The 72,089-nt window shown below is 43.2% G+C and overlaps 1 long non-coding RNA gene across 1 annotated transcript; it reads left to right on the top strand.

Moving 5' to 3' along the window:
• The first annotated feature begins 15,256 nt into the window (after nt 1-15,256).
• On the top strand, nt 15,257-67,709 carry LOC126500669 (uncharacterized). Its single transcript, XR_007591397.1, has 4 exons — nt 15,257-15,362; nt 28,727-28,819; nt 66,110-66,237; nt 67,357-67,709. It is a non-coding gene; the product is annotated as an uncharacterized lncRNA (long non-coding RNA).
• The last annotated feature ends 4,380 nt before the right edge of the window (nt 67,710-72,089 follow it).

Below are 72,089 nucleotides of genomic sequence, written 5' to 3'. Positions count from 1 at the left end.
GAAACTCACAAAAATGCGTATAGTGTATAAGGTTGAGAGACATAAATATTTTGAAGTCTAAAAAATAGTTTTGGTTTGGTAATACAAGTTAGGATAGAAAGTGAATTAGGTACAAATCTTTGAAATCACCTAGATAGGATGGATAATGGAGTATTTTCTGCGACTTTGCCAAATGCAAATGGACTGGACATTGTAAATATAATTCTTTGCTGGTAATTGTTCTAATTGTTTATATTTTGCTCTGTTAGAGTTAAAATCTTCCTTTTTTATTTAGACAAAAGTGGGAAATGTTTTGATTGCACTATGATACACCCGAGACTGCCAGTTAGTTTACTTTGAACCAGAGGGAAGAGCTAGCTACTAGCTAACTAAAATTAGTCATAGAAGTTTTGCAGGACTGAGGACATAAAGAGATATACAGGAAGTAGTAGGGTGGGACTCAGAAAGATTCTTTCCCCTTTTGATTAATTGAGGAAAGAAAGAGAGGAGGTCACTTGTCACTTCTCCAATCATTCAGTGTCTTACCCCAATATCTTATTTAAGAGTTTTTATTGATGAATAACTAGATAAACATTTCAATCTGTGTTTTCTGATGGTCTTAGGTGACCCCTGTGAAAGGGTCATTGAACCCTCAAATGGGCTGCAACCCACAGGTTGAGAACCACTGCTTTAGGATGTCTCTTGGTGCTACTATGGCTTATGGGAAACAACAACAGCCTAATCCAGGCAGGATGACAATGTTCACAGACCCTCCAGGAAAACAGACAGGACTGCTGAGGTGCTTCTGAGGGTGGAGGAAATGCAGAAAGGGTAATAGAGGAAGATAGTTATAAAACCCAGTTAAGGCCAGGTGACCAGTTACAGAAAAGAGAATTACAATTGACATGAGTGTTGCTGCTGTATTTTGTTATGAATGCATTTGTACAGATATTTGTGTTTCTTTCCTCAATTTCTTTCTTTCTTTTTTTTCTTTTTTTTTTTTTATTTTTCGAGACAGGGTTTCTGTAGCTTTTTGGTTCCTGTCCTGGAACTAGCTCTTGTAGACCAGGCTGGCCTTGAACTCACAGAGATCTGCCTGCTTCCACCTCCCGAGTGCTGGGATTAAAGGCGTGCACCACCACCACCCGGCCCTCAATTTCTTTGTCATGTGATGCAACATCAATCAATAGAATATCAATGGATACCATATTTAAGTTTGAGATACTAAAATAATGTCTCCTAAAGGATATTGACACATATTCTAAATTTGCAATGTGGTTGTAGTTGTACAAGGGATAGCTGTATCATATTAGGTGTAGTAAAAACCTGGTTAAATTATATATATATATATATATATATATATATATTGTTTGTGATTGTACATGGAATCACTGTATTGGTGTTACTAAGACCTGGTTATTGCATCCATTTGGAAATTAATCATGTCATAAGGGGATATGATTATGTGTCAAGTTGACAAGGGGTAGACTTGGGATGGTTATCCTTGGTTGTCAACTTGACTACATCTGGAATTAAGTAAATCCCCCAAAAAGAGGACACACCTGTCACCTTTCAGGGATTTCTGCATAACTGGATATGGGAAGATCTACTTTTAATCCATATCTTTGAGCTGAAGGCATACGCCTTTAACCCAGCTCTTGAGGCAGGAAAATCCCCCTCTAATCTGGGTCACACCTTCTTCTGGAAGCCTCTAAGGATATGCCTACCTGTTCTAACCCTGCCAGCAAGTCCATTCCTTCACAGGCAATAGAGTCTACTTCTTTAGGCTTCCAGAGTATACTATAATTCTCCATGTGTTCCTTTAGATGTGTATAGCTTTTTGATGAGCACAAAGCTGTAATTTTGTGAAAGCTAGGAGGTGCCTTGTGTGTTCGGACGCCTATGTGTTTTACATTGTCTGCCACAGGCCCTGGAGCATGATAGGTTAGAGAAGTTTCTGCAGTCCATTCTTCATAACAACCATCCCACACATAACTCAAAGATGAATCTTATGATGATGCCTGTGTCTGTGTGAACATCTGCGTGCTCATATGAGAGTGCGTGTTTGCACATGTGCATACGCGCACGCATGCACACACACACACTAGAGGAAACTCTTGGCCACTATGCCTCTAGTGTTATTAATTTTTGTTTTTAAGGCAGAGTCTCTCTCTGATGTGTGACTTACAAGGACTACAAAGTTGGCTGGCTGATGGACTGCAGAAAGTCGCATGGCTCCGTCTCCCCAGTGCAGTGACTGCATACCCGGGTCCCAATGCTCCATGCTTGCAAGGCAAGCACCTTCCTGACTGAGACTTCCACTCCTGAAAGTCTAAGGATTTCAAAGTTTTATTATTAGTAATTTCCAAGCAAAGTACTTAGGCAGAGATTTGGTAAAAATGACTTTATAAATCTCCTGTAGGTCAAGGTCAATAAATATAGGACAATCAGAAAATATTAAATGTGCAAAGAGACTTGAAAATATTATTTTTCTTTAAAATATTTGTTTAGTCTTTAAAAAGAAAAAAATTGTGGAAGACACAAAAATTTTAAAACAAAAGTACTGAGAAACCATGGACATGGCTACCTTCCCTTGATCTGAACTCACTGGAAAGATGGCAGAGAAAGACCATGCAGAGCCAGCGATGACAGCAGGCACCAGCTGATTGAATCTCCAAGCAGCTTCCTCAGAAGTCATGAATAAGACCTTGAGCCTTTCATTCAACAGTCCTTTCTTACGGGGATACATGAGACAAAATGTATGAGAACGGTCATGTGTTTGAGGTTGTGTGGTTTATTTGCATTGGCTTCAGCAATGGAGGAGAGACAAAAGGCCTGGCTAGTGTCCAGAACTGCTCTGCATATGTCTGACCACTTTTATCCAGGCGCCCAGCCCTCCTCTGAGAACCACACCCTTTGCACAAATCTCTCCCCAGCTTCTCTCTAGTGTTTGCCCCAACTTGGCGCTGACCAGATAACCTGTTGTATTCCATTGATTTTCCACTTTATTTGCATAAAGTCAACCCATTTGAATGCCATGGTGAAGGTGGGTGGCCTCTCACTGCAGTGATTGGACTGAGGTTTCTGGTCTCTGCAAGTCCAGTCTTTGCTGGGACCTTAGCTTTAACTGAATGCCAATTGCAATCTCAGCTAATGACCCACTGTAGTGTCGTTCTTCAATCACAAATGTTTGAAGAATTAGAGAATGCTTTTCTTTCTCGTCTCGCTCGTTGATGGAGCAAATGTTTCAACAGTCCATCTAGCGTGTTCTAATTTTCATCAATTAAAGACACAAATGTTTATACATATTTGTAGAGTATTAATAAAGTCAATCCTTTAATTTTAGGATACCAATATTAATAAACTAGCAGCAATATTACACAATACCTTAAATATTGCTTGTTTTCTAAAATAAAATGGTATAGTAAGATTCTTTTTTCTTTTAGCAAAAGAATAGATGGGTAATTCCTGTGTTCTACGTAAAGATTTTAAAGCTTATCGATTTATTTCTTATTATGGAGGTGGGCAGGTATGCCTGATGTGGTAGAGCTCCATTGGGAGGTCAGAAGACAATTTTGTGGAGTTTGTTATCTTTTCTAACTTTGTGTGAATTCTGAGGAGCAAACTCAGGCTACCAGGCTTGTCTTTATCCACTGAACCTTCTTACAGGCCCTCCTTTGTTCTTTTGACTAAAGTGACTAATACACAGGACAAAGATCAGCTGCTAAGGCTAAAGAATGAGTATCTTGGACACAAGTACACAAATAAGTACACATACACATATTTGTACATACATGCATAAATGTTGATTTAATTCAGGTCATCAAAGATATGGTCATTTTATCTCTGTGATTTGTGCCTTAATTCTTTTTTTTATATTTCTGGTAGAAAATAATTCACATTTTAAATGTTTTTCAGAAACTGTAAGATGTTTGATGGAGTATAATGGGGATTTGTTTAAGTAGCTACAGATGCTACGTGAACAGGAATAGCCACTGTAGGATTTAAACATAACCAAGTGTTTTACGCCTCAAGTTCAGAAAATACCTGTCATTAAAATGGCTAGTACCTCAATATCCCAATTATTATAAGTTAGTAATTTACTTTCACTATTCCATTAAAAAAATCTAAAGAAGTGATAAGGACCAGGCTCCAGGCATCAGAGTATAGAGGCTGCCTATTCTGAGTTTTCACATTAATAAGGAATCTCCAAAGAGGGCAGGCATTTCCCATATAGAGTGGAAAAAATGTAATTCCATGTCCTGTGCATTGATTGTAGGGAATTGTTTTCCTCGCATATGGAATGTTCCTAGGATGTGCAGTTGAGCTGAGCTGAATGTCCTTGATTACACATTGCACTTCTGAGCGTCTGTTTTATTGAAGGACTAGGACAGAAAGTGTGGACCCGGGAGTCCAGGCTTTGAAAGGCTTTGCTCATAGGCTCCAAAGTTCTTGTCTCTTAAAAGTATGTGTGAAGTGTGTTCAAAGTGGAACAGTTTCTACAGAGAGTGTCTCCATGGTCACACACAGGAGGGAAGGGTATTTTCACATGTCTTACGAATGTCACTGGGAGGAAGGATATGCACGGGTTTCCTCCTTTAGGCTTGCAACACCGGGTAGAAATCACCTTTTAGTCTGACTAGAAGAGCTCAAAGAATAAGTTGCAAACCAAAGTGACTCTTGTTTGCTTACTCATCTTGCTCTGATAAAATCCCTGACAAGAGACTTGAGGAGGAGGAGTTGGTCATGACTCACAGTTCATCTTGCCAGGTGAACCATCTCACTTCATTGACAGTCAGGAATCAGAGGGAAGAGGTCTGCATTCAGCTTAAGTTCTCTCATACAGTTCAGGACCTTAGCCAGATGTGGCGCCGCCCACAGTGGGTGGGACTGCTCATGGGTTTAAGGACTGTAATAATGTCAAATCACTGGCCAGGAGGAAAATCATGCTTCTGCATGATAACCCTGAAGATGTGTACTGACAAACATTTATTAACATTATCAATGACATTTAATGCTACATTTATTGTGGCAAAGCATTTTCCTGACATTTCTGGCCTCGTGGTTCTTCAGTTACATTCTCTAAAGACCAAGACTTATACTTACGTTTCATTCTTAGAAAGCTATTACGACTATGGCTGAGTTTGTGTGTTATGTGTGTTGGTTATGGATACGCATGCTGTGAGTAAATAAACGAGTCACCATCAAGGACTGCTTACAACCGTGTTTGAATCCTAAAACATATTGATGTCAGCTTAGGTTTTGCAGGAATCCTACTCCAACACTCTCCAAGCTTCTGCCCACATCCTTGGCAGCCTGGGAGAGATGGTTCATCATTCTTGACTGCAAAATGGCAATGGTACAGAGTAACCTGCGACTTTGGACACTTCTCTAAGTAGCTTCATCACGGACTCAGGATCCTCGCGTTCCTAATGAAATCCTGTGGCTAGGTCTTTGCAGAAAAATGTTGACCCATTCTCTGTCTCCACAGCTCCCCTCATCTCCTTTCTAATTCATTTCAATTTTCTCATTTAGAGTCCTTTGCTTCTAGCTCCCATTCTTAGCGTACAGCTTCTCCAGGTATGAGATGCTGAGTGTGTATATTCTTCCCGCCTGTATTTTGTCTTTGGTCTATGTGATGGCTCTTCCTGGTTGTCAGCTTGACTACATCTGGAATTAGCTAAAATCCCAAAATGGAGGGCAGGCCAGTGAGGGATTTTTGCCCAATGTGAAATAGGTTGGTTCATTTCTAATTCAAATCTTGAGATAGGAAGACACACCTTTAATCTGGGCCAGGCCTTCTGCTGGGAGCCTATGTTAGGACATGGAAGAAGGAAGCTTTAGCTGTTTGCCTGCTTACCAGCTCCTTGCTAGCAGATCCATTCCTTTTCTCCATTAGAGCCTACTTCTTTGGTATTCCAGCATCTACTGAAGATCAGCTGAGGTGTCCAGCCTCATGGACTGAGCAACTTCTGGATTCTTAGACATTCTGTCCACAGACAGTCATTTTCAGATTGAAAAGCTGGTACAGTTTGTAAGACAAAGGCTTGACACTGTTCAACTCATGGTTCAGCATATTAATGCTAGTTCATATTATTCTACATATTATCCCCTTCCAAATGAGAAGGAATCTGGAGCTCAGGATTGAACTCCATCTAGAACTTCTGGGGAGGTGGGAATGTGAGATCAGAAAAATTGAGGCCAGGAAAGATTCCATTTTGGTGCTGGGACCTTGTGGGACTTCTAACTTCACTCCCACCCCTGAGAAAAGTCAGGGGTCGCTAACCCCCCTCTAAGGGAAGTATTAGTTAATGGGAAAAACCCAAGTTACACAAAACTGCGGACAAGATGCTGACCACCTAACTTTCCCTATTGGTTGAATAACAGTGGGACAATCAGATGAGTTTCCAAATGGCTCCCGTGGCTAGCAAAGGGTCAACAAATGTCCTGAGGACCTGACCAGGGGACAGTTTCTATGAGTGAACAGTCCCCCAGGCAATGAAAGCCTATCAGAGAATAATAGCTAAGTTTTGCCTAACCTTTAACCAATAGTTATATAGGATAAGCAAATTTGTACTTTGAAACTGTTATCTTGTGACTGCTTTGTGGTGTTTGTCTTTATAAACCCCTTACAACAATAAATAAAACCTTGCTTTTGCATTCGGAAGAGTGTGGCTTTGCGGTGATCTTCTTGGGGGTCTCAGGACTTAGGCACAACCAGATGATTCCTGGAGAGAGGAGAGTCTTCAGTGGAACTGATTGTAGGTTGTGCACAGAGTCAGGAAACTCCAGTGATTAGTTTGGTGAGCACTCACCCATGCTAACACGTGGTCCTTGGTGATCAACTGCCATGAGACCCATGCACTGTAGATAACTTCAGTAAACTTGGTGCTTCACCAAACTGAACTTAGGAGAATTTCTTTTGTCTGTGAGTATCCTCTCCACCTGGACAGAAACTTTCCAGGACAGGCGCCATGGCAGTTCTGTGTCACTGTAACTGGGCCATTACACTCTGAACACTGAAGTTTCTGTGCCGTCTGTGTTTTCATATGTTCTACATGGATTAGAGTTTGGTGACCAACTATTTCATCTCCTCCTGAAGCTTCTCAGCGTCCACTGCTGCCCCTTTTTTGGTAGGTGCTTGGCCCCATTCTTCCTGGAGCCTCGTCTCTCTCTTAAAAATTGCATTTCTTTATTGGGAAAGGGAGAAAGAGAGTAGTTGTGTTTGTGTGTGTGCTATTGTGTACGTGTGGAGGTCAGAGAGTAACTTTTGAGAATTGGTTTTCATCACTCTGTCAGGGAGAACCCATGTTTCCAGGCTTGGAATACGTGGCCTTGACTAACAAGCCTTCTGGCTGACCCCCTACCCCATCTCTTACTCTATTGTTTTGTGGTTTTCATGGCTACATGTTTCTTATTTTTAGAAATATGCTTTGAATAGCTTGCTGACTCAGTGTGTTCTTTCTTTTTTCCTTCATTCCCTCTCTCTTTTTCTTCCTTCCCTCTTTTCCTTCCTTCCTCCCTCCCTCCCTCCCTCCCTCCCTCCCTCCCTCCCTCCCTCCCTCCCTCCCTCCCTCCCTCCCTTCCTTCCTTCCTTCCTTCCTTCCTTCCTTCCTTCCTTTCTTCCTTTGAGGTCTCACATGTTCAAGCCAGTTCTTTTCCTTCTCTCTGTGGATCAAGATATAAAACTCCCAGCTCCTTATCCAGAACCATGTCTGCCTGCATGCTGCCATGCTTCCCATCATGATGATAATAGATTAAACCTCTGAAACTGTAAGCCAGCCTCAATTAGTTTTCCTTATGAGTGTTGCTGTGGTCATGGTGTTTCTTCACAACAATAGAAACTCTAAGATAATCCCAAACTATGATAAATATTCCCTTAGATTGGGAATGTAGAAACAAGCAACAAAGAGAGTGAGTCTCCTTGAGCCCAAACTCCTGAACAGACAAGGAGTAAGTAGTTTATAGTGCTAGTTTGGATTAAGGCTCTGCTTCTGTCTTTCCACAAAGGTTAATGATTTGGACTCTGGATGTCTGTGCTTTGTAAATGAAGCCTTCTGAGAAAATGGGGAGGCACAATGAAAGACTCTTTCAGCAATGTGCGAGGATCTCAAATCAAGTGGATGCAATCAATATACCAGGCTTTTTTCCTGTTGGGCCACCAACCAGCTCCCAAATCATTGAGAGACCCAGAATCTAGAAAATCCCTCATCTGTAGCCCCCACACAGATGCCGAACTGTTAGAATCCAAGCTCCAACACAGGGAAAAACACACAACCTGAAAACAGGACCAAAGCCAGGGGAAAAGACATGTTGTTCACAAACCTGGAGCCAGAGAAAAGCACCCAAACCCTGAAACTGGGACCAAAAGAACACACTAAGTCCCTAGATTCAGGACATACCAAAGATATTTGCCTTAGCCACAAAATTAGGGTTAAAAAGGTAGAAAGAACCAGAAAAAGAAACACAGTTTGGCTCCAGAAAAGGAGCCATTTCTGCCCTTGACTCTAAACCAGCCAACCCCTGAGCAGAAAAAATGGTTTAATCAGAGCTTCAGGCAGTTACTGACAGTTGGGAATTCTCCTCAGGCCTGGAAAGCCTCCTTACCTCACCAGAGGGCAGCCAATCCCAAGCCTGGAAGTCTGGAATTTCCCCTTATGGCACTAGGGGGCAGCCAATCACAAACCCTGAGGCTTGGGATTCCCTGAGCCTCTGTCCCTATACAAACCCCCATTCTTTGTTGTCAGAGTCTCTCCTGTGTTGTTCCTGGGGCGGCTGCTGCTGCTGTCATTCATTGCTGCCACTGCCACTTCAGATGGATAGAGGGACCCGAGTTAAGTCATGAATAAAGACTCTGTTTTTACATTAGAGTCGGTCTCATAGTAGTGATCTGGGTTCCAGAATTTGGGCATAACATCATGACATGGAGACTTCTTATGGATGCTTGGCTGTTGACATAGACTGCTCATTCATTTCCTGGCTGCTCAGACTCGAATAATCACACAGAAATTATGTTAGTTACAAAATGTTCAGCCAACAACTCAGGCATATTTCTAGCTAGCTCTTACAACTTGAATTAACCCATTTCTATTAATCTGTGTAACAGTAACACCATGAGACTGTGGCTTACCAGGTAAGGTTCTTGCTGGTGTCTTTCTCCTTCAGCAGCTACATGGCATCTCCCTGACTTTGCCTACTTTCTCTATCTCTTCCAGCCTGGCTATATTCTACTAAATCACTGGCTGAAACAGCTTTATTCATTAGCCAATAAAAACAATCCATATATAGAAGGAAATCCCACATCATCTCCCCTTTACTGTTTACTTAAAAAGGAAGGTTTTAACTTCAACATAATAAAATTGCATATACAAAACAGTTATCAAGCAAGAACTATAGTTACAATATTTAGTCCATTTACATTTGGCAAATTAAGGAAAATACTTTATCATTTATCCTGTCTTTGTGAGTCTAAAGTTTTATATCTAATTTGTCCTTTATCATAACTAAGTAAAACTATAACTCTGTCTTGAACTATTCAAAGACCCCAGAAGGATATACTATTACCTAAGTAAACAGGAAGTGTATTATAAGCAACTTCCAAAGTTCTATAATTGACAGAGACATCTTGCTACCTGAACAGTAACCCAAAATTCTTCCGTATCATTAGAACATCCATCTTCAGCCTACAGATCCATAGTATTTGGCAGATTTTTCCATGAAGCAGGAGATTTGAAGATCTGTTTTGCCTTGTACTGACAAAGTTCATCAGTTTCTTCTATGTTCTGGAGAATGTATGGCAGACTCTTTCATGAAGCAGGAACCATGAAAGATTGTCTCATCTTCTTTATGCAAATTCAGCAGGCATTTTTTTTTGTGGGTCCTGCATGTTCAGATCATACAGCATAACAAAGAGCAGTCCAGGCAAGAGCAATTTCTTGCCCAAATGGCTAACAAATTCCATAAGGAGCATCTTCAATCCTCATCATCCTCTTGAAGTAGGTTGGTTCTGCTTCACACAGGAGCGGATGTGTCTCATTGACCTGAAAAGTCTAAGTTCTTAAAACATTTTAAATGCCATATTCTGTTGGTCTTTGAAAGGGTTGAAGAATACCTTACACTTGAAATATATCTTTTTACATCTAGAAAACCTAACTAACATGACTACAAGTTTGACTATTATAAATGACTATCTGTTAATCTGTAATTTTTAATTATATATTACATTTTAAAATAAGCTGCACAAACACAATACCTTAATCAAGAGCAGAAATACATATGGCAAAATTGACCTTAAATTTACATCAATAGACCAAGATTCAAACCATTGCAAAGTATTCATCTCTATATTATATCTCCCTTATTTTTTTTAGAAATTGACTGTGACCATTTTATAATTAACCCCTTTAAATGAAAGCAAACATTTATAACCAGTAATTTTGGGAAGTAAGGCATACTTTTCTCCAATCTGCTTCCTGTTGTTTGTTGGGTGAAGTATTTTTAGGGCTTATGGAGACCTTTTGGGAGATCTTGTTGCATCAAACCACATTATTCTGGAAGGAATCCACAGGTTATCATCTTTTGTGGAAACAAAAGCAGAGCCTCTTTTCCAAAGCAACATATCCTTAGACCCAAATTTTGAAGTTAAGATACTTTTAAGTTGGTTTAACTTAGCAAGTCCCAGAATCAAATGTCTCTCTAAAGTAAAAAAAATTCAAAGAAAACACAATAATATATATATAATCCAGACTGTCTATGTATAGTCCATCTTTACATGGCTTATTTTTCTTTATTCCTTTAATCTATAGTTGTCTGTACTCTTTTATATTACTTTTAATGTCTCATTAAAGACTTTGTTTTATTTTTTAAAGCAATTTACTTCTTTTTATAACTGTCTATATTCTTTTCCCTTTCTCTTCCAAGCCTATATACATTTTTTAAAACATACTATGTCTTGTTCAGAGGTTTTTTAGGTCTGACTCTGTCCTATTATGTATCTGAAATCATTTTCTGACAAGGAGCATTTTAATTCTTTTTTTTTCTTTTTTTGGTTTTTCGAGACAGGGTTTCTCTGTGGCTTTGGAGCTTGTCCTGGAACTAGCTCTGTAGACCAGGCTGGCCTCAAACTCACAGAGATTCGCCTGCCTCTGCCTCCGGAGTGCTGGGATTAAAGGCGTGCGCCACCATCGCCCGGCCCAAGGAGCATTTTAAAAGGGTAAGCTATGTGGTTGTAGCAGCCCTGAATGCTGGCTCCACCTCTCTTGGCCTTTCAATATGGCAGATGTACATTTACTGCCAGCTCTGGGACTGCTGGGTGAGATCCATACTCACCCCTTCAACTCTGGGATGCAACATGCAACACATAAGCCCTCTTTGCCTGAGTTACAGCTAAATATGCCATGTAGTATGCTGTGTGGCCTGCAATTGTCTCTGTGTATGGTGATGGGAATCAGCCATGCTTTCCTGCCTGTGGACACCTGGAAGACACTATCCAGTTGCTTGCCCAGTCAGGGGTGCTGAGCAGCAGGCATGCTCCGAGTGACTTTCCTCTTAACCCCAAGCAGGCATACAAGCACCCAGACTCGAAGTGGGTAGTTGGTCACATAGGTTAGCTCCAAATGTGTGGGTGTCACTTTTTAGACATAGACTGCTCGTTTGTTTCCTGGCCACTTAGACTCAAACAATCACACAGAAACTATATTATATTCTCTCTATATAAACTATATTATATTATATATTTCTATATAATATATAGTAATTATATGTATTATAATTATATATTATAATATTTTGTGTTACTATATAATAAACTATATTAATTACAACACTGTTCAACCAATGACTCAGGCATATTTCTAGCTAGCTTTTACATCTTTAATTAACCCATTTCTATTCATCTGTGTACTGTCACAAGGCTAAGGCTTACCAGGCAATGTTCTGACTGGCGTCTTTTTCCTTTGGCAGCTGCATGGTATCTCCCTGACTCCACCTACTCTCTCTTTATATCTCTTCCAGCCTGACTATATTCTGCTAAGCCATTGGTTGAAATAGCTTTATTCATTAGCCAAAAAAAAAAAAAACCACCAACAAAAAACAAAAAAACCCTCACATATACAGAAGGACATCCCATATCCCTCGGCCTAGCTTAGGCTTGTTTCTGGTTAGCACTTTTAACCTAAATTAACCTGTTTCTCTTTATCTATCTCTTGCCTTGAGGCTTTTTACTTTTCCTTCCTTCTGTACGTATTAATGTCACTGTTTCTCATGTCTGACTGGCTGGAAGCTGCCTGGCTTCTTTCCCCGGGTGTGTCCCTTTTTTCCTCCCTCATTCTCTTTTTAAATTCCTCTCCTATTTGTTCTCGCTGCCTGCCAGTCTCACCCATCTTTCCTCTACCTAACTATTGGCTGTTCAGCTCTTTATTAAAGCAATCCGGAGCTTTAGGCAGGCAAGATGAAACAAACGTAGTGTATCTTTACATAATTAAACAAATGAAGCATAAATGAAAGCACCACATCTTTACATTGTTAACAAAGGCAGAGGAAATAAATACAACACACCTTTACACAGTTAAAGCAATATTGTGCAGTATAAACAAATGTAACACATCTTTACATAGTAAAATAATACTCCACAGCAATGCAACATGAAGAATATTGTGCCTGTGACTAAATTGTGAGGGTCTAACAACACAGGAGTCTACCTTTCCCGCGGAAGTCATAGAAGAGACAGCAGCGCTCCAGTAAACACGAGTGGTCCAAACCACGGACCCCATCCATGGTTCGTTCTGTGTGTCATTGCTCCACATTGACCCATCACTTATACTAAAGAAGACATTGGACATGAAAAAGAAGACAGAGAGATGGAGGGCAGAAGGAGAGGCTTGAGGCCTGAATTTTAGATATGAGGAGAACCGAGAAAGCATCTGAAACCTTGGCTGCTGTTATTAAACCGACAAAGCGGTCCCCGGTCTAGTCATCGATGCTATCAGAGATCTGGGGAGAATAAATTTTATTGCAGTGAGTATGAAGTGTAGACCAAGTCGTACCCGAGTCTATTAAAAACGACAGACGCTAGCTATGTGAACAATCACCACAGGTTCCTCCATGGTGATACCTATTTCACTGGGAGCAGAGGTCCTGGGGCACCGTCAGCCATCAGTCACCAGGCCCAGGAGATCTGACAGATATTCCTGTGGAGGAGGAACTTGGAGGACCAGCTTACCTTGTCTAGGTCCATCAGGAGAATCCACTCCCCAGTGTCCTTCTTTCTGTACACAGTTTGGACAGAGCCCTGGTGGCAGGTGAGGTGACACTTCCCAGTGGCCTGCTTTGCTCCCTTTAAGGAAAGCTCCAGGTGGAGTTCTGTGCCCCATCATCTTCTTTGGAAACCTAGCGTCTCTTCCGGGAGCCAGGGCCTCTGTTTGTCATAGTAAAAAGCTTCTAAATGCCACAGTCAACAGATCTCTGAAAAGTTTTTAGGACCATTTATCTATTAAGTATATCAAAACTAAAAACACTTTGCTTATTTCTCATTACTTGTTTAAGGCTTAGCTTTGAAAACATAAGCAGGAGGCTAAATAAGGCTTATTCCTTCAAGTAATTAATAGTACTCAGCATGACAACTGTGAACCTGAAATGACCCAGTATTTATAAATCTTATTTATCAAATGTACCTTATTTATCAAACACATGCTGATGCTTATCTACATTTTCTAGAAGCTTGGTGTTGAACAGCCAGAAAAGACATAAGTAACTAGACATACACCTTTCGTTAATCAGGTTTTGTTAGTCTGAGTAGAATTTTATGACCTTGAATAAAAAATTCCAAAATATTTTGGAGACTGGTTACTGTGCTCTTAGTCTAAAAGGAGATACAATGATAAACCAAGGATTCGGCAGGACTGAGAAGTTTTGTAATTGTTGTTTTATGCCACGTGGTCATCTTAAGACGAAGAAATCACGTGGCAGGCATCCTTAAACTTAGTAAAGATGCTTACAGGTCATGTGGATGTTACATCTTGAAGGTCATCAGCCAAGAAGGAGGAGAGCCAAATGGGTGCTATTTAAAACACAGAGTTGAATCACATCTATACCCATTTATAGATTCCTAATTATAAGTATTTAGCTATAAGTTTTAAGCCAAATTTTGTTACAGATTTTATAGATTTTTTTTTAAACCATACTCAGTGAGTTTAAAAATCAATCCTGAGATAAAGACTGCGCAATAGTCTTAAAAGATTTCTTGAGAGCAGAGCACAGAGAAGTCATGGAGCTAAAAGATTTAAGAGTGGAAAGTTATAAAACTGTAGATATGAGAGGCTTTGGGATCATTTGCTTGTGTGGTGACAGATTTTGTTGCCATCTAAAAGAATTTGGAACTCACTATACTGAGGCCACGCCATTTTCAGTAAGGTATCAAGGCTTTAAAAGAAATCTCTGAGTCTGAGAAAGGAATTGAGTTCAAGGAGAAAATGTGCGAGGGATGAATCTGGACAGCAAGTGACTGAGTGCCATTTTTTGTTTCTACATATGATATTGTCTTTTTTTTTTTTTTTTTTTTTGATTTTTGAGACAGGGTTTCTCCGTAGCTTTTTGGTTCCTGTTCTGGAACTAGCTCTTGTAGACCAGGCTGACCTCGAACTCACAGAGATCCGCCTGCCTCTGCCTCCCAAGTGCTGGGACTAAAGGAGTGCGCCACCACCGCCCGGCTGATATTGTCTATTTTCTTCAAATGTAAGCAATACCGGCTACTATTTAATGAACAAAAACAGAGTATCTCGAGTAAAACACAATTTTTGGCTGTAAACAATTTGATTTATTTAAAAACTGGGACTATTTCCTTAAATGATCTTATGTAATATTTGACAACATGACAATACAAATTTTATTAACATTAAATTGTTATATCTATATATAGCAAATATATTTTATATTATCAGTCTATATAGAGACAGTTGATTTCTAAGTTGTATTTCCCCAGAGAAATGATTCTTAACTTTTAGTTTTAAAATGCTCCCAGAGGCAATGATTGCTATGTCACGTAGGCATGTTTCTTGACACCATCTATTTTAAAATAGGTGGACTGTTTAAAGGCATAATTCTAAAACAAGATAACCAAATTAAATGAATTTTAACAGATATTGGACTTTGGAGTTTCATTTTATTTTATTTTATTTTATTTTATTTGCTCCCCCTCCTTCCCCCCGGACTTTGGAGTTTCTTAGAAAACATCCACCACTCAGCTCCTGGAAAGGAGCCATGTTTCTTTTTCACTCAGACACTTTACTTCACTGCCAAAGCCCTTATCTTCCTTGTCGGCTTCAAGGCAAGAACACAGGAGCTCGCTGTCTGGGTAGAGACTGGACTATAGTCTCAAGGCACCACAGGTGAGCCCAGGTTGGGGAGACTCTCTTTCATCAAAGCCTCTCTTCCTGAAGAAGTTGAGGGCTTATGGGTAAAAGCAAATCACTTATTAGAATTAGTTGTTGACTCTAGGAACAACTGTCTTAGTCTCCACTCGGTAGATCCGAATAACTTTCCAAAGACCTGAGTTTGATGACAGAGTATTTGGCATCTGAATGCCAGGGTAAAGGGTATGGCCAACTGAACTAGCATACGGCCCCCATGCCAGTCAGGTGAGAGGTACCAGGTTCCCCAGTTAGCAGCATCGTCATGTGTCAGTTTCGGAGACATTGAGTGTGGAGCAATTGTTATTAGCCTCTCTGTTGTTTAAGACATTTAGGATGGGGGTGCAGACTCTGAGATCTTCCACTGAGCATCCATCTCCTTGTCATGTGAGACATGGGAAGACATGACACAGCCAGAATCCGTCAAGCCATGCAACTGGGGGCAGAAGCAGCAGACTTCAGACAGGTTTCAAACAATCATTTCCCGTGCATCCGGGAAAAGAAGCTAGTTTGCAACTTACTCTGTAGGATGGACCTCCAGCCAACAGAACTACTTTAGTCTGGGGCTTTCCTGACATATTATAAATATATTTTATATTAAATTTACTTAATAAATTAAATTTAATTTATATATTAAAACTATATAATGTATCAACACATATTAAATTTAATTTGTTATTTAATTTACACATTATAAATTTAATCCATTTTACTTAGGTGTTTAAGTTTTTATAACCAATTTTTATATACCTGATTTTCAACATTATTTTAGACTAAACAAGCTAAATTTATCTTAAACTTGTTTTAAGTTATTTGTCCAGGATTAACAGCATGTACAGAAAGCTATATATTGGGAGCTATAGATTAGCCTCTCCTCCTAAGCTTGTCTCCATGAATAAATTATATCTGTACTTAGCATGACCAGGGTAAAGGGCATGACCAATTCAACTAGTTTGTATATCCTAATTATCTTTAACAGTTTACAAGTTGATACCTTTTGTAAGATTAGGATTTTACAATATTATCCCTGTTAAGCTTGGACATTAGAAAAGTATAATATACTCTAATGGCCTTAGAAAATATAATTTACTAAAAATATAATGTAATATTTTTGAGGTTTTATGAATTAAAGCTCCTTTAGTTTCAAAATACTTTAAACCATAAGATAGTCCACAGAAAGAACTTCATTTCCATAATGTACTTTGACAAAATGCCAGTTTTTTAATATTACTCAGTTTCTCCAAATAGTTAAAGCTTAAAAAGGATAGCAAAAATATCAGCTTTTTTTTTTTTTTCATGACCCAGTTTTAAAATAAACCAACTTGGAAGCCTGGCGCTGCCTTCTTAGTCTAAGAAAGGGAATGCCCTGGTAAGTAGAGGAATACCACGTGACAGGTCACCTCAGCAAGATGGTGGTGAGGTCGCATGGCATGCTCCCATCACAGTGTGCTCTAAGGCACACGCCTTCTCCTAAACAAGAGCTGAGAGCAGGCTACATGCAGGTATGCTGTGACGAGTTAAGATTATATATGTAATTATTATCCCCCTTTTGTGACAGATTTTAGGTTAAATTTTATAGAACCTTGTTAAATGACACTCAATAAACTTAGAAATCCTAAAACACAGAAAGTTAAATTTTCAACCAAAGACAATCTCTAAAGACAGTAAATGAAGCCGAGGAACAGGGAGCATTCAGTTAGGCGCTTTGCCATTCGTCACCTCTATGGGAAATAGTTCGCCTCTTAGCTGCTCTCTAGTTCCCTGTTTTGTTCTCTGTCTCCCTGTCACAGGGTCAGGTGGCCATCCGGACCTATTTGGAGGAAGCGTTAAAACAAACCTGTGTAGCTCTGGAGCAGACAGACCAAACTCCAACTCCAGAGCCAGCCTTTGCAGTCAAGTAGAACAGCATGGAATAATTTTTCAATATTATCTATACCCCAAGGACATTTGGATCTCTAAGACTGAACCCAGAGATCTGCATAGCTAGGAACAGTTTGTACGTGTCTGCAGATGTGAGCAGACGACCTGAAATGCTTTGGTCTCTTAGCTGATAGAGATCAAGCAGGACTTTAGAGGCTTGGAAGAAGCAGAAACACATGCAGGCCACAGCTGGAGACAGAAGGCGTCCTCTACGCTGCATCCGTTAGGGATAGATACAGGTTTGGAGGCCCAGCAGAAAGAGCGTGGTTTTAAGCCAGGGCCTTGGGAAAGAATTTTAAGGGGGGAAGCTCCATGGGCCATTTTCGCCTTCTTTTTGTGAGGTTATCAAAATCAGTTTAGATACTAAACATTGAGAGTTCTGAATTTGGGCCAGCAGTGGCCATTTGTCCAGTGTGTATTTAGGCCAGATTTGGACAGATAGCTGAACCAGTGAGCTCGGTATGAAGTCTCCCAAGTGTGTTATCAGTTAGCCCACACCCAGGCTAAAGGTGTGTGCTTTGGAACCCATGACAGGGGCCCCAGGATCAAGATAAAACAGGGGTCACTATCTACTCATGTTTCTCTCCTGTAAGTCCACAAACGACCAAACATGACTGGAAAATTAAAGGAAAGTTCCCCAGCCTCTACAATACCAGGATTAGGAAACTGCAATTTCCTATGAATAGTGGAAGGAAGTTCTCAGGGTTCGTCAAATGGAGCCTGTCCTGGAGCTCGCTCTGTAGACCAGGCTGGCCTTGAACTCACTGAGATCCGCCTGCCTCTGCCTCTAGAGTAATGGGATTAAATTCGTGTGCTACCAGAATTATAATTCTTAACCAAACTTTCTCACAGAGAGTGGAAAGTCTCTGGTGTTTTCAACCGAGCAGCACCTAAGACAGAAAGAAGGAAGCTGGGGTGATCCCCAGACCTAACCAGAACACCTTGGATTTAGGTCCATGGTTACCTTGGCGGGAATTTTACTACGTTGCAAGCAAGCCCGTTCTGCTTGAATACAGTGCGGCTCCAGCCGAGAGAGAAACAGTAAGGAAAAGGGTGGCGACAGAATGAGAAGAAAGGGCAGCTAGAGAGAAATGGGTGGCCCTCCCTGCTCCTCTCGGGCCTAGGCTTTGGGGGAGGGAATGAGAGCCTGGGAGGTTTGTCCATAGGTGGGTGTGAGCTACTCCTAGGCTCAGATTTCTGGTCCAGGTTGTCGGTACCACATATTCGATTGTTAAAGGGCAGTCATAGAGATGGGAATAGGGAAGAAAGAAAGCTTTGATCTGACCTTAGGCTGGACCATCCTGATTCAAGGCAGGACCCTCGTGTGCTCACACGCCAAGTGCGAAGTGTGAGCGTGGAGTTCAGATGTAGTCCCTTCCGGAACTACTTGGCCTGGCCGCAAAGGAAGCTGGGAAGTGTGGAGTTTTAGAAGGAAGCTATCAGAAAAAGTAAGACAAGCCATTGGCAATGTCTTTCCCTTTTGGTCCTGCGTTACTAACTAGTAACCTGGAGGCAGAGCGTGTGGGAATAGTCAGAGCCCATGGACGAGGGAAATGCAAACATCTGAGCTGGTTTTGCGCAGCATTTCTGCTGTTCCACCAATCACGAAATCCATATGCATGCACCCGCGGCAAACTGCAAAGTGCGCCGTTTAGGTCATTGTGTTCATGCCCTAAATACCCCCACACTTGTACTTAAAACTTGCATTGCGGGGTGCAAATGCGAATGGCAACACTTGTGCTAATTACCCAGGATGCTGACTTTCCTTCTTAGAATATCATTAACAAGCAAGTCAAATGCACCACGATGTTTGCAAGAGATAGCAGAAAAAGGTCTTAAGTTTTATACTTCGTAATTTCATGAATACTTCTTCCTCTTGTTGTCCTTGGGAGAGTTTATCCAGACCATGAAAATCTCAGCGGTTCAGATTTCTTAAGACTGGGATGACAGATCCTGAACACAGACTGTTGTTCCTTAAGCCACTTCCTGTCCCTCCAATCCCACGCACATTCTGTTCCACCACATTCTCTTTTGTATCTGGTGGGGTGAGAATAGACACTACGAATTCCAGTTCTCCATGGTAGCAGGCATCCCTATGCCCATCACCGTCTGGCTCTTCCGTCAATGATGATAGGTTGCCAAGGTTGACCGTCCACACCTCTGGAGAAGATACAAGGGACAGTGCTAGGAACTCAGCTTTGACACAAGCCTGCCACTGTCTGAACTGGAGTTGCCAGGGCTGGCTCCAGCTGCCTCCCTGCCTCTGTCCTTTCTGTTCCCATATCTCTCCGTTGCCAAGGCTGGTACAATTTTTATCTTGAGATATACAATATAATTATCTGGAAGCTATAAAAATATCAACAGCCAGCCTTATACAGAGTTTCTGTTGGACTAAGACCCAAGTCTTGTTTGTTTCTAAAGTTTTAGATTTTATTACAATCATAGATTTATGAATAAAGAACACCCATACAAAACACTCTTCACACAATCTCTTCTGCACGCCATTGTTCTGAACACAATAGTTATAAGCATAATGTTCTTTTACCTCTGAATGTTTTCCAAATATAAGAAATTCTTGACTAGAACCATTGTTAAAACTGAGAAAAAAGACAATTAAAAATTTTCATTTGTAAGTACAGGTCTTATTGAAACGTCATCATTATTCCAATAACATCTAGAGAGCCCAGGAAAGCCCACCAGCAGTCTCTTCTTAAAAATTACGTCTTGATTCCTTAAATCCTGATGGAACAGGAAGTTACAGTGATTTGGAGATGCGAATTTTATTTGCAATATGTTTTCAAACATTTGGTCAACATGTTGTAATTGTAATTCTTAATGAAGTGCGTTGCGACCCTTCTGCACACATGTGCACACACTGATCAGTCAACAAAATCCCCCTTCCCCTTCCAGTACCTTCGCTTGAGCTCTTTGCTGCAGCTGGTTACAGTCTGTGGCCACCCTGCCACTCTTGTGGGGTACTGGTATCTGTGGAGAAATAGAAAGCCAGTCTTCAGCAGAGGCAGATCAGTTTAAGAATAGCTCTGGCAGTGGTAGCAGATGCTTCTAGAACTTTCTTGGTTCTTCAGAAGGAGTCATTTGCAGAGGAAAACATTTGAGGGGTCAAGAAGGAGTAGACCCGGAACTGAAAGTCAAGCATGGTCCCAAGAGCTGAGCTTCATCAGGACCCGCCCCTTGCTGGCCTGTACCACTTTGAATGAGGAGTCCTGAAAGTCTCGTGCTTCTTACTTGCATTGCCCTGCTGCTCCTATGGTGGAATCCAGCACATTCACACAGTCAAAGCTGCTTCTGAACAGTGACCCAGGGCAAGGTGACACCCTAGCAACAGAGGTTGCTACAAGGCCACTGCCCTAGCAAAGAGCCCTGTGTGCAGGCGGGGCAAGCAAGAAGAAGAGGCACGTGTATGCCAGCATGCCCCACCCCCATTCCCACCCCAGCAGGATCCACCTGCAGCTTCTCTGGTAACAGCCTCTGGCATTTCTAGGGAATAGATGCCCATGGGCTGCAGATGAGAATGAAGAGCTTTGTCCAAGAAGTTAATGGAGGTGGAGAGATGGGGCAGCCCTGAGGGGAACAAACCAGCTTAATCTAGTGGAGCCAAGAGTGAGGGTGATAAGTGTTAACATACCATGCAGGTGCGTTCAGACCCTAATCATATTGAAACTATATCCAGTAGGCGATAGCATAGTGGAAAGTTTCCGTGGACAAGGAGTGGACAGGAGCAATGTTAATCCAAGTAGAACTCTAGCAGAAGGCAAAGCTGTGTTTTTCTCTTTGCTTCTAGCTACTTATTATGAAATATCAAAGTACCCCAAACGTTTGAGCTCAAAATGACCATTTAACAAGATCTCTTAAGATCCCAAGTGCCCCGTGGGGGTTAGAATAATAGAGTTCTATTTAGTGGTTGGCATTTTGCTGGTCTTAGTTGAGCTGTAATCTATTGGACGTTCCTGCAAGATGGTGGTCGTGCCCGGAGTTTGGTTGGTGGGCTTGTTGTGAGGATCCACAGATGCACAGAAAGCTGGGACCAACTCTTTGTCTCTTGGCAGGTGGTCTCAGGGCTTAGCAGCCTCCTGCCTCCCCTGATGATTTGTCTGTATAGTTTATGGCTTCTTATGTATGGGTTCAGGACTCCCTGAGCTGGAGACCTGAGACTGCCCAACCCTATCATCTTAAATTCTTATCAGATACAACTCTCTTCTGACCCATTTTGATGATTTGGTTCCCAGGGTCAGTCCTGTTTTATGCAGAGAGGGAGGGGTCAAGGATCCTAACCCCAGAAGGTATGGGCCATGCTGGGGTTTGTCACTGTAGACAAATTGCCATTTGATTAAGAAGCTATTGATAATGTTGCTACCTAGGGGTAGCAACCGTAAAATTAAACATTATTGACAGTGAGCTAGAGAAAGTGTTCTCAGCATCGCTTGCCTGGTGCGTAGCCAGGCAATGCTCAGGGCACATCAGGCGACTGGCACTAACCCTGGATTCCTGCCATCTTTTGTGTATGCCTTGGGGTATTTCTAAGACCCCTGCCATCAAAAGGGAGCAGTGACTCAGGGCAGTTTGGATCTAAGAAGAAATTTGTGCAAAACGATTTAGTAAGGATAGCTTGGAAGGAACAGGGTTGCATAGTCAACCAGAATAGTAGATTGGATAAAAAAAAACATGAAATTGAGATGTCTTCTTGCGGTCTTGGCTTTGTGGCTTGAGACTATCGAGCTACAACCTTCGTGTGTCTAAAATGAGAAATAATTATTCTAGACTCCCTAGAGCCGTGTGGTTCACGCCGGTCTTCCATATCTGGCAACTTTAACCGCACCCTTTGCAGCTCCCTCCTCCTGAACAGGGCCTGTGAGGTAAAGCCAAAGCAAATTGTCACTGAATGTCACTTGGATACTTTGCTAATCATTTACAGACACAAGCCAAGAAAATAACACCATTGTCGCTCTTGGACACTTCTAGACATAAAAATTTTAGGCGGATCTAATCAAGTAGTCTGCAGGATGCACCTAGCGCCAGCTCCCGTTTGCTCTCTTTTCCCAGTCGTCCCCTTACACAGTGGAATTGCCATTTTAACTCCAATGCTAAGATTCCGGGATCTCTATAACCAATGCCCAGATTGTGTCACTTTTTCAAATTTAATATCCTTGATGCTACATTAACATCCATTTTTTTTTGCTATGTTAAGCATTTCTTGCACTCCCACATAAGATTTAAAAGTCTACGTTTGCCCAAGGGGATTTGCTTTATGAAGCTCTTGTAAAACACACCGGATAAGCCAAAGCTTTGGGTCCTGTGTCCAGTAACATACACAGAGCCATGGAGGAGACTTGTCCCTTGCTTTTGCCCGACAGCCACATTAGCCCATGTTGGTGCAATTTTTTTTGCAGTCTGGTACCATAGCTTTGGCTGGTAAATTGATCCTCCCTAAATAGCATCTTCTGGCTTCTCAGAGACACTAAAGAAGAACTTGCTTGTGTGCAGCATCTCTATGGGAAATAAATGGGCCTCTTTCCTTCCTCTGGGAAGCTGAGTTGCTCTAAATTATTCTCAGTCAGGAGCAGTCTTTTGGGCCTTGTCAGCAAGAGCATGGAATCCTATTTGGATGATGGATTTTCTGTCTCCAAAAGAGTTGGACTGTGTGTTCCAGACTCCTCTGTAGCTGGAATTCTGTGTTCCAGGTTCGAGTTATTTTTTTGTTTTACTTAGAGTATAAGATAGAGAAGAAAAACAGAAGATGAGGTTTCAGCTTCCCAGATCAAGGCAGGACTGTGCACACCAGACAGGTCAAGAGTCCGAATCTGAATACACACTCCAGGAAACCCTTTGCCTTCATCTCAATTCCATGGAATTAAGTTTTAATTCTCCCACACAGACACGCATGACCATAAGTTGTTATGTAAAAGATAGGACTAATACATGATTTGTGCTAAACACATCCAGCAAAGTGGTTGGCGCTTTATGATGCTCAGCTTGGTGTGAAAGAAACGCATGCTTTCCTTTAGAGCGAGGCCTGATAGCGTTGGCACATTCCGCCCACAATGCATCCATTTAGAATGAGTGGAAGCTGCTGTTCTCTTTTCAAAGTGACTGGGTATGCTTCTAATGATGGCATTTACTCTACAATTCAGCAGAAACATGGAACAATGCAGGGCATAGTTTCTAACAGAAGCAAACGGAAGTCTTGATGAAAAATTCTTAGGTTTTCCATATAAGTGAAAAGATCATTTTTAAAAAGTATTAACAACTGAGCATATTGTTATACCTCTGTAGTCACAGCACTTGTGAAGACGAGGCAGGAGGATTCCTATAAGCCTGAGGTCAGCCTAGGCCACAAGCCAATACCAGGTCAGCCAGAGGTAGAGAGATATTGTCTCAAAACATTCCTGAAAGCATATTCTTTGTCAAATTAGTTTGACACAGGTGTATGTAAGGGGTGTAAGTGCATGTGTGTGCATGTGTTGGGTGTGAGTGTGTGTGTATGGAGGGGTGTTCCTTAATTAATTTTCCAACTTCGTTTTTGAGATAAGGGCTCCCCCTAAATCTGAAGCTCACCAGCTGTTTAGGCTGCCTGGCCATCAAGTCCCAAGATCTTTTCATCTCTGCCTCACCCCTGTGGTACTGGAGCTACAAAGGCACTCGGTGTCCCTGTACCCCGTTTTCTATGTGAATGCTGGGGATTCAGCTTCAAGTCTTCATGCTAACACAGAAAGCCCTTCCCCGAGTCACTTCTCCAGCCCAGGTTGGTTTGATTTTTAGCCACTATTTATCAGTTAACAGATGTTCGCTGGAAAATGAACATGCATTTGGTAGCTCGGCAAACGGAAAGATCAAAAGTCTCTATCTGCCGAACAGGGCAACAGTTTGTTCTTCAAACACAAACAGCCTGGTCCCAGATTGCTCTTACCTTTTAAAAGACGGTTCATTCATCTGTCCACAAAGCAAATATTTACTGTCTATGACATGCTAACTCATATTCTCTGTACTAAGCTCTGAGCGCTGTACCTGGGGGGGGGGTTGTTAGGTGGCATCAGGGCTTTCTCATGATGTGGAGGCTTGATATGGTGCTATTTCTGTTCAGGTCTACAGGGAGGAGCTGCCCTTCATCGGAGGAGATTACAGCTCATCCTTCTGGGCCTGTGCACATTGTCTCCTCAGGATGGAGAGTGAGCTAGTCTTGCTCTCTTGAAATGGACTGCAGAAGCAGCAGTGCGTTTTCTCTTTATGATTCCCAAGTAAGGAATTTCTAGACACCAAAGAGATGGGAAGAAGGGAGAGCTTTCAGGTCCTTCCCTATGGAGTACCCGTGTTCAGCAGGGACCCGAATGCTGGGTGTGGTGGCTTAAGTTTGATAACGAGGCAGAAGCAGTCAGATCTCTGTGAATTTAAGACCAGTTCGCTCTATCTGCGTGGTCCAGGCCAGCCAGGTGTACATAATGAACCTCAGTCAAGAAAAATAAAATAAAAAAGTACCAAATATATAGGCACTCTCAGGGTAGAGGCTATAGCTTAATTGTGACGACAATTTTAATGGAGATGTGGGAATTTTTATCTCTTATAAGAGCCCTTGGCAATGTCTAGAAAGGTATTTGATCATTGCAACATGAGAGCTGTTAGCGTGCAGTGGGTGGAAGGCAGGGGTGTCCCTAACCTCTATAGTAAACAGCTCAGCAAAGAACTGTCCCTAGTGCTGAGCTGGAAAAAAACGCTGCCGCAAACCAAGGGCTTTGTCTTCACCCTTTACAGATAGGATGCAGTGGAATGCTAGCCACACTTTTTCAGTTAAATGTGGTGCATGGCTCTTGGTGGACTGGACTGGAGAGACAAGGTCTAAATAGAAAGATGGCAGGCACAGAAAAAGAGTTTCTGCAGTGCTTCCTGCCTCTTAGGTTCTGGACTTTTATTTTTGTTTTTACGATATTAAGAACTCAACTCAACTCTCACATATGCTGTGCAAGTGCTCTACCACTAAGCTACGCTCCAGCCATTTGTAATAATTTTTAAATAATTTTTCAGGCTGACTCTGTACCCCAGACTGGCCTTGTGCTACATTTATCCTGCTTAGTCTCCCGAGTCATTGGAATTACCAGCTTCTGCCACTGGGTTCATTTCTATTTTCTGCAATATACATTGTATTTAATTACAGGCTCATATTCATCTGAGATCTATTTCTTGAGCACCTATTGTGTGTCAGATAAAACTCTATGGTCTATTTATAGACTCTACACTCATAACAGCAGTGTCTGCCTCCATAGAATCTGCAGTTTCCTCACACAGGGAAAGACTGGTTCATTTTTGCAGACTCATGTGGTCTGATGAGAAGGAACATTTTATAAGACTTGGTTTTGACTGTGATCTAGGATGTATGGTATTGAGTAGGGAAATGTATACCTATGAATATTTTCATAATTAAAATGAATAAAAGCTGACATTAATTTGAGAAAACCGTAGCTATCCGTGTCTTTAAAAGCTGAACTTGCTGTGCTTTTTGTTAACAATTTTATGCTGCACATTTTCCTAACATATTACCTCAAAAATTCAAACATACAGCACAATTAAAGGCTTGTGTAATGAACAGAAGACTCCCACCTCAATTCCACCATTAATGGTTCCCTTTATTTACCATATCACGCATCGTTGACTCTGTCTACCTGTGTTAGTTGCTGTTTTGTTGTGATAAAAAAAAACCTTGGCCTAGTGGACTCACAGAAGAAAGAGTGGCTCTGGCTTACTGTCACTATGGCCAAAGTCCATGGCGGTGGACAAGCAGGGCATCTAGAGGTAGGCAGGGGCAAAAGGCGGAAAGCTGACGTCTTGAACTGCAAATACAGAGCAGAAACAGCAAGCTGGAAGTGATGGAGGAGTTTTCTGACAGCCAGCACCAGTGACACACTTCCTCTAGCAAGGTCATATGCCCTAAACCTTCCCCAACAAGGGTACCGGCTGGGGACAAAGTATTCCTAGGTGGGAGCCATGGGGACATTCTCATTCAAACCCTACATGACCCATCTGTCCCGGTTTTACTCTGTTGCTGTGATAAAACACTCTGACCAAAAGAAACTTGGGAAGGCAGGGGTCTATTTTGTCTTATATTTCCAGGTCACAGTTCATCCCTGAGGGGAGTCAGGGAAGGAACTAAAGGCAGCAGCCTGAAGACAAAACTCAAGGAGCAATGCTCTTTGAAGGCTCACTCTCTGGCTCATATTAATATCGTTCTCTTATCTTATCCAAGATCGCCTGTGGAAGAAATGGCCCTGCTGATAGCGGGGTGAGCTCTCCCACGTGAGTGAAGACTATCCATTATAGACATGCCTAGAGGTCCCCTTGATAAAGATAATTGCACAATTGAGACACGGTTTTTCAAGGTGGCGCTAGGTTGTGTCAGTGCCCTAGTCACTCTCTATTGCTGTGAAAAATCACCATGACCAAGGCAATTTATTTTTAATTAATTAATTTTTTATTTTTAAAAAGAAAATAAACTATCTTTTTTTCATTATACATACCGATTCAAGTTTCCACTCCCTTCCCTTTTCCCATTCCATCCATTTACCCCCTTCTCTACCCCCTACCCACGCCTCAGAAAGGGTAAGGAACATTGCTTTGGGGAAGACCCAAGGTCCTCCCTACTATATCTAGGCTGAGCAAGGTATCCATCCTACTTACTCATAAACAAAGGATATTGAGCTTTATGATCCTAGAGAAGCTAAGTAACAAGGTGAACCCTAAAAAAAATCTAGATCCACCTGGAAAGTTGAAATAGACAAGATCACTTGGCAAAATTGGGAACATATTGGTGGGTGGAGAAGGGAGGGTAGAGGAGGAAGAGGAGTGGAGAAGAGGAGGGGCGAGGAGAACTTGAGGGAGTGGTATAGTCGAGATGGAAGAAGGAAGGACAGAGATGAGAGCAAGGAAAGAGATATCTTGATTGAGGGAGCCATTATGGGGTTAGCAAGAAACCTGGCTCTAGAGAAATTCCCAGGAATCCACAAGGATGACCCCAGCTAAGACCCTAAGCAGTAGAGGAAAGGGGGGATGAACTGGTCTTGCCCTGTAGTCAGACTGATGACTATATTAAATCTTAAATATTAAATAGAACCTTCATTGAGCAACTGATGGAAACAGAGGCAGAAATCTGCATTGGAGCACTGGACTGAGCTCCCAAAGCCCAGTTGAAGAGTGGGAGGAGTAAGAATATGAGCAAAGTGGTCAAGACCGTGATGTAGATACCCACTGAAACAGTTTACCTGAGCTAATGGGAGCTCACCAACTGCAGCTGGACAGGGAAGGAACCAGCATAGGACCAAACCAGTCCCTCTGAATGTGGTTGACAGTTGCATGGCTGGGGCAGACTGAAGGGTCACTGGCAGCAGATCCAGGATTTATCCCTACACTTGTACTGGCTTTTTGGGGACCAAGGCAATTTATGCAAGGAAATATTTTATTTGGTTTATGATTCCAGAGGATCCGAGTCCATGAAAGTAGGACAAAGCACAATGACAGAAATGCAGCTGAAGCTCATGTCTTGACCTGCAAGTAGGAGGCAGAAAGGAAGGCACTGAGAAGTGCAAGACTTTTGAAACCTCTAAACCCACCCGTGGTGACACACTTCTTCTAACAAGGCCACACCTCTTAATCCTTACCAAACAGCTTCACCAACTGGCTACCAAGTATTCAAATGTAAGAGCCTATGCAAATCGTCCTTATTCAAACCACCATGCTCAGGCTGGCCGTTAATGTGAGCTAGGACACCATTTCTATTTCATTTCTATGCATTTAAAGGTTGCAAGTATGAATCTTTAAAGATGCTCTAACATGCCTGTCAGAATTTGCTTATCCCATTGTGGTTCGTCTGTGAGGTATCCCCTGTCTTAGGGTTTCTATTGCTGTGAAGAGACACCACGACAATGGCCACTCTTATAAAGGGAGGCGTTTAAGGTGGGCTGGCTTATGGCTTCAGAGTTTTATCAATACCTTTGTGATGGGAAGCATGGCATCATGCAGGCAGACATGGTCCTGGAGAAGGAGTGGAGAGTTCTACGTCTCGATCCACAAGCAACAGATAGAGACTGTGTGCTATATGAGACCTCAAAGCCCACCTCCACAGTGACATACTTCCTCCAACAAGGCCACACCTACTTCAACAAGGCCACACCTTCTAGTAGCGCCATTTCCTGTGGAGTAAGCATTCACGCACATGGGTCTATGGGGGCTATTCCTATTCAAGCCACCAAGCCACCCCCCACCAAATAGGCTTCTGTATTTGGGGCCTAGGTAGTGGCACCACTTTAGAAAGTTGTGTAACCACACTGGAGTCACCCTGGAGGCTGTCAATTGCCCTGTGTAAGGGTGTTGAAATGTGATAGCCTAGTCTTATTTCCCATTTTCTCTCTGTTTTCTGATGCTAGGTACAATGTGACATCATGTCCCTACAGTCATAGCTTCTCGGCTGTGATGGGCAGCATCCCCTCATCTCGAAGCCAAAATAAACCCTTCCTCCGGTAAGTTGCCTCTAGTCAGATCACGATAAGAAAAGCAACCAATACAAAGTCTAAGTGGTTTCCTGCCTAGAAATAAATGCCTGATGGGCAGCTATGTGTCCCTGGTACAGATGCATCACCAGTTCCCTTATGCAGCACTCTCAAATAGGTGCATGGTTGGAGGCCTGCACCAATTCGCCATCTTCCATTGAACTCACGAATCAAGGAACCCAATGGTAAGCCAGTATTCACTCCCTCTACCCATATATGTAAGCTGAAAAGCACAGCAGATTTCTGTCGCAAGTGTCACCATGTGTCCAGTTATTAAAAGAGAAGGCTAACACTTCTAGAACAACACTGCAGGGATTTCTCCATGACTTTTGCAATCCTGCTAGAGTTAAAGGTGCCAGATTTTCCAATGTGGACCCAAGATTCTGCTAGGATACAGGCAGGAATCTTGGTTCTTGTTCAACTTGATTTCAAGTAAGTTTGACTAGTAAGTATTTGTTCAATGGATCCGTGAGCAAAGCCCTCAGATAGGTGTTAATGTATTTCCGAAATTAAGGTCCCTGAAGGGCCATAGGAAAGTCTGGATGATGGCCTGCTGATACTTATAATTGGAGAGCATTTTAACTATCTTCATCTCTAAGACATCAATGTCCAGAAGGCTAGGAACTTTGGATCAGAGCTCAATAGCTTCAGAGTAGATGAAAAACAGCCAAACTTTTGATCACAGCCTAACATTAATTACGTTGCAAAATGTCAGCTAGATTTCATAAATAGCAAAATTAATTTTACTTTCTGGTTATGATACTGGGGATGGCATGTTGTTTGTCAAGTTCTTTAACAAGTGTGATACTAATTAGGATCAAAATGATTGTCGTGGAATGAGGTCAATATTTTGCAAAAATCATGACATCTGAAGGAAATTTGGGACAAACACGATAGTGTACATAAATGACCGCCTTCCATTATAAAGTAGAATAGAGAAAAGAAGTCAACAGCCCACAAAGAGTCTGTGGTTAGAAGTCAGAAGGACTTAGGCTCAAGGTGGGCCTCCTACTCTCTCATATTTTAATCTAGGGATGAAGATAATGTAGCTGCCAATTCATCCTTGAGAGCTCTGTGAGGTCCTGAGGAAGGGAAGCCATGCTGGGGAGGATTTTTCTGTTACAACCATAACCACAAGGAGCAGGGTGTGTTGTCTTCTTAGAGCATGACTTTCACTGGTTTATTTGCTTTAATTTTTATAAAAGTTATACACATAAATCACTTAAAAATTACGACAGAGCTTGATGCTGCTAAAAGTATCCTTCTGGAAAGTGTTCGTTTCAGGCAGGCCGGTTCCGTGGGTAAAGGCACAGGCTACCAAGGGTGACCGGAGCCAATCCCCAGGATCCCCATGGAAGGAGGAAAGCAAAAGGAAGCTGATCTTTTTCAGATTGCTGATGACAGAGTAATATAGCTGACGATGATATAACTAACATGGTGTTCATCAATCTTCCTAAGCTCTTTAATCTTTGATACCTGGCTGTAGACTCTTGGCTGTTCTACAGACACACAGTTGTCAACAGGGGTCAGCCTTTCCTTTGCTCTTATCACTTCTTAGTGGTCAAGCCCCTCCTGGGCTTCGTGTAGCCACATTTTGTATTTCACAAAGAAAATTTCCGCTTTAATTTTGAGTATGATATTCACTGTAGTATCTCAGTGGGAAGAAGAGTACTACTCTTAGCTATCTGAATAAAATTCTACTAAATAACGCATCTGAGCGGCTTGCACTCAGAGGTTTAAGTTTAGCATGTATGATGGCCTGGATTCATTTTCCAGAACCATAAAAAAAAATCAAAATAAACCCAAAGACACATTTGTTAGTTAAGTTCTCCAAACCTTTCTGTGTCCACTGAAGTAATCATGCACCTCTCTCTCCATTCATTAATTCCATGATTGGTTTTCTCAAGTTAATCTTGTATTATCAGAATGAACTCAGCTTAGTCCTGGTGTTCTATCTCTCTAAGAGAACTTGATAGCACAGAGAGACAGATTTTGTGGCTATGAGCACAGGTGAGTGTAGTTTCATCTGTCCCCCCTTACTTTCAGTGGCAGTGCTTGAGAGATGCTTTCAGTATTTGTTGCTTAAGAGAATGAATTGCTAAAGACTGTTCCCTTGTTCTGTTCTCTCGGTGGATGCTTTAGTCACCAAGGCCTTGAAGTGATGCTTTGTCTGTTGAACTTGTGTGAATATGCCCATGAATATTGGTTATAGAATAACTTAATGTCTGCAGGGTGACTCTTCTATTCATCTTCTAAATTCTGCTAAGGTGTGTTTTTCAAAAGCATTTCTACTTTGTCTACCTTGTCATTAACTTCAGTGTTATTTGTATGGTCTCTTTACGGTGTGAAGGAGTCCACAATCGATGATGAGGACATAAACTAGGCACAATGATACAAAGGTCATGAAAGAAGAGGAGAGTCAAGGGGTCTGAAAAGGCAGGACTTGGGTAGCAGAGGAAGTGGAGGTGAGGAAAGAATGCCACAAAAATGTACTTTGTTGGAACACTTCATAATGGTGTATAACATGCTATATGCTGATTTAAAAAATAAAACATTTTTGATCTTTTACATATACACTTACAACTGTGTGTGTGCATGTACACACCATACAATCTCTCAATCTCTGTCTCTCTCTGTCTCTCTCTGTCTCTGTCTCTGTCTCTCTCTCTCTCACACACACACACACTATAGGCTAAGGTACACATATGGAAAGAAACTTGCGGTTTTGTCTTTTTGAATTTGGACCATCTAGCTTAATATGATTTTTTCCCATCAATCCGTTTTCTTATAAATTTCATTTTTCTTAAAAGCTAGGTGTTATTCCATTGTAATATGCCCCACATGCTTACCATCCATTTATCTGTTGATAAACATCTAGGATGCAGCTAATTTATAATATTTTAAGTCGTGTTTATTTGTTTCCATTTCTCTTTCTTCTCAAGTTATATTCATTTTATTCATCTTTTCAGAGAGTTTTTTTTTAGTTTTAAAAATTCCTTTAATTATTTGTTTTTCGGTAGTGTTACTTTCTGTACTGACATTTACTATTCTTGCTACTTTTCATTCTTAAGTCTTGACATACTATACTTCCTTAGACAGGGGCATGCTTAACCTTGTGGGGGGAAGTTTTGGAAATATGCATAGACCTTTTAAGTGACACAAATAGGCGAAGATGTTACTTGGCCTTCATAGGTAAAAGTTAGAAATGAGAAACATCCCATAATACTCAGGATGACCTGCCACAACAAAGACTCCTTCAGCCTGAAGAGACACTTGGAAAGGCTAAGGGGAGCTCATTAAAGGCTCTCTGTGTCTTTGGAAACATAGTCTTTTGTTATGACTCAGTCAGTTGCTTTCTCATTGTCACTTTGATCCCTCCCTTAACCATGTAGATTCTGTACATTTCAAGTTTTACCTCCTAGCCTTATTTCCTTCCTTCTTTCTTAAAGAACATTTTAATTTCCTGCTCAGATGAGTTGCGATCAGAAAACTTTTGTATTTTATCGGCCCCTTGACATTCCTTGAGCCGTGCTGTGTCGCCCAATGAAGAATTAGCTTTGTTAGCACCTAGTTCCCACTGGGTAAGAAAGTATTTCACTGCCTGTTGGGTGAACAGCGTGATATTTATTAGATTAATTCATTTATTATAATTATGCTGGCGGTACTTTAGTTTATTTTGAAAAATTATCACAATTCCTTGGCAAATATTTCATTGGAAAGAGCTATATCTTACTACATTTCTCTTAGATTTTGTTTCATATATTTTAAAGCTGAATTTATGTACATGGAACTATGGAATTTCTAGCCATAAAACAAAAACACTTGTTCCTTCTTGGTGAGTCATTATAAATAGATCCTGTTGACCATTACTTTCTTTTGACTTAAGCTCTACTTTGATTTTATAAAACTTATTAATGTTTCTTTTGGTTAGTGTATCAGGTCCTGTCTTTGCTGTTGTTTGCTTTCAGCTGTGATGAATCCCTGTGCTGTGGGAATGTGTTTCATATGAACTGTCATGCATTAATGTACATAAATCAGGTCTAGACCTTATTTCGTCTATGCTTAATGTAGCTGGTGAGAAGTCCAGGTTCATGTTACCACGGCATGTATGTGTCTTCTTATTTTTACATTGAATCTAATGTGAACATGCTCAGAGGCACAGCCTCCAGTAAGTGATCATACCGTCAGAGAAGGAGTCATGGATTGGAGTGATTGTTTGTGTTTTAACAAATAAAGCTTGCCTGAAGATCAGAGTGCAGAACTAAACACTCGGATCCAGGCAGTGGTGGCACACACCTTTAATCCCAGGACTAGGGAGTCTTATGGATTTCTGTTAGTTCAAAGCCACCCTGGGCTACACAAAATTGATTCAGTATAAAAGAGAAACAGAGCTCATGCAAAGGTGATCACAACACTTGGGATCCCATGCCGTTAATCCCAGCACTAGGGAGGTAGAGACAGGAAGAATATAAGGTGGGAGGAGACGGGAGCACAATGCAGTCTGAGGAGCAGTGCAGTCTAAGGCAGTCAGAGGCCGCAGTCTGAGGACAGGATACTTTTTCAATCAGAACATTGGTAGAGGTGAAAGCTCTTTAGTGGCTGGCCACTTTGCTTCTCTGTTCTTCAGCATTAAACCCTATGCCTAACTCTGGGTTTTTATTATTAATACCAGTTAGAATTCATGCTGCAATGGATTGTCTTTGTAAACTGGGGGAGCAAGAGGATTCTTCCTCTCCTCCTCCACATGGGCACAGCACTGTGTTCACACTGCAGATGTCCACATGTACACAGGATTGCCCTCACACTGCATATGTCCCCATGCACACAGCACTGTGTTCACACTGCATATGTCCCCATGCACACAGCATTGTGTTCACACTGCATATGTCCCCATGCACACAGCACTGTGTTCACACTGCAGATGTCCACATGCACACAGCACTGTGTTCACACTGCATATGTCCACATGTACACAGCACTGTGTTCACACTGCATCTGTCCACATGCACACAGCACTGTGTTCACACTGCAGATGTCCCCATGGACACAGCACTGTCCCACATAACATATGCCCTCATGGTTCCTCTTGAGCAGAGAAAGGGTCTTTGTCAGACATTGGACTGCCTGACACTGATTTGAATAGCCCTGTCTTTGAAATGGTAGGAAATCAATACATTCCTCGTGTATGAATCACACAGTGTAGTATTCTATTACAGTAGCAAATCACCCCAAAACAGATGTGACTGTCACATTCAATCTATTTTCTTATTTTCCAAAAATCTTACAGAAAATCCAGATTGAGAAGCTAGAATTTTAAATGAGGTTTAAAAAGATGATTTAATTGAATCAAATAAGTTATTCTGACCTCACAGGGTAAGTTTTATGAAAATATTTTTTTGGAATATGTCGTACCAAAGATAATCTTTCATGAAGAGAATGAGATAAATTTCAAATAAAAGTGTGACTAGAACCCTGGATTGTTTTATAACCCAACTGATCAACAGGAGCGACACCCTGAAGCACTGGGAAGAGATTTATACTCTGAGACATGTGAATGGGAGACATTAACACCGAGGATGAGATGTTAAGCTCATATACATTACTTTAATGAGGCCTGAGATGACAAGCCACTTAGCAAAGGCCGTCAGCTCTCTCGGTGTGTAAGATGGGTCACTGTGACGGAAGATGCATCAATGCCCACAGCTACTCAGGTGAGAGAGAAGACACAATTAAGCTGTCACCGTGCTGGGCCCCCATTTTAAAGTTCTAGGGTTTTCAGTGGCGTGCTATGAAATGGGGGAGACTGCCACTTTGTTTGCCAGTGCTGGGAATTGAACCCAGCGCTGTGCACACACTGGGTGAGTACTCTACCACCTAGCTGCAGCTCCAGTTAATAACAACCTCGTGTGTAAATGATAGGCGGAGGTGTTTCTGACGGGAAGTGTAGAAGACACTCCCAAAGCATGTGTTAGGCAGTTATGTACAAAGCTTGCCACTTTCGTGTGGATTTTGATGTTTGTGGTGCTTTGTTGTGGCTTCCTTAATTGAAGACAGGATTTTGGTGTTTAACATTGGAAATTCCTACAAGTTTTTTTAACTACGGTGAAAGAATGCCAAAAGTGGAGCAGCTTAGAGAAAAGCAGTCTTATACTGAGTCTGGATGTTGAGAAATCCACTATCAATGTGCCAGTGCCTAAGGAGAACTTCTCCCCATCACTGCACACTGCCAGGATCTCACACAGGAGAGCAGGGGACAGTGAGGATCTCTCTCTTACCATCTGTGTATCCATCTTGAGAGGACCATGCTCATGGCTCTGTCTAGTCCTTATCATGTCCTTTCCTAGAAGCTTCACCTTTAAACAGATGCAATATAGGAACCTGGATATTTTGTTTTCCAGATGCGAACTATTGGGACCACTGTCAACCTTAAAGCAGTCTTGTATTGTTTTCAGGAACCACATCCATTCTGGCTTTGAAGCCCACACATTCCAGGTCACACTTGACTAGCTTGTTAAAAACTCAGAGGGCAGGATCACGGGCTGGCAGCTTCATTCTCTCATCCTCTCTTCCGTGCTATAGTTCTTTCTTACTGAGATTGAGCCCTTAAGGTCATGGTTTGGGCCCCTGACATCTCTATAATCATCAGATCCCAAGCCTTTGGTCATAATGATCTTGCTAAATTCACAAGTGGAGCTTGGGGTAGTAATCCCCCAAATTCCTCTCCTCTAACTTCCTTCCTTTTTACCTCGTTTTCACTTTTCTGCCCTATTTCTTCAGTCTGGTACCCAGCCCACGTTCATTGTGCTCTCTCCTTAGTGAAACATCTCTGGGATTCCCAAAGACACGCTCAACATTTTGTCTCTTATGTGATTCCAAAGGCGGACAATGAAAATGGACAGTCACAGCGGCTGAACAAATTTGTTCAGACTATGCAGGCAGCTAAGTGCAGCCAGGGTTCAGCCCCTGCCTGTGCTCTCTGGAGACAGGCAACTTCTGTCGCTCTTCTTGTGCACCCTAATTCTTGTCTCCTTGGTCTCAATAAGGCAAAGCTCAAGCCCCCTTCCAGAAAAAAAAAATAAGAAGAAAAAAAGCCTTCTCTTCAGACGGAATTTCACTTTTTAATAGGAGGGAGGTTTCATCCCAGCAAAACTCTTGTATTCCTTTACCATAAATGGGACAGGTGTTCACTCCAGGGCTCACACTCTCTAGTAGGGACTGTTATACTAATTTAGTCCCCAAAGCTCTGAGTCGCACCCCTTCACAGTGGTCAGACAGCTCTGCCCACTCGACGGTTAGGACACTGTGAACAGCAGATATGTATGAAATGCATAAATATTTTAGGGGTGACAGAAAACGTATTGTCTGGAGTAAAATATTTCCCCCCCTCAGAATGGATTGAGATACATACTTGCTGATTTTGAATGTAAAGTATACACTTTTCTTGAAAACAAGAGCAAGATGAGAGTACATTTTATCAAGCTTATAGGAAGATAAATTCAAAGAGACATTGTCCAGTCATTAACCTTGGTCTTCAAAGAAGATCTCAAAGTTTCCATAAAACAAACAAACAAACAAACAAAAAAGCCTTGAAGAAATTCCTAGCAATTACATTATACTTTATAATTTTTCATAGTCTAAGACCTGGTCTTAAAATTGAGACCATATCATATTGTGGTATTGATACAAAGGGGTGTTTGTCAGAGTTGTGTTTAGGGGAGAAAGTGCCAGGCTTCTCTAGTCCTGCTTTTCGAGTCTGGAGAACTAGTGGTTCCGTATGAAGCTGAGAAGAATCTGAGATTTTACTCTAATCACCAAAGAGAGTGTCTGTCACTGTGTCCTATACATATCCTGACAGAAGCCTGCAAGAGTCAGGGGCCATCAGTCAGATGCTCAGACAAGCTTCTTGTCACCTCCCCATGTCCTGCCTCCTCCAGAGAATGGGTAAGATGCTAGCAGTTTCTGTTTGCATGTAGTGTATCATAGGAGAACCCCAAAATCAGGGACCCCAGGGCTTTGTGAGATTGCCATAGGAGCTTCCCTGTTTCCTCTGGGGTCGGGGTGGGTAGATGGAGGGTGAAGAGGAAAGAAGAGACAAAGAAGGAGGGAAAACCAGGAGCATAGGAGAAGATCCCTATGTCTCTGCTAGGGCATCTCCAAATCTCTCTCTAGCTTCCAGGGCTGTGTGTGGAACAACCCTGTCATTTGTTTATAGGTCTGGGCCCCTGGGCACAGTGAGAAATAGCTGGAGAATTGTTTGGCAACACTGGCCTCACAGTTCAGAGTCTTAGACTCAACATTTGCTATCATTTACAGAAAGACAGGGCTTCTATTAAATTCAAATCATTAAACTAAAACATTCTAGAATAGGGGACACCAACTTCTACAACACAGGAGTAGCTTCAATCAGTGAGAAACTCCACTCCGTTTCTCCATTAGCCTGTTTTACAGTCGACATTAAAGGCTCAGTTTGAAGGGAGGAAGGAGAGAATGGACATTTTGAATTCATGCTAATTTTCCTCTGTGGTGCAGGCTGCTGTAATAAGCTGTTGGCGGCTCAAATACTGGACTGTTTGTCTCAGTGATGGAATCAGACATGTTCAAGATTCAGATGCTTGATTTCCTGGTCTTTGCCTTTTCGAAGGAAGGCACTTCTCTTCATGGTGCCTGCATCCTAATGACCATCCCCAAATCTAGTTACTCCCAGAAAGTAAAGCTTTAACATATGATCTTTGGGAACAAACATAATAGGCCCACAGCACTCCTCTGTGGATGATGGCTGCATGTTTTGATAAATCATTTTTACTGGAAACAATAAATAAAAAGGACACAAGAAATCATATTTTAGCCTTGGGGTTTCTGGCAAAGAAATTATCATCGAATATCCTGACTTAATAATTCCAAGTCAGAATGAAGCCATTTGAGTTATGTACTGTTTTTGGATGTTGCCAAAATGTTTGGTTTGTATATATGTGTCAGGGGCAAGCAAGAAGGCAGCAGCATCTCCAGGTGCCCAGGCTGCCCATGACTGTCATTTCTTCATCTTTCCCAGATCTCAGCTTTGCCCACACTTGTCTACAGGGCTGGCTGACTTGGCATTACTATTGCAGAACACTTTATTAAGTGAATTTGGGCTTAGTGCTTTATGAGCCATCAGAAAACCAAAAGAATTCTGAATGTAGTGTTTCAAAGAAAGAAAAAATACAGCAAGCTATACATTGTATACAAATTTGCTTGAATATCTTTTACATAGACTTGCTCCTTTTTCGCTGTCTGTAAAAGTTTCTTTTCATAAATGGTTAGGATGGATTAGTTAAGCCATTTCTGAGTGAGCAAGACATAGCTCTCACCTTTAGAACTGACGTTAGGTTGTCCTTTAGCTCCTCTTCCTGTTGACACTTATTTGGAGATCTTTCCATTGTCTTGTCAGCACTGGCCTCAGAAAGCAGGACTGAGTCACAGGAGAGCCTGCCACCACTGGGCCTCAGCTAGCAGGACTGGTCACCAGGAGAGCCTGTCATCACTGAACCTCAGTTAGGAGGACTGGTCACAGGGAGAGCCTGTCACCATCGACCTAGGGATACTTGCTTGGATAAGTGGGTGGTTTTGATACCTAATATGCAATACTTTTCTATTTGTTCTACTTTATTATGAGAAAAGGAAGAGGATGGTAGCAGGAGTTGGGTGAAACTTCACAAAATTTGCTGTAAGAAAGGAACCTGAGGTCTCAAGAAAATGACCATGCAATCCGAAGTATTCCGGCAAAACAAATCATTTTCCTTCTGCAGAGGGTGTGATGGAGCGAGCGAGTGAGCACACCTAGAGGGCTCACTATGGGTTTTTAATCCTAAAGCTCAGGAGTACTGAGCAGGAGAATTTGACCTCACATTCTTCTCTTATTCTTCTCTCTCTCTCTCTCTCTCTCTCTCTCTCTCTCTCTCTCTCTCACACACACACACACACACACACACACACACACACACACACCTCCCTCTCTTCTTTCCTTTCCTTCTTTCTCTGACAGTTTCTTTTTTTAATTAAATTTATTTATTTTACATCCTGACCTCAGTTTTCCTTCCCTCCTTTCCTCCATCTTCCTACCATCCCCTTACCTTCTCTCCTTTCCCCTCCCCTCTGGCCCACCCTCTTAAATTCCTCTTCTGTTTCTGTTGAGAAAGGACAGGCCTCCCCTGGGTATCAAGAGAGCGTGGCATATCAAGTTGCAGTAAGACTAAACACCTTCCTTGAATTAAGTAAGGTTGGGCAAGGCAATCCGGTGTGAGGAACAGGTTCCCAAGAGCCAGGCAAAGCGTTAGAGACAGCCCTTGCTCCCATTGTTAGGAGTTCCATGAGTAGACCAAGCTACCCAACTGTCACATACATGTAGAGGGCCTAGGTTTTCGGTTCAGACACTGATTTTAGTTTGGATAAGTGTTTGCCTGCCTTGTTAATCTACCCAAAGAACCAACTCTTTGTTTCACTGATTCTTTGTATTGTTGTTTTTGTTTCTATTTTTATTGATTTCAGCCCTGAGTTTATTTCCTGTCGTCTACTCCATTTGGGTTATTTTACGTCTTTTCTGCTAGATCTTTTAGATGTCCTGTCAAGTCGCTAGTGTGAAATTTCTCCAAATTCCTTTTGCAGGCACTTATTGCTATGAACTTTCCTCTTTGCACTGCTTTCATAGAGTTCCCCAAGTTTGGGTATGTGGTGCCTTCATTTTCACAGAATTCTAGGAAGGCTTTAATTTCTTTATTTCTCCTTTGATCCAGTGGTAATTTGGTTGAGAGTTGTTTGGTTTCCGTGAGTTTGTATAGGCTTTTGGTAGTTTGTGTTATGGTTAAACTCAAACTTTAATCCATGAGAGCTAATAAGATACAGGGGGTTGTTCAAATGTTTTGTATCTGTTGAGATTGGCTTTGTGACTGAGTATGTGGTCAATTTTGGAGAACGTTCCACGAGGAGCTGAGAAGAAGGTCTATTCTTTTGTGATTGGATGAAGCATTCTGTAAATATCTGTTAGGTCCATTTGAGTCATAACATCTGTTAGTTCCATTATTTCTCTGTTAATTTTCTGTCTGGCAGACCTGTCCACTGGTGAGAGCAGGATGTTGAAGTCTCCTACTATTTATGTGTGAGGTTTGATATGTGATTTAAACTTTAGTAATGCTTCTTTTTACAAATGTGGGTGTTTGCATTTGGGAGACAGGTGTTCAGAATTGAGACATCATCTTGGTAGATATGTCCTTTGATGAAAATTAAATGTCATTCGTTATCTCTTTTGATTAATTTTGGTTTAAACTCTATTTTGTTAGATATTGGGGTAGCTATACCAGCTTGCTTTTTAGGTCCCTTTGATTGGAAAAATTTTCCAGGCTTTTACTCTGAGGTAATGTTTGTCTTTGATGTTGAGGTATGTTTCTTGCATGTAGCAGAAGGATAAATTCTGTTTTTGTAACCATTGTATTATCCAGTGTTTTTTTATTGGTGAATTGAGTTCAGTGATATTGAGAGATATTAATGACCAGTGATTGCTAATTCCTATTATTTTTGTTGTTGCTGTTGGTGGTGGTGGTGTGTGTATTTCCCTTCTTTAGGTGCTGCTGGTGTGGGATTATCTATTGCCTGTGTTTTTGTGGGTGTAGCTAATTCCTTTTTGTACCTTCTGTAGAGATGAATAGATGGATAGATGTTGATTACATTTGGCTTTGTTATGTGTTAGAATGTTCAGATTTTTCTGTCATAGGATAGCTGGGTTCTGGTGGTGACATGTTGCCCTTTTTGTTATTGATTGTGTTCTTATATTAGCATTTAAACATCCGGATTTGGGATGAGTATAGGTCTTGGCGCTTATTCCTATGTTTGTATCTGTTGGATGAGGATTTTATTCCTTGGTTTCTATTTCCTTTCTGATCTTTTGCTCTAAAAGGCCAAGGGTTCTGGTAACTAGTGACTCTTCAGGTCCAAGAAGATGTCTCTGCTGGGCTTTGTGGGACCTTAGGTCTCTTGATTGGGTCTGGCCTATGGTCAAGCTGAAGTCTTCTTAGGTCTCTAGATCTGGCCTGGCCTCCGGTAAAGCCCGAGTTTTCTTCTGGGGTACTTAGGACCAGCCTGGCCTCTGGTAGAGCTTCTAGGGGCTATTTTCTCAACTGGTGTGGGCTGTGTCTGGGTCTATGGAGTCTCCTGAAGTTCTGGAAAAGGTCCACTCATTGATTAGTGAGGACACTTGTGGCTGACACTTGTAGTCTGTATCTTAGTGTCAGAAGTCTGCTGGGTTAAGGGCAGGACCCAGAATCAGAAGGGCCAGGGGAAACCTGGGATGGCATGGGCCCGGGGCAGAGTCACGGGGAACAAAATCCAGTACAAGGTACTGGCAGGTGGATCACTCACTGTTTTGGCTTTTGTGGCCGGGGCCTGATTGGCAGAAGTCTTTTGGGGCTGGAGTAAGGTCCAGCAGCAGAGCTGGGGACTAGCTGGGACTGTGGGCTTGGGGAAAGGTCACAGTGGGGGCAGAATCCAGGGAGGGGCGCAGTTCTGCCAGCGGGCATTGACCTTACATTCTTAGGCCACTGGGTAACACAGTTCACAGGAAGACATGAAACTTGAGCATATATTTCGATTTGACCTCAAAGGAATTTGAATTTCTGCCAGTGGCTTCTTCATAATTATTTTTTCAATGCAGTCTTGTTTACTTAACTCTTCAGTAGAAAAGGCAGTGGATTTTACTTGTGTTTTCTACACACAGGACCACACAGATGGCCTTCATGAAGGCTCTGTAGGGGAACTCTCCAGTCTGAGGCTTCAGGGATATTTTGTGTAGAATGACTTTTCGTGGGCCTGTGAGGCTGCCCTGCTCTTTAACCCTCAGTCTGGTAGCTCAATCAGCTAACTCCGACAAAGGCACCATCCTGTGTCATGTGCTGTACCAGGAAAGGAGGCCAGGCCCTATCACTGTGAAGCGCTCACACACTAGTGAGCAGAGCAGGAAGAGGAACAAGCTTGTGAATCTTACTGGTGAGTAGTTGACAGAAAATCAAGGCTGTGGAGGATAAGATGGCCTCAGACAATCTTATCTTAAAATGTACATGAGCGATAAAGAGAGATCAGAGAACCCAAAAACAATGGGACGACAGGATGAGAAGATGGGGAACTTGGGCTTGCACATGACAAGGCCACAGAGAAGCATAGACGCCGTAGTGAGGTGTCAGGATGGGCCTGGGAGTGAGAGCACCTCCCAAGAAGCCCTGGATCCTGACAGCCTTGCAAACAGAAGAGGACTCTGGAAAAGTCCTGTTTACAGAGTGCTGAAGTTCAGCTCTCTGAGGACACTATAAAAGTCGGCTGTGATGTGAGATTCACCACGTGATGATCCATATGGAAGCACTTCTCGGGAGACATGCCCGGAAGTGGGAAAAAGACAAACAAGGGTCTAGGCTGCCACCATGTCCCAGCTCAGCCTGGCTCAAATAGGAGACCTTGCGAGTTGAATGTGGCTGGCTACCCAGAAGGCACTAGGTGCTCCTGTTTAGGTGGCTATGGCTCAGGAACTCTCCCTTTGGAAATGTGAACTTCCACATGCATCCAGCGCTGCTTATGGGTGGTGAAGCTGTCCCAATTGGCTAAGGAAAGTTCTCTGAGGGTAGCTCCTGAGCAGGTCAGAGGAAGTAAGTCCCAGAGATGCTGAGAGAGAGCATTAGAGGACATAAGAAAGCCCAGCAGAGAACCAACGTTGTCCCTCCGTCCAGAGAGGTAGACAGACAGGAAGTTTTACGATAAGATTCAACAGCATAATAAATATTTAATGACATAAGCTTAAATCATTAAGAATAATATCTAAGAAGAGGGGTGTCTCTAAGTCTACTTTATAAAACTTGTGCAGAATTTACAGCAACATTGTGAAAACAACCCAGCCTTTGAAGTGATGGACAAACCAATGGAAACCTTTCTGATTCAAAGACTCCATCCAAACTAGGGTAGAGTTGAGGAGATAAATGTGAAAAGCACCCTTTGCACAGCAAAGAACTGAGCTATCTGTTTTGGATGAATGAATGAATGAATGAGTGAATGAATGAATGAGTGAATGAGTGAATGAATGAATGAATTTTTGACTCACTAGCCTTTGGCTGGACTGGAATTCTCTATGTAGACAAAGCTGGCCTATAACTCATAGAAATCCTCCTGCCTCTGCCTCCAGAGTGCTGAGGTTAAAGGTGTGTGCTGCTGATCTTTTTTTATGAGCCCCAGTGGAGGAGAAGGATTAAAACGGTGTACCTGGACATCTCTTCTGCTGTGTTTTCAGCTGATGTCTTAGGATTTGTTTTCTAAAAGGAAGGCATGTCATTTTTTTGTTTCTGAAAGTGTTGTTGGTTGGATGACTTTGGAAAAAGCCAACAGATGCATCAAGAAATTAGTCTCATTAGCTGATATTAAAATTCTGCTGTCCCTCTGAAATATTTCCTTGGCTGTTCTGGCTGGTTCCAGTGATGGAAAAAACTGGCCGGAAAAGTGTGCAAGAAACATAGTGTACCGACACACTTTGATAATTGCTTCTAGAGCTCCTTGGGGGAAACGCATATCTGGAAAATGGAACTTTTATAACATTCTCAAAATAGCCCTTGAATCACTTAGAAAATGGGTTTGTCAATGAGTTCTTTGTCCGATGTGTATTTTGCCGAACCAGCCAGTACAGGCACACTGAAAACATTCTTGTCTTTGGTCACTAGCAATATCTTTTTGGAAACAGGTTATACAGGGCATGGCATCCCAAAACAGCAGTCAAGGGCGTAGGAGAAAGATTCTGTTGCTTAGGAGAGACGGGAAGTGCAGAAACGAAATGAGGTATTTGGTTTATCTATCCGTAGAATTCATACATCATGTGGAAGTCTCTTACCTTGGATCTCCTTTGGAGGCAGCAAGAAGACCCAAGAGAGCCCAGCTTGCTTGCTTTATTTTGTTCTAACTTTCCTTGCCAATAGGAAGGTGCCCCCTTCTGGCCTGTGGTAATAACCAATAATCTGCTCTTGCTTGAGCAGGAGCAGGTCTCTTGACCTTGTGAGCCCTGCCTAGGGTCTCCCTGACAAAACAGCACCCCTACTTCTGCAGCCAAGAGCGGTCTGTCACTCAGAGCTCGGTGTTCATCTGTGATCTTGGGCTGGGAAGCGTAGGACTGGCCCCTGTACAGGAGGCTGGGAGCCCTTCAGAGAAAATGGTCTAGGATGGAAAATGAAGGCAGAAAGAGTAGAGAAATGTTTGTGGCAATCTTGGTTTATGTTGCAGATATTTTTCAGCCTCTGGCTTAGTGAGAGGTTCTGCTAGGGAGCAGACGATCTTATCCTCAGAGGCATCAAAGGTGACCAGTTCTGCAGTAAATTGGTTATACAGTAATTTTGTATCCTAGATACCAAATACTCAGATTTTTAAAATCTGGCTATCTGATCGTTTTGATAGAAGTACTAAAAAAACCTCTAATGTTAGCAAGATCATGTTATCTTAACTTTGTATAAAGTGATCCTGTTTAACATGTGATCATTTAGCAGAACAGAAACCTTGGAGTCCTTTGTATGTTCAGTATTTGTTCTCAGTCAGCCTTTTGCTTCAATTCTCTTATTTCTCAAGTTACAGTATTCCTTCATTTCTATGAACTTCTTGATTTAACCACAACTCATCCTGACCGTCTTGAGTAGCGGCCTGTGCACCACGCTGCCTGCTTGTTATTCCTTTGCTGTCCACTGTAGCTGTCCTCCTGTGTGCTGTGTCCTCCTCTGCTTTCTGGACCTTTCAGACGCTCTTGTACACACAAGATGGACCAAATCTTGGCATCTCTCAAATCACTTGGGCTAACTGCTGCACTTGGAGAAACTCCATATTAGGAAGAATTTTTCTCTAAATAAATCATAAGAACCAAATATTCCTTGGATAATGATGGAGCCCCCAATATCATCTTAATCCCCTGGGCCACCCTTGTCTATTATGTAGCCCTATTTTTATTGTCCTTTCACGGGTGTTATCTGCACCTATAACAAAGGTTCCATTTATTACATTTAACATAGCAGAGGTCAGTCATGGTCACTTTCTGTATATATTGGATTTCCTCAAGGTCAGCACCAGAGATCACTCACCCGCCCATTACTGCTGCTGGCACAGGAAACAGGAATCCTATTAACATTCCCCACTCGGGGATTTGATATATGCAAATTCTCCACGAAGGTTTTGTTCCAAGTCCAAACTACTATTCTACTATTTTCTGAACTTCTGCACACACACACACACACACACACACACACACACATGCACCCCACATGTTTTGTAATCTGTAAGTCATTTTTGAATGAACCAATGAACAAGTCACTTGGACATTTTTGAAATGTTCCCTTGAGGGAAACCACAGATTATTTAAAGCGTATCCCATATTCCTCAAATTCCAAGACCTAAATTCATTGTGCCTGCAATATACAATTTTATTTCAGTCTTGCTTCGGTTCTTCGGAAGATTCAAGAATGTCTTGTCCAAGAGTTCCCTCGAGCCTCAGATATAACAGGATGTGGTAACTGCTAATGGGCCCTTTCTGTCATGGGCATAAACAATTCTTGGTGTAGGTCTAGCTTCATCTTTCATAATGCCAAGTTTATTCCAGCACCATCCCTGGACTTCCTGAATGCCCGCACCCTCCGCAGTAGCCCATCTCTCCAAACGAGGGGCTGGCTTCCCGGAAGAGAAGAAACCACGTGTCGTGTGGGCCACTGGCCTGAGCATAAGCTTTTGTATTGTACAGAAAATATATGCTTCGTAAATGGTGAAGTGAATCTTTGGAAACACCCTCAGAAGGGCTGCACCACAAGAGAGTTGGGTACCAGAGTTGGGCACCGACTGGTGCACTGCATCTAACTCAGAGCCGAGGACCTGTGTGGCATGCAGCAGGTTCTATTTGTGCTCAGTTGGTGTTTTTAGTGTACACACAAGCTCAGGAACCAAGTGAGGAGGTTGTGAGGAAATTCTCACGCTATTTTTCTTATGACTCAGATGCAGGGACGTGTGATTTATTTTCCCACCACTGGCAGGGCTTGTTGCTGTGTTAGAATCATAAGACTTTGGATGGAATGCTTCAGTACCTTCGATTGTTACCCGGAATGGCCACCTGCCATTTGAGACCCTTGCTGCTTCTGGGAGGCAGAGTTGCCTTTGACACTGGGTCTTACAGACTAATGGGGTGTCGCCACACTATAGGAACCAAGCGGGGTGAGCATAGAACCTGAGATGGAAGACAGGCTACTTTACAATGTGAAGCGCTCCGCTCAGCTGAGGTTATGACGCTTTGCAATGGAGACCAGCAGACATAAATATAAACGGTGACCAGACATCCAGCTATGTGACTGAGCATAGTCCTGCAGTTTCTGTTCCTTTTCCTCTCCTGCAGGGATGTGTATGGGTTTGCTTCCGTTAACTTTGATCATCTTCCGGTTTCCTCTGAACTGCTGTGTTATGGGTATGTTTTCGGGACAGTTAACTAGTTAGGAATGATTGTAAGTGTCTAGCTAGGTCCAGAGAGAAAATAGCTACCCTTCACACGGTAAAGTCAAAACAATATCCTGGCCTCGATCTGGATGCCAAAACAAATAGACTTTTCGTTTCTTCTCCTCGGCAGGACTGAATTTTTAGAAATACACATTGAGTAGCCCTTATCGGAGATGCTTGGGATCAGCTGTGTTTTAAATTTCAGACACTTTCCGGATGTTGAAATGTTCGCAGAGACTTTACTAGATGAATGCCCGAATCCAAAAATCTAAAGTATGGACTATTTTAAATTCTGAAAACTGTTTTTATGTCCTGACAGTATTTCAAATGCTTCAGGTCTCAGAACATTTTCTATTTTCAGATTAAGGGTTCTCAACCTGAGTCAGGAAGTGTTTTACGGGGTGTTCAACAGTTAAAGGGATCTGTAAGACAACCGTGCTTTCTCTATGCTTTCTGGCTCCAGGACCCCGTTTCTGTGTACAGGGGTCCCTCGTTCTGTGTCTCAGCGGACAGAAGCTAATTCTCACATTTTCACAGACTAGATGTTCAATTATCTAACACATTGGCAGCCAAGGGTACACCTGGTCTAGGTTCAGGCCGTCACACTGGCTTGTATTTGATCCGTGTCTGATGGTAGTGGCAACTACACGTGAAACCAATCATGGTCTAGTCTTGGGAAGGCACCATAGAGCTGGGCTGTAGCGTGTTTTAAAGTGCCGCCTCGCTGAACTGGACCCGTGTCGAGGGGAAGCCCAGTTACTTTCTGCCTTCTTTAGCTTTCTGTCTTTGGAGTTCAATTCCTATTGCCCTGGTCTTCAGAGGAATCCTGGAAGAAACCCACCCATGTTTCCACCACGTTGTTTTTCTCTCCTGTTTCTTACAAGAAGCTTAAGTTCCGCACTGAGGAGTCTTCAGGGAACATGTCTGTCTGTCTCCCATGCAGGTGGGACATAGGCTGAGCCTCCAAGGGACCCCGAACCTCACTTAACCAGAACGCCCTGCTTGGTTGCGCAAAAGGATGGTCTCCAACCAGATGTTTATGCTTAGCAGTTAAGGAGTGAGTGAGATTAGCCCTGCGGTTGCCCTGACTACATGATTCACGGAGACAGTCTCAATTTTCTGAGTCACTCGAAAACCTCAGGTGGGCTGCGCCCGGCGCAGGAAACTTCTGCGGTCTTTCCATCCCGCTGTCGCAACAGGAATATGAGCTACGGATCCGACTCTCTGGCCTCCAAATGCCACAGAGGCATTAACATAAACGTTTTGAAAAACAAACGGGCCAAGAAGGAGCGCACTGGAGGAAGTGGGATCCAAAAATATGTGGCTGTTATTTCATTTGCCACGGGGAATGGGATGGAACGGAGGACAGGTCCTCCGCCCGCCCGCCCCTTCCACTGGAAACCAACAGGGAGATTATGTTAAATGGAGGAGAAGGCGAGATTCCAAATTAGCAAAATCACAGATGAATCCTTTTCAGAACTTGTGAGATCATCAGCTAATGACAGGGTTTGGCCAAAGGGCCAATAGGAATTATCTAGTTGTTTACTGGAAAAACTTAGCTAAGCGGGGCTGTTTTTTTTTTTTTTTAATGTAAAAAATATGGGGCTAATTTCTCGTGCATGCTGGAGAACCACTAAAGCACACTCAGGAGAGCCAGATCAGCTGGTGGAAGAGAGGGCACGTTTGTGACCCTGGGTTGGGGAATGAGGATAATTTTAGATTGAATTGTACCTGGGAGGGGGATGTTGAAGTTCAAATACTAAAGGCAACTTTTATGGCCAGGCTGGAGAAGGGGAAAAAACAAAAGCAAAAAATCCAACCTCCTCTAAAGTCTACAGAGATATTTTGAGGTACTCTATAGGCAAGTGGGCCACGGGAAGGAGGGATTGGGCTGTTGAGACTCAGTAAGCAAGCGAGGGCACAGGGCTGGGAACAAACACAGCGCTTTAGTTTATGCTCACTGGAGGTGACGGCTAGCCGTAGATTAGTTTTAAGGACCAGGGCTTTTGGTTGAGGGTGTAAAGCCTGTAAATAAGCCACGCCTGGGCTTAGATCCTGGTCGGTTTCTGTGTACATTGGGTTGGGTTGCCATCACAAAGCGCAGGGGACTCGGCTGCTTCAGCAGTGTTTCCCAGAGTTCTGCAGGCTAACGTGCAAGGCCAGGGTGAAGGTGTGGCCAGGGGCTTTAACCTGAGAACGTCAGGAGGATGTGTTCCCAGCCACTCTTTGCTGAGCTGTGGCTTTACGTCACGTCTTTCATCAGTATCCATCTGTTTTGAGATTCTGTCATCTCTTAGGGATGGAATCCTACAGGCTATCTGTCCTCCCACGTATCTCCACAGCCTTCAAAAGTCTGCTGCCAAAGTTGGGGTACCAGGGGATCCCCTGGGGTTCAAGATCCGCCTTTCTCAAAATCAAAACACAAACAAGATAAAGAGCCTGTGAGGTGCACAGGATTAGAACACCAATGTGAATGTTGGGTAACAGAATTCAGCCTGTAACATAACACTCGCTAACATTTTACTGGCAAATTCCTTAGTTCTTGTGAGACATCGTCTTTATCCTAAGTGACGGCAGATAGCCATATGATTACTAAATCAGTTACAATCATAACCAGTGTGAGAACAAACGCGGGGAAGAGTCAAGTCGTGCTGTTGTAACGGCACAGCAGGCAGTTCCAAGCAGGGGAGGACAGTGTGAGCCCTTGGGAGGCAGCCCTGTCTGTGAGCTCAGAACGAGCTCTGTGTTCTTCTCACTGTGGCAGTGGCTTTGAGCAGAGGCTATCTCTCCTTCTTCACCTCAGTGGTCAGGGACTCTTAGCCAGCCAGATAGTCGATTAAGGAAATAGTTTGAATTACTTGAGCAGATCCTGTTTCAGGAAGAAATAAAACAGTAAGAAAATTTTGTTTTGTTTTTAAAAAAAAAGGAAAATTTGAGCATATTGCATTTCTTAGATATGCTATATAGATAACCTCCTGGGTTGTCTGTCATTTTTAACCCAGAAATTTCGTTGAAGCTTTCCAAGCGTTAAATTTGATGCTGGACTGTAAAATGCCAGCAGAGGGCAGCAGAGTGCCAGGCAGCTCCTCCATGGCTGCTAAGGCACACAGCAGGCGGGAACCATCTTAGAAGGAGAGGTTCCCAGGCCTGTACCCCTTCTTGGGGGGCGTCAAGAATCCTGATGCTATTTAGACAGGGCCATCAGATTGGACGATGAGGAGGAGCCATCAGATTGTTCTAGGAGGAGGGAGAGGTCACAGTGGAGGGGGCTATAGTGTCTGCATCCTTTCCTACAAGCCCAAGGAAGTTAGTCTGGAAACTGAGAAAGGTCTAGGACAAAAACGGTACAACGACAGCCAGGCACACTGCTCTAGTGACAACCCCATTGTAGGGAAGAAGGCTTTGGGGTTCGTAATTGTGTTAGGTTGAAAGGATTTCACGGGACAAGCCGTTGTAGCAGTTGGGCTTGGGGATACCTGAGGTAGTCACTGAGGGCTGTTTCATGGGATCTCGGACACAAAGGGAGACACTAAGCATACGAATGTGGACAGAGTGGGGACAAGCCACACAATAGGCACAGGGAGGTGAGAAGGGAGACAAAATACCTACTCTGGAGCCCCCATAGGAGGCGCTGTAGGGTTCTGATAGGAAGATCTGTAAAAGCTCTTGTATTGAAGGTTTGGCTCCCAGTGGGCGGATTCAGTCCTTGAGATGCTGACTGAACCAAAAAGGCTCAGTCTTTGATGAGGATTAGGAGCGGCCAGTGGTTAAAGAACGCGGATCACTGGGTGGGGATACCTTCCCAGGGCCTCTGGCTCTGGCCCTTTTCTGTCTGGTTTTGTGCTTCCTGGCTGCCATGGAGAGGCACAGTTCTGCTTCGCCAGTCTCCTGCTTCCACAAGGCTCTGCCTCTCCTCAGTCCTAAAGCAAGGTCAGGCTGGTTGTGGGAAGAAGCCTCTGAAACCCTGACTGTGGGCTAAAGGGATCCAGCTGAATCCTGTTACCTCATGTTGTTTTCAGTGAAAAATCTGACAAACATAGAGCCTGGGGCAATCCTGCTTGCTCACTGTGGAGTAGGGGGGGGTAAGGGGGCAGGAGAAAGAGAGAGCCTTTTAGGAATGGATTTAGCACAGGTACACAGGGCGTGGCTGCAGCCGACTTGAACCCTGTCAGGATCCTGAGAGCAGGCCACTGTAATGCCTGAATCTTAACAAGCGCATGCACACAGGGAGTATTCTTACTGGCTGCAGTTGAGGACCCTGAGGGCACACCCGCATAATGCCTGAATGTCAACAATATCAGTACTCAGGAAACTGAGGCAGGAGGATAGCCATGAATCTGAGGCAAGCCTGCACTACAGTGTGGCACTCTGTTCCAAAGGAAAACAGAATAAGACGGTACAAGTGTATGGAAAAAGGAATTACGAGTGGTAAAATTAAGAGATTCTTCCAGAGAAAAGGTTCTAAATTGTTCCCAGCATTCCTTGAGTCCTTGGGAAGAATGAGCGTGGGCCATCCGAGTTTATTCCACACATACAGAAAGGGCAATGTCACATCTGCTGGCTGAAAAGGTGGCTGCTGCCTGACTTGTGGGTGAGACAGAGGTCTTCAAATTCTGTCTGTCGTCAGTCATTTGAAGGAAACTTTTTTCCCTGCTAGGTGGATAGTTGTTGTAATAGGAGCGGCGGGGCTGCGTCCCCAGCACCCCGGCCGCCTGGTTAGCTTATGCCCCAAATAACAACACACAAACTGTATTCATTTAAACACTGCTTGGCCCATTTCTATCTAGCCTCTTCTAGGCTAATTCTCATATCCCGATCAACCCATCTCTAATAATCTGTAGCACCGGTCTTACCGGGAAGTTCTTAACCTACGTCCATCCTGGGTCAGCTTGCTTCATCGCGTGCCTCTGAGAGGAGCTGCATGGTTTCTGAGCTCACTTCCTCTTCCTCCAAGCATTCTGTTCTGTTTACTCCTCCCACTTATGTTTTAACCTATCAGGGCCAAGCAGTTTCTTTATTGTTTAACCAATGAAATCAACAGATTGATATATGACACTCCCACATCAGATAGTATCAGATACTTTCAAGTCGTCTTGTTTGTCTGTTTTTCAAGAATGAGTTTCTCATAGTCCTGGCCATTCTGGAACTCACTTTGTAGGTCAGGCTGGCCTCCGTCTCCCAGAGACCCTTCTGCCTCTGCCTCTTGAGTGCTCGGATGAAAGACCTGCGCATTGCCGGGCAACTTTCAAGTCATCTTGTCTTTGAACTTTTTAAATAAAATCATGCAGCCCTGAGAACAGCAAAACACAGGTACATTTCTGTGGAGCAGTGATTCCCGAAAACACATTGCATGAGAAGGTCTGCTAAGAGCCAGAGTTGCATGCTGGACCTGCCTGTTTGAGAATTTGTTTGTTCCTGTGAGTTCTTAAGAGAAGCCAAGGTTGCCGGTCAAGGGACCACATTGCGAGCCACTGATAAAAGCAGGCATCCCACGGCGATTTTTACTCTCTGCTTACTCATTGGCTTCCACTATGTGCGTGGAATCACTGGACAGCGTTGGAAGCACTCACTGATGCCTGCAGGCCTTCCCCAGGTATGTATGACTGCCTTGGCAAGTCGCCTGGGTGGGTGTCAATGGATTCCTAAATCTTTAAGAAGCTATAATTGAATGCCTTTAGCTTTCTGGGCCATCTGCTGATTCCGGCCAGTTCTGTCACATTTCCGGAGCGTCTCAGCAACTGTGGAGTCAGTATCATGAGTCACTCTGCTGATGTTGAAAACTTTTTGAGGGTCAGCATAATTAAAAGCATCATATGAGGATTTAAGCTCCACAGTGAGGGACTGCACAGTGAGGTGACCCCATAGGCCAATGACTTCATAGGAAAGTACAAAAACGGCTGAGACTTTGAGGGGACGTATTAACTTTCCAGAGCAAAGAGAAAACGGAAGCTTTATAAATTGACAGCATGTTAAATCATGCTTAAAGATTTTTTTTTGTTTTGTTTTGTTTTGGTTTGGTTTTTTGAGACACACACACACACACACTCACACACTCATAGCTCACTTAAAAAGTCTCTTCATGGCCCTGTTCATCGCATGCTGAAATTCTTTGTTTCACTTTATAAGGTGTGAAAACCAAGGCGTATGTGCTTGGTTGATGCCCGCGGGAGGCCTGCCTCTCTCTGAATGGAGACGGAGAAGGAGTGGATGTGAGGGTAGAGGGGAGACATGAGAGTAGAGGGGAGACGTGGCAGAAAGGGGGTGAAAAGGGGGGGTAAACTGCAGTTGGGATGTAAAGGAAATGGAAAATTTTTTATTAAAAACAAAAGAAAACTGAAGCAGAGAGGATTTTAAGTCACTTTAAGCCACACAACTGCGCACTGGGCAAAGGAGTATTTAAACTCCGAGACTCTGTCCTTCAGTCCAGGTGGAACAATGCAGCTACCCACTGCGACATAATGCTGCTGATTGCTTACACACACGTGTGCCCGCACACTCATTTAAAAGCATAAAGAAACTGCAGATCCGAGGTGTTCAAAATGCCTTCAGGGATCTGTGTCTCATTAAGTTCTTAGACCCATGGTTACACACGACAGCTGTGCAGCAGCCACAACATCTGGGGGCAGTGGCATCCCTGGAGCTGGCATTGTGGCAGATGCACATCCCACCTCTCTGACCCACAACCTTGGTGATGTCACTGACCGTGTATTCTCAGGTGCCCCTGATTCCAGTCAGGAAGTCACCTGCTCAAGAACTGGGCTGAACCTGAGCACAGGTTTCCACAATGAAACATCCTGGGAGCCGAGGCCCTGGGAGCTTCTTTCCATACTGCTGCGGTGCAGAAGGGAGACCAAGGTCCTGTGACCAGTGAACAAGGCCTGCTGGCACTCCCGTAAGCCCAGTTACAGAGGGCAAGTGTGTTAGATTTCCACTGCGGGAGGCTGAGTCTGCCTTCAAGGCGCAGAAGGGAGGAAGTGCGGCATAGATGGCTTAGCAGGCACATGCTTGGCTCTCTGGCAAATCAGCAGAGCTCAGCACTCTTGGGCTTGGATTCTCTCTCCTCTCCTGCCCTCTGGTGGAACGTCTGAACACACAGTCTCTCGGTTCTCTCAGCCCAACAGCCATTTCCACACTTAGGGTGGAGGTCATTGCTGCACAGGGAACACTCGGTCACTTGCTTAGTATTCAGTGTCCTTTATTTGATGTTTAGAAGAGAACAATGGGCTTGCAATTCTTTTCTGACCCAAGCATTTAATTTTTAGTACACAATTCATTTCCTAAACTTCATTATGTGATGTTAAAACAGCACCACCATGAAATACAGACAGAACTATAAATTTTATCTAGCATGGAAAATAAAGTCAGGTAATTCTATTAACCTGGGTATTTATTTAAAATATGACTCATTAGTTGCTTTGGTAGCAAGCACTGAATGAAAACAAACAAACAACAACCAGTGAGCTTTGGAGATCTTTTGAAATGACCTCTGAACGTGCAGATTCTAAGCAGTGGGCAAGTGTCCTCAGGTAGCATCGCATGACATTGGAAACCAGTGAAACCCAAACACTACCACAGGCGGGGCTGTTCTCTGCTGTGCATCCTTTCTGTGGTCAACAACTTTCCCATTTCATCGTATGCTGTGGGTTTGTATAAAATCCCAGGTCTGCTGCTTGGTTGCAGAATCAAGAAATCCCGGCTCATCCTCTTCCTCAGTTTCCACCTCCCCTAAAAATCATTGCGTCTACTGTACTGTCTCCCCGAGGTCCTGAAAAGAACTCGTTTCTCCTCTACAACTCTAATCTGCCAGATATTTATTCTGGAGTCCAGGGTAACCCTAACCCTACCAAGCAGCAACGAAGCACCTCCATTATGCAAAAGTCAAACGTAAAATGACCGGCAACAAAATGAGACTTCAGATTAGCACAACGCCTCTCCAAATCACGCTGATAATTACAAGTTGAAACAGAACAGAAAAATCAACTCTCCTCAGTGGCAAAATTAACCGAGTATTCGAACGCCCACCTGTCGTTAGGGTTTATTGTCAACGCAAAGGATAGCTGAGCCCAGTTGGCCAATCAAATGATGCGGACCAGATGCTTAAAATTCTCAGTTGCAAATGCTTTTAAATATTGCTAATGTTAGTCACAAATGTAGGGGAAATCCTTGTAAATGACTAGTTGACTAGAGAGACACAATGTGATTTGTTGATTCAAAGGGCAACAGACAGTCAGGAAAGCGTTGCTTGCTCTTAGCTGAACTACCCCTGTTCTCTTTCCGGTCCTATTTATAAGATCCTTAGGGGCTGGATGAAAAGCAATGAAGAATCGTGAGACTCCTGGTGTAACTGGATCAATCAAGCCGGTGTGTTGTTTTGCTGGTTACCCTGGATTTTCACAAAGCTGTAGTCCAGACATTTGTGACTGACTTCTTTAGCAGAAAAAGTGTCATTATCTGACAGGAAGCCACCTGTTTTCTGTTCCAAATTATGATAGACTTGTGTAATGAGGAGAGACCAAAAAATCATCTGCCCTATGACAGAAATATAAGAGACAGAGAAGGGTTTTGATGTGCCCAAGAGCAGAGCTTGGGAGAGAGAGGCTTAAGCCCTGGATTTCTGGTCTTTTCCTGCCAGTACATTGGCTTACAGCATTAAAGACCTTTCTCCAAGTGTAATCAAAATGGAAATGTCATCAGGGCTGTGAAAATTAAGTCAACATCCTTCAGCAGCACCTTTAAATGTGGTCACTTTGCATGGAGCCCCTTGCGTGGGGTGGGTGGACACACTTGCTTTTCTGCCTCTGTTCATGGCTTTAACAGTCCCAAGAGCTCAGCGAAGAAGTCTCCAACAGGAATCTTCCTTTCTGAAGGTGCCTGTCCATTCTAGCTGCTGTGACAAAGTGCTGGGTAGTGTATGAAGACAGAGATGTACTTCTTCTAGGTCTGCTCCTGGAGATGTCTACAGTCCTGACTTACTCAGTGTCCAGTGAGGACAAACCCTATGATCACAGATGACATCTTAGGCTTTGTCGTCACACAGCACAGAAGGCATATGAGCTCCCTTAGGTCTATCTTGCAAAGGCTCTTTGAGAGTTCTGATCTAATGAACGAACACTCTCCAATGGCCTCCTTTTAATATCATCCCTGGGGGTTGGGATTTCAGTAGATGAGTTTGGGATAAGGGGCCCACACAAAGCTTCCAACAATAGCAGAGGTCTACTTGATGTTTTGATCTGTACAGTGTTAGATTCATAAACCCTGACATCAAGGGGATGAATTCCCGGTCACTGTAGACCCTACAAGCACTATGCTGGGGTCCAGGTAGACAGAAGCATCCTGTGGACCGTCAACAATGTACTATGGGCTTGGGCTCACGTAGAATGGGAAGAGCCCCAATGTGGCCAGTGCCACCATGGATAATGCCATGGAAACTAGCTAAGTGCTCTTTTTATGTCTTTCCACTTTTCTTTTGAAAAATTGCCTTAAAAAGCAAATACAATAATAACAACAATAACAGCACAAACTAAACGTGTAGTATTAGGGCTGATGAGAGGGAGGATGGAGTAAGGAATGGGGTCGGGAAGCAATGAAAGAGGCAGCATGGTCTATGGTGATGCCATAAGGAACCTCTCTACCTCGTACCGTCGACATATGTGCACAGGTTTTAATTGCCCTCTTCACCAGATGGCCAGAGCAAATCCCAAAGTGGATTCTGCCAGTCTCTAGGCCGTGGTCTGAGCTGAGACAGCGTGAGGATGCAGCTCCTTCTGTCCTTGAGAATCACCGCGGCCTTGGTTTCCACTGGGTGATTTGACACCACGCTCAGAAATGATGTTTTAAAAAATAAGGCATTAAATCACTGGCCCACTTTCTGATGAGCTTCTTGTTTTTCAGCGCTTACCTCTGCCTTCTAGATGTGAATTCAGTGCGCTTGGAAGCAGAAAGTCATCCTTCAGAGACTGCACACAGCTCAGTCAGATACATTTGCCCATAAAAACTTCTGGCTTTTCAATAAGCAATGAGCCAGAGATAGGTATAATCCTGGTGCCTGTCACGAGCGGCGCTCGTATAAAAGCCCCTCCAGCCATCCAGCTTTAGGTCTATGGACAATATAGCTTTTGTTCAGCAGTTTTATTTTAATCTGAATGTGCAGAGACTTTCAGCAACTGTTCTTTATGGGCCGCACGCCACATAATGTTGACAAACCAGCTTTTTATTGGCGTATAAAAGCCTCTCTAGTCAAACAAGCCGGCGCTGCTCTCTATTTTTCGTCTCAATATGAATATGAGTCTTGTGCTTCCTGCTTCAGATTTTTGAAATCTCAGAGTGGGTTATCTTGTACTTTCTAGAAAAGTAGGCTCAGTTTGATGCTGTAGATTATCTTTTTTTTTTAACAGAGTTCTGTATATAAGTATGACATTGATCCCTACCTTCAAAGAAACTGTAAGTCATCGCCTACTTACAATGACTGAGTCTCGAAGCTCTCAGGTCTTTAGCGGGGCCAGGTGCCTCATATCAAACTGCACAGAGTACACCACACTGGAGGGGACATCCGCCAGTTCTCCGACACCCTAACGTATGGTGCAGGAGAATTGTCTATATTCTGTTAATCGTGTTATAAATAAACACTGATTGGCCAGGCAAGAAATATAGGCGGGAAAACCAGACAGGAAATAGAAAAGATGTAATAAGAACAGGAGAATTCTGGGAAGGAGGAAGTTGATTCCTCCCACTTCTGCCCAGACCACCGAAGCAGCAGGATGTGATCTGCCCCACTGAAAAAAGGTACTGAGCCACATGGCTAACATAGATCAGAAAAACGTGTTAATCAAGATGTGAGAGTTAGCCAGTGGGAGGCTAGAGCTAATGGGCCAATCAGCTTATAATTTATGGAGACCTATGTGTGATTTTCTTTGGGGTTAAACAGTTGTGGGGTACCAGGTGGGACAAAAGAGCATGTGCGATGTTGGCTTTACAGTTTTAAGGTGACACCAAGAAGCCTGCAGCCAAGACTTACCCAGGGAGAGTTAGAGGGTCATTGGGGTGATGATGGCAGGTTGGTGAAAAGATCAGGCCAGGTGACGTTAGTGGTAGAAATATTTATGCTTCATAATCCCCAATCATCTCAAGGGATCCTTCCGTGTCTACATTCCAAGGCAAAATCAGTGTTCCTTCTGTCTGAACTTCTCCAGAAGCTATCTCAATATCCATTGCCATTTTGTGACTGACATGGCGTGCTGCCCTTCAGTGCTCACAGAGACAGTTGAACAGGGTAGTCTCCAGTCCTGGGCCTGGGCAGCCTTCTGCCTGCCTGACCCCTGGCTGCTTCCCACCTCTCCCTTCATTCCAATCACCCACTGTGCTCTTCGGCGGACTTTTCCCTCCCACCTTCCACAGTTTACCACACTGCAGCTCTGTGCTCTGAACCCCATTAAATACCCCCGGAAAACCACATCACACATGACTGTGCACAGTTTATTTCGAACACATTTACACAGTGGTAGTTACTGACAAAATCTGTAAGAAGAGAAAGAGCCTGTAATTATTTCATTTGGTGGAAGTATTGTTCACAGAATTACACATAAACAGAGAGTTATGTACTGGGCTTAGACCTGGTGAGACGCAGGTCAACCAGGGGCTGCCTCGCTTTCCCCCTTCCTTCAATCAGGGCCTTTGGGGTACCCTTCAGATAGGACCTAGCCTCTGTTCCTCCAAAGTCCTATCCATCCTCATCTTAGAATTCCATTGTAAGCTTACCCTGCCAAAAATGGAGATTCCTTTACCAGTATTTTCCACCTCAACAATATTTCCCCTTTATCCATAGCACTGTATGCAATTCTTCAAGTACTGTGATTTTCTTAACATTGTGATTTTATAATTACTTTTTCCCTTCCTTTCTCTCTCCTTCCCCTCCCTCCTTCCCTCCTTCCCTCCTTCCCTCCTTCCCTCCTTCCCTCCTTCCCTCCTTCCCTCCTTCCCTCCTTCCCTCCCTCCCTCCCTCCCTCCCTCCCTCCCTCCCTCCCTCCCTCCCTCCCTCCCTTCTTTCTTTCTTTCTTTCTTTCTTTCTTTCTTTCTTTCTTTCTTTTCCATGCTGGAGACAGAACTTCCAGGCCTCACACATGTTGGACAAGCTCTCTATGTTCCCAGCTCATAAGTACTGTTTTATGATCTCTTGTTTAGTCACTAAAGGGTTTCTTTATTATAACCCTGGCTCACTGGGCTGGGAAGGAGGCTTTGCTCTCCATGTTTATTGCTAAGTCACAGGTACCGAATGCAGCTCTGGGCACAATAAAATCTTGCAGAACAGGTGCCGACAATGCCTAATGCCATTTAAAGACCACAGTAGAGCATTCTCTTGGTTGCGAAAATGATTCATGCTTCTGTTGAAAGAAAAACTAAGGTTACCATGTTGATTTGAATAAGAATGCCCCCCATAGGCTCCTATATTTGAATGAGTAGCCACCAGGGAGTGGCACTGTTTGAATGGATCATAAGGATTAGGAGGTGTGACCTTGTTGGGTAGAAAGTGTATCATGTTAAGAATTCAAAAGTCCACACTAGGCCCAGACCCCTCCCTCTGCTTACAGATCAGGAAGTAGCTTATTCTCCAGCACCATACTAGTGAGTGACCGTGCTCCCTGCCATGATGATAATGGATGGAGCCTCTGAGACTGAAACAAGCTACCAGTTTAATACTCTCTTTTCTAGGAGCTGCCATGGTCATGGTGTCTCTTTACAGCAACAGAACAGTAACTCAGATAGTTGTGACAGAGAAGAGAAGAGAAGAGAAGAGAAGAGAAGAGAAGAGAAGAGAAGAGAAGAGAAGAGAAGAGAAGAGAAGAGAAGAGAAGAGAAGACAACTGGTACAGACAAACTCATGAAGGCAAAGCTCCCTTGCCACGTTTCTGCATTCTCGTTTCTAGTCAGGCCACAGAAATCTGCTATTGGGTTGATTTTCCTTCATCCAGGCTGCTAAACCAAAACACATTTGGGCTTGATAGACCCCAGGGAATCATGTCTCACAGTTTGGAAGTCCAAGATCAAGTTGGCCATGGAACCCCGCTAGGGCTCACATCCTCACCCCTGCAAGGTAATCGCCTTGTTCCTATGCTCACATAGGGCAGAAAGAACAGGGGGCTGCCACAGAGGTTTCTTCCATAAGGGGACTTTTCTCAGTACTGTGGTTTCCATCACTGCTAGATGATTATCCTTCGGAGGCTTCCTGCTAGTGAGGGCTCAGAATTCAATGCAATTTTGTGGAGACTCACATACCCTGGACAAACAGCACAAGGACAGGCTTTAAAGCCAGTAAAATGCTACAAGAACAATACTGTAGTTCCATTTGGAGTGTTGCTTCATGAGTGTGGCATCCATGGGATTTATGTATGTTTTCATGTGATGAAGTCTGCCTAAGAATCAGGTCAGATGCATGGAACACCCCTGTTATCCCACCGCTCAAAGGCTAAGGCCGAAGGATCGAGAGTTGGAGGCCAGATGGAACTGCCAAGAGAGGCTGCCTCCGAAACAGGTAAGGAAAGAAACAAACAGGAAAGAGGCTTGGATCTGAGCAGGAAAGCTGTTTTCAGGACTGAGAACATTTTTAGCCTTTGCCCCACAGAAAGCATCCCCCCAGCTTTTTCTTTCTCATGGTCCGGGTGCACGCACCGCCGTTCTTCCTGCCTTTTTCTGAATATCTTCCTGGATGCTCTGCTCTGTCTACCCACATCATACAAGGCTGCCCCCGCTTGTAGCACCGTTAGGTAAACAATGAAGCTCTACTTGCCACCAGCCACGTGTGAAGGAACCCAGAACAGAAATGTTCACCAATCCTGCGGCGAGGGCTGGCGCCACCCTCGGGGAGATGGTCATTCATTTCTTTCCGCGTGGCTGATTTTATCATTCAGTGTGATCTCTTTAAGGAGCAGCACGTTGACTGCCCCTCCAGGTCCAGTTGCAGCAGATCTTTACTTAACGACCACAGATGTGGCAAAGGAAGCGAGAATGCCTAACACACAGGAGATGCACATTTAACTGCTCTGTAATATGACTGACAGGCCTCTTTGGAAGACTTGGACACAACTGTGACTCTACTGCATGCAATACAAATTGAGTAATTGGAACCCGGTGTCATGGAATATTTACATTATATGGAATAGTACATTACATTATGTGGAATATTTTCTTTCTTTTTATTTTTCCTGTACTGAACAAGGGTTCTCTGATTATTGACTGGAAACTCATGAGCTTCATCTTACCAGACACAGAGATCATTTAACTCACTGGCGTGAAGGCCATGTTCCTCAGCTTCATGACATGACATTCACCATGCTGGGCTGATGCTTTCCGTCAGAACAACCTTCTTGCATGGGACTGTCCATCTCCACTGTGAGGGTCTGTCGTCAAGATAGAAGTGTGTGGGCAGCTTGTCTCAAGCTGTGATTTTGGTCCCAAGACATTCTGTGAGGATCACAGGACTTCCTGACTTCCCTCCCTCCCACATGCTAGAGACGCATGATAATATTTGGAGAAAACCCTTTGGGGAGGTAAGGTAGGTTAGATGACTTCATAAAAGTAGGGTCCTGACCCTCTGCCTCCTGTCTCCAGATCAAAGGGAATGCATCTCTGGGGAACCCTCCTCTGTGTCATTGCCTCACGTGACCCACACTGCCCTGTCTCACTTGGCATCTTCTGCAAGCTTGGAGAGCGGTCTAAGATTAGAGCACAGTTACATCCTATGCATTATTTCACTTGTACTGTTAAACTAGTTTTTGAGACTTGTCTGAATAAAGTCCACAGCTGGTAAGTGGAGAGGAGCGTCAATGGGGTTTCCCCAAGCATCGGGAACGTGACACTGAGGCCAAACAGCACAGCTGTCTTTTCTTGTCAATGCACACTACGCTCTCTTCTGTTTCTCAGATTGCAGGTGCAAGTGTATACGTTTTGTTCTTTTCTTGAAGGAAAAGACAATTGAAAATATTAACTTTAAAATCTCCTTTTCTGTCTATCTTTATCTAGATTCGGTTCCTCCATCATTTGCTTTCTCACTTATTCCATGTTTTCCCTTCTATCTAGTAAGTTTCAGAGCATTGATTTTAGATTGTTCCCATTTCTGAAATTAGCATTTATCACAGCAAAGCCGTCTGGAAGCACAGCTTTAAGTACGTCCCCTATATTCAATATATGACATTTTAATTGTATTTAATTAGACACACTTTGAATTTTCCTTGCAATTTTCTTTTCTCTGACATAAGGTTTATTTAGAAATTCATGGGTTAGTGTCGTTTATTTGTGATTTTTCTAGAAATCTTGTTATTCACATCTAAGCTAATTTTATTTTTATATGAGAGCAATCAGAATCACAATTTTAAAGATTTTTTTGTTTGTAATTGTGTGTGTGTGCTCACATGTGTGCATTTTCAGGTAATCCTTGTTTGGCTGAGAAGGGCTTTAATATTTGCTATTATGAGGATAGGATCATCTGTCAATATTGACTTCATGGATTTTGATTTTGACTTGGGCATTTTTATGCTTGTTTGTTGCAGCTTTCCGGGGAGATTGATTTTCTACCATTTTTCTTCTTGCCAGGAAGTTTTATTGATCTGATATTAACAGACTCAGTTCAGCTTTCTTATATTTTATTTAATTTTCCATCCTTTTTCCTTTATACCTGGCACACAACTGAGTCACCATGCTGTTACATTGCTTCCCTCTTTTTTTTTTTTTTTTTTTTTTTGGTTTTTTTGAGACAGGGTTTCTCTGTGGCTTTGGAGCTTGTCCTGGAACTAGCTCTGTAGACCAGGCTGGCCTCGAACTCACAGAGATCCGCCTGCCTCTGCCTCCCAAGTGCTGGGATTAAAGGCGTGCGCCACCATCGCCCGGCTCTGTAATAGGACTTTTTCCTTTCAGATTTAAAATTAATTGTAGACCAAGTGTTTTAAATATATCATTTCACTAATTTTTGTTTATGGTCTTTTTTATTTCTCTTTATATACTTTCATTTGATTGATAGATATTTTTATAATTCTACTTGAACCATTATTTTAAAGATATAACTGCTTGGATTTTATGTTAATAGTTTTCTAGATGTTGGAATGAGTGTCTTTAACCCATCATAGTTCATTACTAAAAGCTTGCTACCACTGAGAGAGAAAAGAGGCCTGCGCCAAGGCTTGGTCCCCCACAGTCCAGGCACTAGTGTAAAGGACTCAGGGGATGGCAGAAAGAAGTGACAGTAGGAACTCTTTATCCAGCCCATTTCTGGTAGAAACATCTGCAGACATTGCTGGATGCAGTCCGGGGTGAGAATTGTCTCCAGCTGAAAACCCACTGCTCGAAGGCTTAGCGAATATTAGAGAGAACAGAGCTTGGGTTTCAGCCATAACCACAGCAGGGATTGTATAATTCCAAGGTGAGCCCCTGTAACATCCTTGGAATAAGAGAAATACAGCATTTGAGAAAAGACCGATGACAAGTGATGGCCATTTGGAATAACCTGTTCCTTAGCTTCCTGGTGAAATAAACAAGCCGGCATGTCGAGTAAACAGAGTTAAAGGCTTGGTACCCAGCCAGTACCCACAGCTATCTGTTTCAGCTTAGTAAACACCCTGCTACTGCTTCAGAAAAGACTTGGAACATTTACGTAGAAGGCTTTAGCACCTTAATTCAGTCCAATCCTGCTCTATTAGAACCAAGAGCTCTTGCCAGAAGAACCTTGCCAAGTTGGTAACGTTCCAGAAGCTCTTTCCTACAACCTTTTCAGAGAATAGCAAGTTGTGTGCAGTTATCCAAAGAAAAGAACTTCGTCACGCAGAACTGAAAACAAAAAAGAGACACTTGCAACTCTCAAAGTCATCGGCTAAGAGAAGTGTGAGGTGTGTGTGTGGGGGGGGGGAGGACCACGGATGAGGAGCACTTCTTAGTATTTGAGAGGTTTAAATTCCATCATCAGGACCTGCCTGTGCCAGTGTTGCATAAACAACACCGTAAATGCATTCATAGCGAGACGCAGCAGATTGTCTATGGAAGCTCCTGCTTCCGTCGTTTTTTCTATCTCTGCAGGATTTTCAGTGACGTCCTATAGTCTTAAGCAATCTTTCAAAGTTATTGACACTTCTTCATGTGGGGGACTGAGTGGGGCAGAATGGGCAGGCCTGGGACAATAGCCAAACCAGGAACATGAGACCATAAGCATCCATGCCTGATGCTAAGTACCCCAAGCAAAAAGCTGTGTGTGGTGGCAAACACTTGTAATGCCAGCACTGGGGAAAAAACACAGGAGGATCATTGTGGCTCAGTGGGGCAGCCAGCCTAGACTAATCCATAAGGTCTGGGTTTCAGCGAGAGACTCTTGTCTCAAAACAACAACAACAACAAAACAACAACAACAACAAAAAAAAAAAACAAAGTGATCATTGCTGAGGAGTGACCCCTGAGCTTGACCTGTGGCTACAACCACTAGCACACACAGATACACCCAAACACATGTACCTACCTAGTATGAGGAGCACCTTTTCAGATACCCGTGTAACCCTGTGGTTTGCACCGGAAAGGCAACGATTGGTAGGTGCTGTAGGATGACGCTTCCCATTGAGGTACTTGAATTGCATCTAAACCAAAGGAAGGAGAAGGCACCAGAGATGGCAGCATCTGCCTGAGTATCTGAAGTAGGAAGAAAGTGTCTTATAGATCTTTCGACATTAGCATGAAAGAGTGTTTTTGGAGAAGGCAATTTGTATAGAACGGAGAAAATCAGACATCTAGTGGAGTTAACGTTTCTCTGAGAACAGCTCCTCATGTGAGCTTCACACACATTTGTGTCAAGAAGGCAGTCCTTAAAGCAGCCGTGCAGTTACGATGCTCGTGAATGTTAGGGATACAGCGCATGGAAGAAATGATGCGGGGATCTTGAAGTCCAGATATGTGGAGGCAAATCTCCAGGAAACAAGCCAGTGTCTGGGGTATTCCTAAAAGGTCTAGACCTCTCTGGGAATGGGGATCTCTTGAGTAACGACAATGGAGGAATTTCTTTCAGTTGCCCTTCAGCCAGGATGCGTGTGCCATGCGATACACACGGATACATGCTACCCCTCACTCTCTGTCAGAGAGTGGATAATCCTCAAATCCTCAACACCCCAGTGCTTAAGCTCTGTCTACTCTAAACCAAGATGCTGTGGCAAAGGGAAGGTCCACGTGAGGAGACAAACCAGCAGAGACACTTTCTTTCCTCTCTCCACAATCCCCATGGAAGGTACCAGCCTCTGAAACCGTCATCAGTTGTCTTCTCTAAGCCAAAGTGTTGTAGGAGTTGCATTGGGATGTCTTGTGTGAAGACTTGGAACTGCCTGCCCTGGAACCGTGAGCAAAATTAAACCCATTTTCCTTTAAGTTGCTTTTGTAAGGGTATTTTAACATGTTTGTTTAGTGTGTCTGTGTATGGTCCCATGTGGAGGTCCAAGGGCAACTTGAAGGCGTCTGTTCTCTCCTTCCATCATGTAGGTTCCAGGGATTGAACTCAGGTCATCAGCCCTGACGGACAGCACCCTTCCTTACAGAGCCATCTCACAGGCTCTGTCAAGGTGTTTTCTTACAGCAAGAGGAAAATGGCGGCAGCAGCAACAACAACAACAAGAACAAAACCTAAAACCCATTAAGACATCGGAAAGCCTGGCTATGAAAGTAATCTGTAGAAGACCAAGAGGTTAAGTATACTCTGACTGAGAGAGTTGCATTCTAGTGATTGGGCATTCTTGTCCACTGCCAGGGAAACACTGCATCATGTTGCTTTTAAGTAAAGAAGTTCTTACCATCTCCTTCACCCCATCCCATTCCATCTTGCATGCCAAATAGAAGTCTATGTATCTATATCCTGAGAGCCCCCTTAACCTGGGTACCTGATGATGTACTGTGGTTTAATTAAACTTCCTGTTGTTTTCTGTATGTATATGGTTTTGAGACAGTGGCATCTGTAGCCACAATGACCCAAGTTCTAGTTCCTGATTCTGTTGCTCATCAAGTGTGTAATCTTGGGAAACGTCACATGGTCAGATGCAGTGCCTATTGGCCAATTCCTATTCGGTCAGAAATGTTAAGTTCTACCCAAGGGTGCTGATTAAATATACCACCTGTTGGATTAATTAGCACTTTTTGATCTTAGCTCAAATAGGCTCAAAGGAAAAAGCCAGGATTCCACTGGCTCAGGAAATTAGGCTTCTGAACCCAGCCCTACTCCTAGTACAGATGGATCCAGCTGCCGTAGATGTCACTGGAAACTAATCTCAGAGTCTCCCAGTTTCCTTTTCTGTCCTGATGTTGATTTCTTCCCAGGGCAGTTCTTCCTGAGCTAAGGCAAAGCTGGCTACTACCATCCTCTCCAGGCTTCCTGGGGCCAATGCAAAGAGCTTTCCTGCTACGTGTACCTGTCCTGCCTTGGGGGTCCTTTCCACTCTTGAGTCAGTCATCACAATGACAGTGAAACAACCTAATCACTGGCTGGTCATGCCAAGAGACCTGGGAAATCTGGCACAGAAAAACTTCAGGGAATTTTCAGACTTATTCTGTATGAGAATTCTTCTTGGGCAGGAATTTAAAAAAAAGTTTTGTTGCAAAGCTTCTTTGAACATTTTTTTTTTTTTAGAATTCTGGTTATTTTGTGAAATAATTCTGGTTACTTTATGAAATAATTCTTTAATTAATTACAGCGAGGAGAAAATTCACTTAGGCAATTGGAACAATGTTATGATTGTCTGTGTCTTCCAGGAGCACAGAGTGGGAAAGCACACTAACCTAGGTCATGAGAGAACTGATTTCACCAAAGTAACACCAGGACACATCTCCCAGAAGGGAATAGTGACTGCTGGGCAGGAGAGAAGAACTCAGGCTGAATGGTAGGTACATTACCTGGCATTCTGAGTAGGTAAATCTACATAGGTATTTGCAATACTTCCGGAGGGAGCACAGGAGCTCACCAAAAGGCTCAGAGTTTGGTAGAGGGGGGAGAAAATACGATGCGTAGACTGATGATTCTACGTTTCTTAAGAAGTTGTAATAGTGGAAAGACTTGTTGCTAGGAGTACCACAATCTAGACAACAGTCACTGCTATGTGATAAGAAGCACTTTCCCTAGACGTGATGCCTAAGCTGAGATCCATGGGAATGGTAGAGACTGACCAGATAGAGAGGTTACTCGTCTGGTCTATGTGAGCTTCAAGTTCATCCTTTGTAAAAGACTATAATTGTCCAACCTTATAGTCCTGAGCTGAGGGCTGATAAACCTAGCATAGAAAAAGAGAGCTGGCCCTCAAGTGTGGTGCTTAGATTTCCAGGGAATGTCCCTGAAGAGTGGAGAATGTCCTGTGTTGAATACTCACTTTGAGGATGCCAGGTAGAAACATTTTTTAAAAAGATTTATTTTACTACTTTCAAGTTTGTGTGTGTGTGTCTGTCTGTCTGTCTTTGTGCCTGTGTGTCTGAGTGAGTTTTTATATATGAGTGCAGTACCTGCAGAGGCCGGTGAGGGTGTTGGTTCTCCTGGAGCCAGTGTTACATGCTGTTGTGAGCTGCCGATTGCAGGTGCTGGAAATTGAACTCCAGTCTTCTGCAAGAGTAGTCTACATTCTCGAAGGCTGAGCTTCCTCTCCAGCCCCTAGAAACAAACATTTTTGAGATCAGTGCCATAAGTGAAGATTTATTTTAGACACAACACAAAATAAAAATTAAGATACATTAGCAAGGTATTTTGTTGGTTTGTTTTCCAAAGAAGAAAACACAGGGCTCCTGAAATTAGTGGATGGGACCTAAAAGGCTTTAAGAACCTCTTAGGTTCTTAGTAGTAGTTCAAGTAGCAGAGAAAACTCCAGCTGAATGAAGTCAGGGAATGATGGTGCAGGTAGGCGTCTTCTTGCTTCCCTGCCTATACAGTCACGGTGGTCAGATGGGGATCACAGGCTTAGGCAGCTCCCATAAATCCCTGCATTCTGTTGATATTGTCTTTCATTTCACTGCAGCTTCTCAGAAAGATGCCTACTGGAACCTGAGGTGTGTCCCCCAGGAATGGATCTAATAATCTGCTAATGGAATAATCTAATCTAATACCTTGAGATGAGAACCTGTTTTAGGAGTGTGTTCTGTGAAATATCTACTCATACAAGCAATGTTCAACAGAAAACAACACAACACCATCAGAGACGCCAGCTATGATTTCCTCTAGAGCAAAAGCAATGCCCTTTTCTACAATAAAAAAAAAAAAGTCTAACTTCACATCTAGTTTTCCTTTAAAACCAGTTAATCCTATTTAAAAACCACAGCCACTCAGTTCTTACTTTGCCTAGGAGGAACAGAAAGAAAATATCAAATCAATTCAACATTTCTTTTGCCATATGGTTATTTTAAATAAATATTTGGTTTGAAGATTGGGTAACATTTAAATGTGTTCCTGTTTTTTTTTTTCTTTCTCTGATTGCTTTTCCTGCCCAGGGAGATAATTAAATGTGGTACTCTTGCATTCAATCCCCAGGCCTGGTGATTTCATGAAGAAGTCTTGGTGGCATAGCCCTCAGAGGCTTGATCAAGGAGAGAGCTGGAATAGAGGCAGTTTGTGTGATATTGCATCTATATAAAAAGTCATTGCCAAAGAGTTTTCCTTTCAGTAATCAGATATCCTTTCTGGTCTTCTCTGCTGCAGTCATTGGCTATTTCAAGTGGACCCAGATGAGAAGCATTTTCTCCCAAAGCAGCAAGACCTAAGAGGGCAGGTTCATCACACTGGCCCAAGCAATGCCTTTCTTAGGGCAGTAAAATGCAGGCTTGGAAGGGAAAAACAGATTAAATCTGGCTCTTGTTATAACCTGGACAAGCAGACCAATTTTTAAACATTTTGAGCTGAAGGGTTGGAGGAAGATAAAGGAAAGTTTCCTGGGCGTTTTCTTGATATCTGGTCAAAATGCTCCTGTGTGATGAATCAGGGTTAGAAAAGCAAATCTGAACAAGTTTTGCCCACAGGATTTATCCTCAGAGAGATCAAAAACATGGGTAATGGAAAGCCAGACCAACAGTGATGGGCTCCATGGTAACACTGCGATGCCCGACACACGCCACGCAATTACAAGCCCAGAGAACACCCACAGTGCTCTCAAACTGGGTCCCCAGGAAGGCAGGACTGCTCATCTCAGCAGAGAATGGCTAACAGAAAGCCCAGCTGGGCTGAATGGAGCGCAGCCTCTGCTGACATTGCACTCACTGTTGCTTGCAGAAAGCAAAGCGAAGCTGGTAAATGGGGAAACCAAACGAAAGCTGCACTTGGCCAAATGCTGGGCAAAAGCCACTATCGCTATTTCTTATTTTTTATTTTTTTAAAGAATGTATTATGGCAAAGCAGTCTAATGCCAGCCAGGGCAGGAGGTGCTGCGAACATAGAGATGTCTGTAAAACAGAGAGATTTCCTGCACAGTGATGCTTACAGATTGTGGGCCAAGTGTTTATTTACTATTACATACTAGCAATTGGACCTGTGGCTTTACACCTGCTAGCCAGGCACTAACCATTATATACACTCCCAGTCCTTTTGTTTGCTTTTGAGGCTGAATCTTGCTAAGTAACCCAGCCTGGCCTCTGACTCTCAATCCTTCTACCTTGATAGGCCGTGTAGCTGGGATTATAGGTCTTGGCCACCAGGTTGGGCTCAGCTGCTTATAAACCATTTCAGTCTGTTGACTTCCTGATTCCTAGCTAAGCATCTTTAGTGCCTGGAACACAGTCCCAAGAGAACTTGGTGACATGCAGACTCTGGTTAGGCAGATCTAGGGGAGGACATTTTAAAGCAGTTCCAGGTGATATCAGGACTGCTGGCCCATAAGCCAAATTTGAGGTCGTATCCTAGGGTCAACTGTCATCATAATGAGAAATAGACCTGCTAGCGTAGAGTCATTGTGATGGAATGAATGGGCTTTAGCTTTCAAACACATGGTTGCACTATGAGATTGAGTTTACCAGCTTCAGAGACTGCGCCACCTCTCGACTGAACACAGGGTTTTCAACAGAAGAGATACATGCACTAGGCTCTTTGAGTTACAGTTTGTGCTCATGTCTTGAATGCTTGAGCTCTGTCTGGTCATGGTATTTTGGGAGCCTGTGGATCTTTTAGAAGGTGGGTCTAACTGGCATGTGGTCACTAGGTGTGGGGTTTTATGATCATATGTGGTCCCTGGTCCTGCTGCATCCTCTGATTCCTGTTCTGCTGTTCTATGACCAGCATCTGTGATGGGTTCCTGTCACATCACATGAGCTTCTCCGTCATGCCTTCCCATCGTGATGGACTGAAACCTTCAGTCCAAACACAACTTCCTCCTTTATCAGGCTTCTCTTAGGCATTCTGTCAAATACAGACAACTACATCAGTAGAGACCTCAGACCTGGAACGCACGCCACCTGTGGACTCAGGCTGCTTTCCCACGCCCTAAGGGCCATTCTTTCTGCTCCGGATCAGCCCAGGGACTTCCTCCCATCAGGGTGTCTTCGGGGTTGGTAGCTCTGGTAAAGTCACCACACTTGACACTGTTGAAGAGAAATGTATTTTCTCAAAGCTCTGGAAGCCAAACTAGACCGAAGTCAAGAAGTCACGGGGCTATGACTGTGCTGGAGGGTGCTGGGGAAAATCTGTGCTTGGCCTCTTCGATGGGTTATTGGTCTCCTTCGTCTTCAATGTTGGAAGTTTGAAATCTCTGCCCAAGTATTTTATGTTGCCATCTCCTGTGTGAGTGAGCGCCGTGTAGAATCTCATGAAATCTCATTCTGTTGCCTAAGTAGACCCCTTACGATTGCTTTTAGCCCTCCCCCCAATAACTGAGATGGTCTGCACCTTTGAAAGCCTTAGCTCAGACCTGCAAAGACCAAACAAGGTGTTCCCGGATGCCCAGGGTTAGAACCTGATGCTTGAGGAATTTTATTTCCTCTAGTACACTGTGATAACTGTGATGCTGAAGCTGTGTTTGGAAAGATTCACCAAAGTGATACGTGACAGTGGAGACCAGGAATCTCAGGACTGCTGCCAACAGAGGTCCTGAGCTAGCCATTCAGGTGGTGCTGGGGCCCCAGAAGCATCGGAGCCCTGCTCCATTCATAGGGCACACGCGTTAACAATTACACTAGAAAGCATCTGTGTGATGGAATTTGGGTGTTTGGGCAACATGTCTGCACAGCTGGCCTCTTGGACCTCTGCTAACACACACCACCCTGTCTTTCAACCCCAAATCTTCTCCTGCATGGCAAGAAAACTTTAAAAGAGGGGTAGTAGATGGGTCATCAGGTAAAGGTACTGGCATAGCAATCTTGGTGATATCAGCTGTATCCCTAGATCCCAACTGACTCCACAAAGTCCTCTCTCCTCCACGTGTGTAGTCTAGCACCCATGACCACACATACATTACACACACACACACACACACACACACACACACACACACAGAGAGAGAGAGAGAGAGAGAGAGAGAGAGAGAGAGAGAGAGAGAGAGAACATCCAGAAAACTTAGAAAATGCTTCAAAAATGTATTCAACTTCACAGAAAATAGTAACAGTATAACAGCATACACAGACTGCGGCCCAGCGCCCTCTACTGCAGGTCCCAGATCATAGCCAGGAATCCGACCTTGATGAAACCCACCCCAGATTTACAGAGAAGACAGAATGGCAACTGATTAAAGAGAAACAAAAAGCGTTTTCATTTTTTCACGTTTATTTTAGAAATAGATGGTCCAGAGGCCATGATTCCAGCCTGCTCTCATCAGATAAAGAAAGGATGCCGGCTGTGGATTAGAGGTATATAGGAGAAGCTGCTGGCAGAAGACGGCACCTTAAGTGAACGTTATGAAACCCATAAAGCAGGAAGCGGGGCAGTCACTTCTCATTTCAACGTCCCAGCATTTCATTTGCTGCAATACAGCCAGTAATCAAATGAATTTAAAGACATGAATCGGCATTAGGTACCACTTAGAGGATGCAGCTGTTTACATGTGTGCAGTTAGAGGTTTGCACGTGATGGGGTTTTGGCTTTCATAGTGAAACCACCTGGCTTGTAATAAATTGTGAAATATTTTTAGGGGAGGTGATTGTTTCCCATGAAAGGATATTATATCTGAATGTCAAGGTACACACACCCTTCCTATGCCACCAGAGTGCAGATTGCAGAAAGCATCCAGGAGGGGAACCATCGAAAGGGAAGTGGCTAAGTGGGCAAGGGCTTTAACATCAGCTAATTCACTATAAGGATCAAAAATGGAGGACCAGGGGTCAAAGATGATAGTGGAGGTCTGACTGGGTTCAATCTTGCCAAATATTCTCATGAGTGTGTATACAGACACAAAGGAAACATGTGTATCCAAGTCCTCTGCGGCTATCACAAAGTCCACATCACTATTAAAAGCATAATCATACAGGAACAACTCAAGAGACGGAGCTTGACATAGGCAAGATGCCTTCTCTGGTAGCATCAGGACATGGATGTGGTTTGATAGAAGTTCCACTTTTCAGAGAACGTTTTCCGACATGGCACCGTCAATGTGATCACAGCACCACTGTCACATCTAGTATCCATCTTTGGGGAAACTTAACACATTTTTATTTCTTCTATTTAAGGGTACAATGTGGCAATCTGAGTAGCAGCTGATCCACTCCTAGCAGACAGTCAGGCAATAGCCAAATCCTAGCTATTTGTCTTACATAAGATAGCGAAGACCACTGGGCGGTG

This window comes from Alexandromys fortis, unplaced genomic scaffold, assembly GCF_014885135.2.
Source record: "Alexandromys fortis isolate MF-2015 unplaced genomic scaffold, M_Fortis_MF-2015_v1.1 scaffold_46, whole genome shotgun sequence".
Classification (NCBI taxonomy): Eukaryota; Metazoa; Chordata; class Mammalia; order Rodentia; family Cricetidae; genus Alexandromys; species Alexandromys fortis.
This window is presented reverse-complemented; position numbering and strand designations above follow the sequence as displayed.